The sequence below is a fragment of the Anabrus simplex genome, chromosome 7 (assembly GCF_040414725.1).
Source record: "Anabrus simplex isolate iqAnaSimp1 chromosome 7, ASM4041472v1, whole genome shotgun sequence".
Classification (NCBI taxonomy): Eukaryota; Metazoa; Arthropoda; class Insecta; order Orthoptera; family Tettigoniidae; genus Anabrus; species Anabrus simplex.
In genome coordinates this window covers 81,438,096-81,510,184 of record NC_090271.1, presented here as the reverse complement: position 1 = coordinate 81,510,184, position 72,089 = coordinate 81,438,096, and positions in this window count along the sequence as shown.

The following is a 72,089-nucleotide window of genomic DNA, read 5'->3' as shown; positions in this document are numbered from 1 at the left end:
ATTCCCGGCTCTGCCACGAAATTTGAAAAGTGGTACGAGGGCTGGAACGGGGTCCACTCAGCCTCGGGAGGTCAACTGAGTAGAGGTAGGTTCGATGTCCACTTCAGCCATCCTGGAAGTAGTTTTCCGTGGTTTCCCCCACTTCTCCTCCAGGCAAATGCTGGGATGGTACCTAACTTAAGCCACGGCCACTTCCTTCCCTCTTCCTTGTCTATCCCTTCCAATCTTCCCATCCCCCCGCAAGGCCACTGTTCAGCATAGCAGGTGTGGCCATCTGGGCGAGGTACTGATCATCCTCCCCAGTTGTATTCCCCCGACCCAGAGTCTGAAGCTCCAGGACACTGCCCTTGAGGCGGTAGAGGCGGGATCCCTCGCTGTGTCCGAAGGAAAAGCCAACCCTGGAGGGTAAGCAGATTAAGAAAGAAGAAGAAGAAAGAAGAAAGAAATAATATACTTCATATCAGTGTATTCAAAGTGTGGTACGCGGAGTCGTCTCAAGGGGTACGCGAATTTATCGTAGCTTCTAAATCTTTTCAGTGAGCAATTCAGAAAAGAGTTCCGCCTGCTCATTTGCAATAAAAATGTAGTTTTGATGTAGTGGTTTTGTCTACCACTTCAGAGTCCCCTTTCCGGACTATTCGATCTCAAATGTGTCCCCTTGACTAGTCTGGCTCCATGGCTAAATGGTTAGCGTGCTAGCCTTTGGTCACAGGGGTCCCGGGTTCGATTCCCGGCTGGGTCGCGAATTTTAACCGTCATTTGTTCATTTCTCTGGCACGGGGACTGCGTATATGTGTCATCTTAATCATCATTTCATCCTCATCACGACGCGCGAATCATCATTTCATCCTCATCACGACGCGCAGGTCGCCTACGGTAGTCAAATCGAAAGACCTGTACCTGGCGAGTCGAACATGTCTTCAGACACTCCCGGCACTAAAAGCCATACACCATTTCATTTTTACCCCTTGACTAGGTATGTAAAAATGCTTACTCTCTTTGCTCTTTTTAAATTTTTTGTTTCGAAATCCACTCATTATATATATATTAACAAAACATAACAATTAGGAAATATCCCGGTGGCAATGATCACTTACAGTAGTGTGATAATAAAGTTAAAACATAATTACACAACAACAACAACAACTACAACAAGAATACTTCAATATTTTTTTCAATGGGAGTGTATACAGTACAGTAATAATTGTTGCATAAATAATTATACTCCTGTGTGTGTAGATATGTATGTATGTAGGTATGTATGTTCAGTCCTCAGCCCTAAGGCTGGTTGGATTCTCAATAGTTCCGCCATCAGCTGTCATAGATGGCCTAGGCATCACTGAAGAGGCGTACTAGGGAAATCAGGAGTGAGGTAGTTTCCCGTTGCTTTGCTCACCGAACCAGAAGACGCTATTACATATCGGTCTGCCAAACCCACTGAAATTCATGCACCAACCGACCCTATAAGCAACATTCTCACACCAATCAAAACAGGGACTGGCTGCATAAAGAATGGCATTACTAGCATCGCTCATACCTCAGTCACTTTCATAGTGTCAAAGACGAGGATAAGACTGAGACACATCAATAAAATTGCTCTAGCCCATACCAGAAGACATAATGCACTGTAAACACTTGGTCCTGCCAGCAGAGACATGTGTGTATTATCCGCACACTTTATCTTGGTGCATTTGTGTTCGAGGGTGAGGAGTAAGGAGGGAGCTGTCCCGGTATCGATAGTGCTGCCTGGTGCTGCCAAATGAATGAAAATGAAATCTGAATTGAATCGAGAATATGATCGATCGATATGAAATTTCTAAACCATTATCATCTTACGCCAACAACTATGTCACATACACATTATATAACATTATAAAACATTTCTCGATGCGAATCTCGTTCCTAGCATGAATTCTATGCTTTGACTTTGTTGTGTAAACAACAACAGTACTAGTACGTAAAGTGTACGCCAGATGTCGCACAACGATGCTTAAGCGATTCATAGTTTGTGTTTCAAAGGTTGCCAGTACGAATCTCGAAGATCGCCGAGGTCGACCGATTCAGCGCTAGGGTGTAAATGCACCAAGATAAAGTGTGCGGATTATACGTATTTACTGAACCGTTGGTGGTCCAGAAAGAATACCTTCCTTCCTTACCTATCAGCAATTAGCATGAGATCTGTCTCTTGGGTCGTTACGGGCTCTTTGTCACTTGCTGAGGTAAGGTAGGGTTTCATTTTATCGACTCTAGGTACTTAAATGAAAGATCTATTCAAGAACTATTTGTGTTCATTAAAGAAATAACGAGGACAATTTTAGAAATCATCATATAATTTGGACTCATCTGGTCCAATCATCGCAACCATAATTACAACGCAGAGGAGCAGTATACTGGTTTGAGCCTTTGACTTAACTGCCTGATGGGCATCCTTACTAGAAACCCTTGTCACAAATTATGAATGAAGAAAAAGTCTGGAAATCCTTAAATTCGGCTTCCATGTGAGACTGCATGTACCATCATAATGATTCGTGATGGTCCAGCCCTCGTAACACGAACTCTGGACTCTGGGTATAATTAAGGCAAGTCTAATCGGTGTGTGCCACAGAGTGGTTGTACGGCATGGACCCTTAATTGAATCGATGTGACCTGCGACTATGTCATGGACCGACCTCTAATCTTCTAATTTACTTTAAAGTCATTGTGGATGATGACCGCAAGGAAAATGATGCTATAGTGGCATACGGCCTTAATCTAAGTCACTGAGGTTGATGACCCCATGACCATCCAAGTTTCTAAGCTGAAGGCTAAACACAATTAAGTTACATCGGTTGATGACCAAGGTTTCCACTTTACTAATCCCAGCACATTTAATGCTCAATCAATCAAAGTAAACTAATACAACAACAACAACAACGCTCAAAATACTTTGTGGCAGTAAAATCCATTAACTTCGGACATGTCCCCTTAAGCCAAACGATTCCACGTGAGGTGCTCCCACGGCCCCGGCAGCAGCCCCGGTGCTGTGCTGTAGCGCCGGTGAGGTGGTGGGAGAAGGAGGGGAAGTGTCAGAGGCAGAACCACAGATCATGTCAGCGCGCAGCTCACGAAAACAATATTATTTATGACAATATTCTGTGAACACATAAACAATTTATTCTGTACATACATTGCTTTTGCCTTAACGTACATTTAGCGTTTAAGCATCTATTCGTCATGGTTCAAGTCTATTGTTGACATCGTTTTGCGGCAACTAATTTACTAATATTGGGTACAAACGATTTGGCAGTAGAAATTCTAAGTACAGCCTCTAAGACATCAGACAGAGAAGTCCTAGTTCTACATTTATTTAAATTCAGAATTGAAAACATCTGTTCGCATGCATAAGTTGTACCAAACATTGACGTAAATTTTAAGGCAAGTGCATGAAGTCTGCGAAATTCTTTGTAAAAAGAAATTAAATCACCATTGTAGTTGTAGTACCTGTCCTTTAGGATTACGTTACACTGCAGTTTTATCAGCTCTGTTTGGAAATATGATAGCTTTTTCATGACGCGATGAAAATGGGGTCATACTTCAAGTTGAGGTGCCATATCATTCATTTGAATCGGGCCTTCAATTCATCGTGCAAAGTTTGTAACGACGTCTGATAGTCTCCAAGATTTTCGTAAGTAGACAAATGCAATGATTTTAATGAAGCAAAATTGTCAAAATTTCCGGCTTTATGCTGACTTATCAATAAGAAACTCCGCATTTTGAAACATTAATTCTCTCACACATGGTGCTAATCAATGTGTTTTTCCCTTGCAATGAAATATTTAAAGCATTCAAATAAGACGTTATGTCAGCCAAGAAAGTGAGGTCAGCTACCCATTGTTTATTCTGCAAAGTTGGTTGTAGAGAACCTTTCATCTCCATGAAGAGAGTAATTTCTAGAATTATTGCAAAGAAGTTTGCTAGCACTTTCGCGCAACTTAATCAGCGCACATTACAATAAAAGGGAATGTCGCTACATTCTGCCTCGAGATCTTTTAAAAATTCTTTGAACTGCCGATGGTTCAAACCTTGCTTTCTGTAGAAATGTACACATTTTAACACAGTCTTCAAAATAGATTTAAGGTTGCGAAAGTTTTTTGCATATAATTGTTCTTAATGTAAAACGATGTACTGTGTGGAATAGGTGCGGAAGGAGGAGAACGGTGCTGCTGAGTGCAGCGCTAGTGCGTCCCAGTACTAAGTGCTCGAGTTAGAAAGGCCTGCCTTAAGCGTTACGTTACTATTTGAACTTTCCCAGAAAAATAAACTAAGATTTCCAGAATACATTTTCAAGTTATTTACTTGGTTTTAAGTTATTTCACGAATACCGGTACGGTTTCCACTGAGTTTAATAATTTAATAAATTTAAATGATTTTAGGAATCTTATTTAACAACAAATTCTATCTCCGCGGACGAATGGTTTCTTTAAAAAGTCCCTACTCAAATTCTGACGTAATTATTTGTAATTCCATTATAAGATGTATCGTCGTTTGTTATCGTGCTGCTGGAATAAAATTTACATCGTTTATTTCCAGTATTATATCTTGTTTTATGACATCACATTATCAGTTTAATCTAACACTAGCAATTATTAATACATGGACAACCCTAATAACTTAAGTACAAAAAATCTGCATAAGTAACTCGTCGTAAAATGTAAGCCAATTACTATGTCATATCCCACCATGACATTTTCATAAAGCTTTGTGCACCCCTCAAAAACAAATCAATACTACCAACACTCTATTTTTGGACACCCTGGAATGGGGTGACTTCGCTCATTATATACGTAGTCTAACTTCGTGGTTTTAAATATACATTCAGATCTCGGTTAAACAAATTAACATTATCTAATAACCTACACGTTACTCCCGGATGAAAATTTCAACTAGTTCTTGCAAATTTACGATCTCCATTCTAAAGAATACCATCCCATTTTCAATACGTAACATGTTTGCAAAGTTAAAAACTGGTTTGATAGAAGGCAGTTTGTGTTTAGGAAAGGTTATTCCACTGAAGCCCAACTTGTAGGATTCCAGCAAGATACAGCAGATATCCTGGATTCAGGAGGTCAATTGGACTGTATGGCGATTGACCTGTCTAAGGCATTTGATAGGGTAGATCATGGGAGACTACTGTCCAAAATGAGTGCAATTGGACTTGACAAAAGAGTGACTGAATGGGTGACTCTGTTTCTAGAAAATAGAACTCAAAGAATTAGAGTAGGTGAAGCTTTATCTGTCCCTGTAAAAAATTAAGAGGGGAATTCCTCAAGGCAGTATTATTGGACCTTTATGTTTTCTTATATATATCAATGATATGTGTAAGGAAGTGGAATCAGAGATAAGGCTTTTCGCAGATTGTTATTTTCTATACAGTAATAAGTTGCAAGATTGTGAGCAACTGCAAAATGACCTCGATAATGTGAGATGGACAGTAGGCAATGGTATGATGATAAACGAGGTGGGTTAAAAGTCAGGTTGTGAGTTTCACAAATAGGAGAAGTCCTCTCAGTTTTAATTACTGCGTTGATGGGGTGAAAGTTCTCTTTGGGGATTATTGTAAATACCTAGGTATTAATATAAGGAAAGATCTTCATTGGGTAAATCACATAAATATGATTGTAAATAAAGGGTACAGAGCTATGCACATGATTATGAGAGTATTTAGGGGGTTTAGTAAGGATGTAAAAGGAGAGAGCATATTTGTCTCTGGTGAGACCCCAACTAGAGGATGGTTCCAGTGTATGGGACCCTCACCAGGATTACTTGATTCAGGAACTGGAAAAAATCGAAAGAAAGCAGCTCGATTTGTTCTGGGCGATTTCCGACAAAAGAGTAGCGTTACAAAAATGTTGAAAATGTTTGGGCTGGGAAGACTTGGGAGAAAGGAGACGAGCTGCTCGACTAAGTGGTATGTTCCGAGCTGTCATTGGAGAGATGGCGTGGGAGGACATCAGTAGACGATTAAGTTTGGATGGTGTCTTTAAATGTAGGAAAGATCACAATATGAAGATAAAGTTGGAATTAAAGAGGACAAATTGGGGCAAATATTCGTTTACAGGAAGGGGAGTTAGGGATTGGAATAACTTACCAAGAGAGATGTTCAATAAATTTCCAATTTCTTTGCAATCATTTAAGAATAGGCTAGGAAAACACCTGATAGGGAATCTGCCACCTGGGCGACTGCCCTAAATGCAGATCAGTAGTGATTGATTGAACCCTATATGGAGGGATGTAATCACTATTGCGCATTTCTGTGGTGATTGGTAGTGTTGTGTGTTGTCTGAATACAAAGGGGAAAGTGTGGCGACAAACACAAACACCCAGTCCCCGGGGCAGAAGAATTAATCACAGGCGATTAAAATCCCCGACCCAGCTGGGCATCGATCCCGGGACCCTCTGAATCGAAGTCCTCAACGCCGACCATTCAGCCAATGAGTCGGATATGTTTTCTTTTATAAATTAGAATATTATATACACACCTTTTTGTTCTGTACCTTTTCCGATACAGTGAAAAATACGGGAAATAACAGGAGTGGTCATGTGAAAATTCAAAGGGTGTAATAATAATGACGTGTGGCTTCCGGAGGTGCAGGTCTTTCGAGTTGACGCCGCATAGGCGACCTGCATGTCAGTGAGGATGGGGCCCTATCTGAGATGAAATCTAATGCTGAAGATGTCACAAATACCCAGCCCCCGAGCCATAAGAATTAACTAATGAAAGTCAAATCACCGACCGGACCGGGAATCGAACTCGGGACCCCTTAGACCAAAGGCCAGCATGATAACCATTTACCCACAGAGCCGGACTTTAAGGGGATGGGGGTGGTGGTGATTGTTTTAAGAGAAAGTACAACTGGGCAACCCCCTCTGTGGAGGGGGGCGGTAGAGTAACACCCACAGTATCTCCTACCTGCCGTAAGAGGCGACTTAAAGGGGCCCTGGGGCTCGGAAGTTGGGAGCGTGCGTTGGCGACCACGGGGCCCTTTGCTAAGTCTTGGTATTGGTTCCATTTAATTGTGCCAGGCTCCTCACCTTCAACTATTCTGTTCGATCTCCCTTAACCAACTGTTGTTCTTTTCGACCCCGACGGTATTAGGTTTTCGAGGCCTAGGGAGTCTTTCATTTTCACGCCCTTCGTGGCCCTTGTCTTTATTTCACCAAGTGTTGGGTCCGTTCCATTTATTCCTCTGATAAGTGTTAGAGATGGTTGCCCAGTTGTACTTCCTCTTAAGGGCCAGTATTATAATAGAGGTTTAAACTGTTGGTTCAGTTTAAGCTTCGGTTTATCTGTTAGTCGCGTATTATAAAACTTAATCTTAAGTTTAACTAGGGATTAATTTTACTGCCACTCATCTACCGTTTACGCTGAAGTTTAAGAATACATAACCTTATAACATGGCAGAACGAATGGATCTCGAATATACTTTTGAGGTGTTTGAAGAAATACTAAGCGATGACGAAGAAGTGGTTCAAATTATTGAACTACCACGGGCACTACGAGTTTTCCGAGCAAGGGGACGTCACTTTCATATATGGAACGAAAAATAATTTTTAAATAGGTTTAGGCTTACAAAACAGACTTTCATAACCCTATTTCAACAAATTGGTGCTAGAAGAAAACATGGAACGAAAAGGTAAGAATGTAAACATGTTTTGAACTGTTTGAATGCCAAAAGTGTAAATTTTAGAAAATAAAGTAACTTCCTTCTATTTCAGAAATCGTACTGTAGAACCCCTCAGTCGGCTACTAATAGCATTGCGGTTTTATGCCTCCCGAAATCTGTTTATTACAATGGGAGATGTCGGAGGAATTCTTAAGGCCACTGTTTCACGGACTATATAAATATTTCTGTACTAATTGCACAAGCAATTCTATTTCCTTACAAGTAAAATTAGGACAACGTCTGTTGCTTTTACTCGCCATTTTACCTACAAGAAGTAAACAAAACATTATCGATAGTCTTCTTTTCTTGCATGTCACATCAAAACATTATCGACAGTCATCTTTTCTCGCAAGCCACTGCTACCAAGATCGTATATTTCCTTCTTCACCTCAGTTTAACTTAGGCCGGTCATTATAAGACTCAACATCGGTTTAAACTCAAGTTAAAGTTTAACTCAATCTTCAGTTTAAACCCTCATTATAATACCGGCCCCAAAACAGTTATCATCACCACTACACACACACATCACTCTGTAAGTTTAAGAGCCGATAACTGATTCTATGGGAAGTTACTATGGAGATCACCTGGGCATAGTTTTGAATGCTTACTACTACTACTACTACTACTACTACTACTACTACCACCACCACCGTGCGCAGACATTTCAATTTGTCGCCATTTAGGTTGCCTGTTAGACCGTTTCGACATTCCGTTGTACTCTGCCAGATGGCAAAGTAAGCTAGATTTCTGTTGAGCGATCTATACCTGAATTTTGAATATTTTTGTCGACTAAACACCAAATGTATCACTAGGGATCCTTTAAATTCGAGCATCATACGACAATAAGTGTCCATTGGACATTTTTACCGACCTTCAAACATCAGACTACCTGTGCAGGGGTTGAACCCGTGATCTTGGCTACCGGAGGCCGACAAAGGGTACTACAACTACTACTACGTTACTACATCATATTGGGACGTTGTTCAAGACTCACAGCGAGATGTTTCGCACAGTCATCAGGCACTGTGTGTGCGGTTTGATTTCATCTGGCGCCAGTTATCTGAGCGAGACAGAGCTGGCGTATCCAAAAGTGACGAGTCATTACTTAAACAACTGATGGAGAAGATTGTTACAGCTCAAGACGCTGAACAAACGTATAACTCGTTACTTGTTCCTACCGCTCTTTTTCTACTCTAACCAGTGAGCTTTGTTGATTAATTGCGTCTTACTACTGCAGACATCGCACTTGGCTCCCGAGGATTTAACGCCACTCAGTTTCCTTCTACAGGTCATTCCGTGTTAAGAAAATAGTACTGCTCTTATGGATCTACAAGGAGAGAACACCCCCCTCCCCCTCTTAGACAGCCGTAGTTCCTCGTGATTAAGGAATATTATAATGCATTATGAAAGAAAGGAAAAGGGTGAGGCAGTTTTTTGCCCGTCATTTATTAAAATAACTATTTAACATTCTCTGTTTCGTAAAATATATTGGCACGGAGAAAGCACAATGGCGGCAAAAGTTATCGCTTTGTTGCCTTCCTTTATTTTCCTTCCCAATTGCTCTGGGTACATGTACCGCGTAATCCGTAAGGTTGTGAATCGCCGGCATCTTATCACTGTTACAGTGAAGTCATCAATTTATTTCTGTGTTTGTTTCTTCCCTAATATTCCTCGAACCTACTACGCTGGCGTAGTCCGCACCATGACAAATGCCATGGTTCTACTTTCCTAGTGATAAGTACCATTATGATGGGCCGATTACTTAGATTTTGGACCCCTTTAGACTGCACGTGTATAATCGATTCAATATTGTGCCTTAGAAGCAGTCCCTTGGTCAGTAATACTATTGTTTTACGCCAGTTTCTGTGAATATGAGGCACTGAGGGTCGGATCCACTGATTATTTTAAATTCATATCCATCCATTCATTCTTCGTCCTCACGTTTTGAATTCTGGTCAGTGGAGGATTTTGGACTTTTAATTTGTCATTACATTTCGTCTCATATCGTACCATTAGGGGCCGATGACCTAGATGTTAGAACCATTTAAACAACAAGCATCGTCATCATCATCATTATTTTCCCTAATATTCTCGCACTGTACAGCAGTTGTTACGGAAGCTTTTGATGCTGTGTTGTGCAGCGATACGGTACATCACGGCATGAGTTGAACTGATACAGAAATTCGCTATGATTTTTATCTGTACTTGGTCTTGTAATTTAGCTGTTGTTCCTTAAGTACATTTTATTTTTTTCACAAGCGCGTTTATTTTTTACCATTCTTTTCGTGGGGCGATACGACGGCAGAGTAGTAGACGTTGCCTGGGGAAATTTATTAAATACAATTAAATGCATTCCCCAACCCCGATCCTGTAAACAATATCGGTTTGTCTATTTTCTTCCCAGTTTGCTTTAAAGATCATTAATGACTTCTTGTATGTGCAGTATTTACCCTTCTTGCTGTAAAAAACTAAATAAGCCCCCTCCCCTCTAAAATACCTGTACCCTAGATTTCATAAAAATAATTTGCAGATTAGTTTCTTCCCCCTCTTATCTTGAAATTTGATGCTGAGTTTCACAATTATATGTACCGCCGTTCTCCCGTGATGCTGTTGAGCAGAGCCACTCGAGATGGCAACCCTTTTAGTCTCCTCTTATGACAGGCTGCGGTTAACGTCGATGTATTCTATGGCCACCAGTTACTACTGTCTGACCTCGCTAGATCTCTCCGTGTCTTTATAATTCTTACACTTTATTTTATACTATCGTTTACCCACGACTTCGCATACTTGCATTTCTTTCCATTTTGATATCAATTTCAGTCAGTAATAGCTCGCGCCTAATTTCCCGTGAGATAACAGTCGTGATTCAGCGCTCCATGCGAACAGTATGGGAAGCTTGTCAGTACGAGCCTGGATGGTGAAAATGACACGTCCCTTTCCGCACTCTTCCTTCGATACTGCGCAAGTAGGAGGGTGAACCTTTCGTCCCACCTAGCTTCCTTGCTCTCAGATCTGAATCTGCCGTAGAAGGACTTGTGATTGATTGACCCTTTCACACCAGATATTTTTCTGGTTACTGACAAATTAATGGCACTCTCCAAGGTACTAAATTAGGTGTCAAAAACACACAAGTACAACAGTTTGCCTAAAACCTTGACTTATTCAATTTTTACATTATGTCCTTTCCAATGGACAAATAGACTCAAGCGGTGCAAATCATTCCTTATGACGTTCTTAAAGCAATTCCCACCTTAAACAAAACTTACTGCAGATTACGTTTTTTCACACAGCCAAGCATTTACCTTTTTTTTTCCCATCATATTTCTGGTGCAGGACGAAATTCTGTTCTTATTCTCGTGATTCATCGCTCCTTGGTCTACAGCATTTCCTTCTATTTTCTTTTATTTGCGAGTTGACTCCGCCGTAGAAGCACGTGTGATTTCTTAAACCCTTCCTAAAGTTTTTTTAAAAGTATTTTATTTCGTATGGCTATTTCTAGTAGATGCCTTCGCTGGCGGGACCTTGTGTTCACAGTGCACTATGTCTTCTGGTATGGGCTAGAGCAATCTTGTTACTTTCATTGATCTGTCCCAGCTTTATCCTTGGCTTTGACAAAATGAAAGTGACTGAGGTATGAGTGATGCTAGTAATGCCATTCCTTCTGCAGCCAGTCCCTGCTATGAATTGTGTGAAAATATTGCTCATAGGGTCGGTTGGTGCATGCATTTCAGTGGGCTTGGCGGTGAGGAAAGCAACGGGAAACTACCTCACTCCTCATTTCCCTAGTACGTCTCTTCAGTGATGCCTAGGCCATCTATGACAGCTGATGGCGGAGCTGTTGAGGATCCAAGCAGCCTTCGGGCTGAGGACTATACATACATACATACATACATACATACATACATTTCTAGTAGAGTGCAGCCCTTGTAAGGCAGACCCTCCGATGGGGGTGGGCGGCATCTGCCATGCGTAGGTAACTGCGTGTTATTGTGTTGGAGGATAGTGTTGTGTGTGGTGTGTGAGTTGCAGTGAGTTGCACAAACACCCATTCCCCGAGCCGAGGAAATTAACCATTTAAGGTTAAAATCTCCGACCCGGCCGGGAATCGAACCCGGTACCCTCACGCTAACCATTTTGCCATGGAGCTGGACACTTCCTAAAGTGCTAACTAATCACTTCGATAGTCTGTTCTATATGCAACAGTGGTTATATGCAAGAGGTAGGGACCGAACGGGATATCGCGGAAACTGGAAACTTTTAGATTATTTAAATGGCCACTGGTTGGAGAATGGTTACACACACGTTAAAGAGTGGAAGTGGAGATTAAAAGGCGATGGAAATCGGGGTGTATAAAAGCAGAGGGAGAGATTTAAGAATAGCACAGAAAGAGAGCTGTCTTCCATGGAAAAGAGAGATCGTCGTGAAATTTCAGTAGCGTACTTCCAATAAAAGATTATAAGGTCTTCAGACTATTAAGACAAAGTGAGAATATTCCATAGAATATAAAAATGAGGAACAATGAAATACAGGTTAAGAAGGGTGGAGAAGAAGAGAATCGAAGTTGGCATGAAGAGACAAGAAAATATAAGATGTAGGGAAAGAAGATGTGGAAAAAGAGAGTAGGTAAAAATCAATGGGGAGGGGAACGAGATAAAAAAAAATTGAGGTAACGGTCCACAAAGACAAGTTCAGGTCTACACATACAATGACTAATGTGACGGGGTGCTACTTACTGGGCGAGACGTGCTTCAGTAGCACTTGTTACATTATGGCATCATCGTCGGTTTCCTTACAACTGCATAACCTTAGCTGGTGCTATTTGAGGATCCAGTCAGCCTTCGGGCTCAAGACCAGACAAAAAAATTTCCTGCAGTTTCTCTCTTTCACGTGGTTTATTCCTAAAATATATACAAATTTCATATGGTCTACTAGTAATAATGTTATTAGCCTTACATCTAACCAATATTCTTCCGGTTTTCGAGACGTCCAGGTGCCGGATTTTCGTCCCTCAGGAGTTAATTTACTTGATAAGCTACCGACACGACGTTGGCGTATTTGAGCACCTTAAATACTATGGAACTGAGTCGGGTTGGGTTCTGAAGGACGCGCTCTACCGTCTGAGTTACTAAGCCTTGTTCGACAAGTTTGCAAGTAGGGCAGCAGCTGTGAGCTTTGAAGCTTTTAATTTAAATCTTGGAAGAAATGGATATAACCTTTCTCGTACTGACCCTACTTTTGGGGCGTTAATCAGATAGTCAAACTTGTACCATTATTATAACACTAAGAACTTCAAGACAAAGTATTCCCTCCCACTTATTGCAGATTTGGGACTGCGTAACCTTTTAGCAGGTGGCTGTGATTAAAAGCTTTGTCTTGGTAGATTTGTAGTTTTGTATAACACATAGTAAAATATACAAATGAAGACGCATTTAATAATATAAAGTCATTAAAAGCAAACTAATATAATTTCGGTACATATTATAAACGCAATCAAACAAAGATACGAAGTGATTTAAGCACACTGTCACAGTGTAATCATAATGAAGTGGCATCATTTTCACAAACTGTAATAGCGAATAACTCCCATTTTAGTACTTTCCAAATTGACTTTTCTAAAAACTCAATTTACTTACGGATATGAAGGAAATGTTTGAAAGGTACATTTATGCTGTTGCACTTGACATAGGAATCGGTTTTAAGGCCAGTTAGGGCTTTTGTTAAAGTGGCTGTGGGTAGTAGAAAGCATTGGTGACGTGTGAATGAAAGGACTGGGAAACACTTGTGGTTTTGGTCCAGGCCACAAAAGAATTAGCACACATTATCGGTGGAAAATAAGGGAATGTTCACGCCACATGGTGATGAGACGGGTTCATGATTTAACAAAACAAACTTCGAACAGTGACGAGACAGGCTATTTTGTTTACGTTTGTGAACGGATTGGGGACGAGATATGCAACACCGCTGGAAGAAATAATACTACGCTAATTTGGAGATCACGATAGCTATCCGTATTGTACCATCAACTAAATGTTAATTTTCAAGACATCACTTAACAAAGTACGGCTGAAATGGTAACAGCTCATAATCCAACCAATCAACTTGTTTTCTGTTATCGGCCAAAAACCCGACAATTGATAAAGTAGGTTTAGGTTTTCCACAGAAGGATATTGTGGTCAGGAATGGTAAAGCTTAGAGAATCTCTGTACTCAATAGATAACGATGTTTGTTCAAGGAAATTCAGAAGTTGGATTGTGGTATCAGGTGAAATATTTATCTCCTTTATAAAAAACAAAGTGATATCTTTAATGACTTCTTTGTCATCCATGCGAACGTTTATCAACATTTGAGAAACCGCGACCCTGTAAATTCTTTTTCTATAATAAATTTACTCGTAAATACGTTTCCTTTTAAATGAATCATACAACAGATATATTAATAATTAAGTATGGGCGCAATCTTAAAAAGTACTTATTAATTCGATGAAAACGGTGTGACATGTTGATAAATAAAATTATTTATATACTGTATATACGGTTTAATGTCATTTGCTAGCATGTTACGGTTTCTTCAAGCTAATCGCTTTTCTCAAAACAAAAGTTTATATTGCTTCAGTGCACATTTTCCTAAAAGCACTTTTCACTCAGTCATAATTCACAGTGTAATTCTTACCAAACATGCAGGGTGTTCCAGGAGGAATGGTCAGTATTCAGGGAGATGACAGGAACAATCATTTGAAGTTTCTTTTTGCTTTACGTCGCACCGACACAGATAGACAGTGGGATAGGAAACGCCTAGGAATGGGAAGGAAGCAGACGTGGCCTTCAGTAAGGTACAGCCCCAGCATTTGCCTGGTGTGAATATGGGAAACCACAGAAAACCATCTTCAGGGTGGCCGATAGTGGTGTTCGAATCCACTCTCTCCCGGATGCAAGCTCACAGCTGTGTACCCCTAACCGCACGGCCAACTCGCCCGGTATCATTTGAAGTAAAAAACTTCACATGGACATATGACCTATTCCGAATGTTTTGCGACATAGAACACATTTAATGTACATTTGTTTTTGGGCTAGTGGCGCACACGTATGTGTCTTACCCACCTAACCTCTTTGACGTTTTATTCTATCCCTAGCTAACTCGTTGCTTTCAACCTCTTTGCTCGGGGCGTCTTCTGCCATTAAACTAGCCCGTTGAACGCGCTGTTGCCCATGGTGAGTTGTGAGCGAAGGAGTACGAGGGATTGAGTGTGTCGGAGAGACGCATCGGTTAACTGTGTTTGTACACGCGCTGGCTAAAATGCTACACGTCTACACTAATGAAGATGCAGATATGGTGTATGTTCACGGTTTCTGCGATGGCAGTGCTCCTGCTGCTGTCCAGAAATACCGTCGGTGCTTTCCGACACGTTGAATTCCTGATCATAGAGTGTTTAACAGAGTTTTCAGCACATTGCGTGAAACAGGTAGTCTTCCATGCTTCCATTTTTCTTCTGAACATGTAGTTCACCAACATGTGCAGGAACAATACATCCTATTACTATGGTCGTAATTTTGAAAGATGCATTCTGACATTTCTTAGTGGGAGATCCGTTTAGTGCCTACCTGGGTGGGAAGAAGGGAGTAGGGGGTATGATTGCCATGGAAACGTGGGCATGTCCACTGCGGTTGCCATGGAGATAAGCCTGCTGGCCGAGTCGCGTTGCTTGGAGTTCCCAAACCTCTCACTTCTGAGCGGTCTGAACGAACGAACGAACGAACAATTGAGCCGGAAACGAGGGAGAAGGAGAACGGAATGCAGGGATGTTGCAACACCGTGCAATGGCACTTGCAAATCTCCTTCCTCCAGCCCTATCTGTCAGAATGCTTCTGTAAATATTACGTGTATAGCACGTATAGCGCGGCGACTTTCTGCACGTAACAATGTCCCATGAATACGTGTATGGCGAACATTACATGCAGAAAACTTGTACCTATTTCAAAACGTCAGATAGGTTGGCTGAGTAAGACGCGTAGGGGCGTGCCACTAGCCCAAAAGCAAATGTATATTAAATGTGTTGTGTTCCGAATAGGGCTTATGTCCATATGATGCTTCTTACTTCAAATGATCGTTTCTGACATATCCCTGAATATTGACCATTCCTCCTGGAACAACCCGTATGAAAGGAGATCAAATGAAAACGGAACAGGGGTCATAGAATGAAATCCACAAGGTTTATTTCAGAAGTAATCTCCAAAGTTACAAAAGCACCGTTTCACCAAGCGGCGAAAACTATTCTCGTAGGTCTCCTTCGTCTGAGAATGGAACCAGTTGCGAACATTGTCCATGACTTCATTGTCCGAGTTGAAGTGCAGGCCCTTCATTGCCTTCTCCAACGGACCAAAGAGATGGAAGACGCAGGCTGCACGGTGGGTGTTCCAAACACAGTTCATCCAAATATCGCCATGTGTTCTGTGTAACAGCTGCCGTATGTGGCCACGCGTTGTCGTGCAGCAGAACTCCTGCAACTGCAATTATGATAAGCATTAGAAATACAAAAGCGAAATTAAAAAGAAAATGACTCAGGGCGCAAGAACGAATTAGATAAAGTACTATCAATTATAATATGTACAAAGTTGAGGACAGATTCCCCGATTACTGCAGAACTTTCGGCTGTATTTTAAAATCTGTTCCTGGATAAATAATCAGAAATACAATTTCTTAGAGTTTTTGTTATTTATTATGTGTGCGAAAGGGAAAATCTGCCGTTGTAAGATGCGGATTGGTAAAAATTACAATAGGAGTAAAATACATTGGGCAGAATGCCATTGGAAAAAGCGTTTCGGGAAGTCTGTCTTTGGGTAAATCGAATTGGGAAAAGTCTCCGAGAATCGCCACAGAAGTCAGCTGAGGATTCGCCGCCCATTGTTGTCGACTTGCAGGCAATTGTTATGGCCGATCATAAACAACGGCATACTCTTTCTCGGCTGTTGAAGAATTCTATGTCTGATGATTCCAGAGCATTCAGAAATAACTGGCTCAATCACCGACATGTGCTCCACAGATGTTATTTAGTTACATTTTAGAATTCATAGTTTAGAGACGACGTGGTCTGCAGTTTTCGAAATAACCACGAAAATTATTCTTCGGAGGTTAAGTTACAGAAAAGTTATATCCGACCGATTTTAAAGGGTATTCACCTTACGAGATCCACTGCCGACACCTTTGCCGCCACCACCAGCCGTGTTAAAGGCGAGATTTCTAGAAAGAATGTCAGGAATAAACACCTTCTCGATTGGTATCGGCTGTCCTGCTGAAGAAAAGCTTTCTCATGGACAGTTTCAGACTCAGTCTACAAGTACCATTTACGCCCTAAGCTACAAAACTACTCCAGTGAAGAATGGGCCCGAGCCAGGCAATGCGCAGAGCTATCACGAGGCTTGCTATATACTATTTCCATCACCAACTCTGTGTGAAAACGAGTTACCATGAATCCAGTGTACAATGTGTGTGCAAATTGTGCGTCAAGAGCTGCAAACGCTTACATTTCCCCATATGCTCGAAAATACTCTCAGGACAGTAAAGGACAATCACTAAACCTTCTGCACATTCGTGCATATTTCCTTTAAGTTACATTATTATTATTATTATTATTATTATTATTATTTGTATCAATTTAGGAAGGCTCGGCTTGTGCCGGTAACATAATGGGCTGACTCGGCCTAAGCAAGGAGTCACCCTCTTGATTATGAAACTACAGGTACATATATGTACAAATATTTACAACAGAAATAATTACAACATATACATTTATACAATAAATACAAACAACTTCAGACTTCTTATGTCCCCGTTTTGGGAATCTGTTCTTCAGTATTACTGGAACTGCGACCTGGAACTTCATGCTGTTTGGCGTGAGTCAGAGGAAAAGTCGTTCCTAGGAACTTTCTCACAATGTGGCAGGTGCTCAGGAGGGTGGCTTTCTGTAGTTCTACGTATGTGTGATGATGCAGGTTTAATGCGGCCAGAGAGCTGTGCAAGCATTTTGGAATAACACCGGTACATGATATTACTATTGGAACTGTGGTGACTGATTCTAGTTTCCACAGGCGTTGCATTTCTATTGCCAGTTCTGTGTATTTTGATATCTTTGTGGCTATTGTTGTTTGCAGATTGGAGGTATTTGGACAAGCAATTTCTATAAGGGATGCGGATCTTTTTGATTTGTCGATTAGAATAATATCTGGCCTATTGTTGCTGAGCGTGACATCGGTTATGACTTCTCGGTCCCATAGTAGTTTATATGAAGAGTTTTCGAGAATGGGTGGAGGTGTATATTTCCAATATGCAGTTGATGACTGAAGAAATCCACATTTTACAGAAAGTTTCAGGTGAATGATTTTTGCTACCTGATCATGTCGGTGCTTATAATCGGTGTTGGCCAAGTGTGGGCAACCAGAGATGACGTGCTGTATGCTCTCTGTAGTTCTGGAACAGCGGCGGCAGTTGTCTGAGACAACTGTTGGATCCTTCATGATAAATCTACGGTAGTTCCGTGTAGCAATTACTTGATCTTGGATGGCCAGAACAAATCCTTCTGTTTCTGGGAAAAGACCGGAGTAGGTCAACCAAGCGTGCGACGCAGATTTGTCGATATGAGGTTGATCCAGTTCATGGGGGTATTTCCCGTGAAGAGTTTTTGCTTCCACATGGCCATATTCATCTCTTTTGTAGGTGGGGTAGAAACAGGCATTTCTGGCGACGACAGATTGAGAGGTGTATAGTTTATATCGGCTCTGCAAACAGCATGATGAAGACATGATGTATCAGATCTCGAGTGGAAATATTCTCTTAGACTTGATATCAGATTGCTATGTAAATTGACAATGGATAAGAAGCCCCTACCACCTTCTGATCTCGGGAGTGTAAGACGTTCGGTTGCAGATTTAGGATGGTGCATATGGTACCGGGTGAGTGAAACTGCTGTTTTATTATTATTATTATTATTATTATTATTATTATTATTATTATTATTATTATTATTATTAGCGAATTCTCCCAGTATTGAAGACTTTAAGCAAATAACTCAATTAATTCTTCTGTGGGTTGTTCTTGTTGTTCCAGTAGGCTTGTTTATGTTCTGCCGACCACTTTCGTCTATACTCTTTTTGAAGTGGTGCTCTGATGTAGCTTCCTAATTGTTTGCTTTGTGTCTAAAGATGCCTTTTTCTAGAATGTCTGTTGAACATATGTTTGCGTGTTTGAGGTCCTATCGAAGTTCATTAATCCAGGGTGTTGAGTTCTTAAGCGAGGTTACATAATCCTTTTTGTTAATCGATTTTCTGGTAATCTAGTGAGATGACCGAAGAATTTCATTCGTCTGTTCCTAATATCATTGTCGATGTTTGAGAACTTTTCTTTTTACATGTAACTAATCTCATTTTTAGGTCCGTATTGAACTATGCTATGATATATTAACAATTTGTTGGTTATTTTGATCCACCTTTTGAATACAAATTACAGTTTGTGTTGTTAAGTTGTAACAACAATCCAAATATGACAAACCTTGAAACAATTGTATAGGCTGATGATGCTTATGAATAAAAGCGAAACATGTCCCGGTAAATTAGTGTTGTAACATTACAACTTAACAACACAAACTGTAATTTGTATTGAAAAGGTGGATCAAAATAACCAACAAATTGTTAATATATCATAAATTTTCTTTTGTTTTGATTGATTGTAAACTGTAACCGTCTTGGGTGTATCTTGCTCCTAAGATTTTCCTAAGGGTCTTCCTCTCTCTTTTTTTCTGATTTCTTCAAGTTCTTGTTTTCTGTGGATTGCCAGTGTTTCACATGCGTAAAGGACTGTTGGTTTTATGACTGTGTTGTAATGCCAAATGTTTGTATGTCTTGACATGGATTTTTGTTGTTTAATTTTTTGGAGACGAGTTTGTTGTGAGTTCTTTTCAAGGCCTGTCTGTTCGATAAATTCTCCGGGATCCTGTCATTTGTATCATATTTGTTCTCAGGCTCTTGATATGTCTTTAAACATAAGAATTTAGTTTTCTCCAACGATATCTGTAGTCCCACCTTTTCTGCACTTTCTTTAAGTATCCCGAGCTGTTTAACGGCAGTCCCCTCATCCTTTGTTAGTTTCGCAATTAATTTGAAAAAGTGAGGTGTAGTATGTACAGGTTATCTGTGGGAAAGTCCAGTCGGATTGGCTTCCGAAACTAACATTTCTTGTTCTTTCTCCTATTCTTCCATAACCTTGTCTAGGATGACGTCGAACAGAATAGGAGAGAGTCCATCGCCTTGTCTTACGCCTGTTTGAAAGTCGAAGGGTTCTGAGATTTCCCCCTCAAATTTTACTTTAGATTTCGTGCCAGTCAGTGTTTGTTTTATGAGCTATCGTGTTTTGGGATCTGGTCCCCTATCATCTTCTAGAATTTGGAACAATGAGGGCCTGTCGATCGAATCATGAGCCTTTTTGAAATCTACAAATGTGCATTCGAGGGGTTTTTGGTTTGAGTATTACTTTGAGGTTAAAAATTTGTTCGGGGCATGACCTAATTGGTCTGAATCCTGCTTGATATTCAGCTAATTTGGGTTCTAATTGCTTTTGTGTTCTTTGTAGGTGACAGGTATTATAATTATTTACATCTGATTTGTCACCTTTTTAAAGTAGTGGATGGATTAGAGCAAACTTCGAGTCATCCGGGAGCTTTTCAGTTTGCCAAATGTTTTGAATTATTTGTGTCATTTCTTTGAGTGAATTTGGGCCTATTCTTTTTCATAAGTTCACGTAAAATTCCGCCCTCCCGTGATGCTTTGTTGTTTTTAATTTTCTTGATATGTGAATAAATTTCTTCTTGTGTTGGTGACGAATTTTCTAGTGTGATTTCTGGCTGTATTTTCGGGAATCTCTCTGTAGGTTCTGGACAACTTAAAAACTTGAAAAATACGTGGGTAGTTCCCGGCAGTTTTTTATTTAAGGCCAGTTTACCATCTTTTTTCAAAGCAAAGGTTCTGTGGAGGAAACCCTTTAATTTCGTTCGCGAAGGTCTTGTAAAAATCGTGTGTGTTGTAATTTTTGAGATCGTCTTCAGTTGACTTCAATTGATCGTAGACCCTTTTCCGTTTATTTTGTCTTAGAATCTTAGATGCTTGTTTTTGAACTTTGAAGAATCTCTTCTGATTTGTTGCAATTGTAGTTTTGAAAGCATTTTTCCTTTCTTCTAGTGCGCTCTCACATTCTTGATTCCACCAAGGGTGTTTTGGTTTCTTGTGAAGAGGGATGAGATCTTTCGCCGTTTTGATGATCTTAGTTTGAAATTTCTCCCAATTCTGTGCAGGTTGTTCTTCCCATTCTTCTGTTATTTTGGAGTCTTTAATTTTGATTTTGTGCAAATAACCTCAGCCTTTGTGGGTGGGGTTAACTTTCAATAAGTAACCAGGGGAACCTGACCCTAACAGAGCGTGTCCCCAAGTGGCGGATAGGGGACCTCTACAGTACAACCCGCGGACCAACAGGTAGCCCAATTCCCGGGGGCTTTAAAATACTGTAACACACTCTCTCCAGGGGTCATAAATATGGAGGGCCCTTGCCCTGTGTTATGGGTGAAGACCTCAACGGCATCTACGGCGGAGAAATGGACTTCGGTACGGTGGAGATGGTGGAAGGGACAAACCTGTAGCGTCTGTACTCCAGAGGATCGGCTACAAAAGGCGTCTGATTCCATTTTAGGGGCGGCCTAATTTGAACCTGGTAAAAGGTAATAAAATGTCTTTGGGAGTGGCGAACCCATCGTACAAACGGCCTATAAAATAGTGCGAGTGAATCGAGGCTTCGGAAAATGCTAAGGCGTCACCCTGAAGTGACGCGCAGTTCCTTGTGTTCTGGGGGAACTGTGAGAAGTGGGCTACCAGACATCACAAGAATCGGTATCATCGCTGTCATTACTTTCAATGGCTAGGTAGAAGAACTGATAAGAGTATATGAAGAAGAAAGACATAGCAATGATGGGGATGAGTGAGACAAAATGGAAGGGGAAATGTCAAAAATAATTGAAGAAAGGGTATAGATTATATTGGAGTGGAGGAAAGATGAAAACAAATAGTGTTGGTGTTATATTGAGAAAAGACCTAGCACAATACGTGGAAAAAATTGACCAAATTAGTGACAGGATAATTAAAGTTGGACTTGAGAGTGGAATCAAGGATTTTATACAGGTTTATGCACCCCAGTCGGGGAATACAGATGAATGTTTAGAAGAGTTTCTAGAAGAACTGGAAAGTTGTATTGAAGACAACGAGGTTATAGTAATGGGATACTTGAATGCACATGTTGGAACAGACAGACAGGGAAAAGAAGAAATAATTGGCCCCTATAGTTATGGAAACCAAAATGAAGAAGGAGATTTGGTAATAGATTTTTGTAGAAGGAATGGATTAATTGTTGGCAATACGTGGGTTAGAAAAAAGAACTCCCAAAAAATAACTAGATATGGTTGGGGAGATCGAAAGACAAAGACAATGATTGATCTTATTCTGGTGGAGAAAGAGAAACGTAGACAACTGGAAGATGTGACAGCAATGCCAAGAGCAGATTTCGAAGGAGACCATAAACTGGTAGTATCCAAATTAAGACTAGGTGAAATAACGAAGTTAATAGAAAAAAGGGAAAGAAAAATAAAGAGATGGAAGTTAAAAGAGAAAGAAATAAGGGAAAAGTTTCAAGAGGATCTGAAGAAAGAAATTCCCAGGAAGAGGAATGTACATGTTTCAGAAATGGATTTGTAAAGTGTGCAGTTAACACCTGTGGAAGACTATCAAGGAGGAAAAAGGAAAATGAAACTCCTTGGTGGAACAGCAGGGTAAAGAAAGCAGTTAAAGAGAAACAAATGGCTTGGAGGAAGTGGCAGCAATAGCACAGAGAATTGGCAGAAATATAAAGAAGCCGAAAAGGTATGTAAGAAAATAGTACAAGAAGAGAAACTTTACAGGAAGATACAAAGGGAAGTAAAAAGGTTTTGTATGGTTTGGTGAATAATAGTTTACGAAATAGGGAAGATACAAAATTTGTAAAAACTGAAACAGAGCAGATATTGACGCAAAGAGATAACATACTAAAAAGATGGGAAGAATACTCAGAATCGCTAAATATTAAATACAGTGAACTTGTAGAAGAGAAGGAACAAGAAGAAACAAAGGGGAAAGAAGAAGAAAAGGAGATATTGATGTTATAAATAGAGGAAGCCATACGAAAGATGAAGAGCGGTATAGCAGCAGGAGTGGATGAGGTAACTACGGAAATAATAAAAGCAGCAGGACCAATAGGGCTACCGTGGGTATATAGATTATTTAGAATAATCTCGAGGAAGAAAGAGATCCCAGAAGAGTGGAGAAAGGGTTTAATTATCCCGATATGAAGAAAAAGATGATAAAAGGGAATTAAATAACTACAGAGGGATCACCCTTATTGCCCATGTACCTAAGGTATTTGAGAGTATTGAAAGGAAGACTGAGGAGAAAGCTAGAAGGAGAAATGGAAGAACAGTATGGTTTTAGGAAACACAGATCAACGTTTGACCTGATCTTTACATTAAGACATATGATGGAGAAAAGATGGGAGTTTGGAAAAGACATAGTGATGACATTTGTTGACATTGAGAACGTTTATGACAGTGTACCCAGACAGCTGGTATGGGACACATTAAGAAAAAAAAACAAGTTAACAGAGTGGAAGTGCAAATGATAAAAGTTATGTACAAAAATTGTGTTAGTAGTGTGAAGACTAGTATAGGAATAACAAACTGGTTTAAAGTTGAAACTGGCCTCCGACAGGGAAGTGTACTCTCCACCATACTATTCATCATAGTCTTGGATGAAATTCATAAGAACATTAAACAGAGATTGGGAAGACAGGCAACAATAGCCTTGTTTGCAGATGATATAGTGATATGGGGTGAGGATGAAACGGAAGTGAAAAAACAAGTAGATGTATGGAATCAAGAGGTAGAAAAATTTGAGACGAAAGTAAGCGTAGAGATAAGTAAAACAATATTGATGAAAAGGGAAAGGAAGGAAGAGGATAAAACTGAAAGGTAAAATTCTGGAAGTGGTTAAATGTTTCAAGTACTTGGGAAGTGTGATCACATAAGATGGAAAGATTACCGATGAAATTGGAAAAAGAATACAACAATCAAACATAGCTTCTGCCAGAGTGTAAGGGGTGTTTTGTGGAATCACGATGTCCGAAAGAAATGTAAGAATGTACTTTATTCAACCTATTATGAGCTGGATCTTTATTATATTCAACCTATTATGAACACATACTAACCTTTGCAGCTGGATCGTGGACTACAACAAAACGAGAGGAGAGTAGAATACAGGCAGCGAAGATGAAATTTCTAAGAGATATTGAGGGCAAGACCAGAAAGGATAGAATTAGAAATTAAGAGATAAGGAAAAGAACAGGATGCTTGAAACTTCAAGACAGGATAGAAACAAAAAAGCTAAAGTGGTATGGGCATATGATGAGAATGGGAGAAGACGGAGCGCCAAAAAAGGATTTTTCAGAAAAGTTAACTGGAAAGAGACCCCGAAAGAGGTGGACAGATTCAGTGTGGGAGTGTATAGAAAAGAGGGGAGGAAAACCAGAAGATGTACCTAAAAAGGAGAAGAGTAATGGAGAGACAGGCAGCGATAAAGGTCCTTGATTCATAACCCGACCCGGGAAGCTGGAAACGGGAAATGAAGATGAAGATGATGATGATTTTGTGTAGATCAAATTTTGGGATCACCGGGTTTTTCATGTTGAATATTATTATTATTATTATTATTATTATTATTATTATTATTATTATTATTATTATTAATCTAAGGTAATGAAAAACCATCACTAAATAAGATTAATATTTCGTGATTATAATTTTCATTTAGTACTTACTGACAGTTTACTACCCGATGTTCCTCCCAGTAATTTGGAATCATCTTCCATAACTCAAGGACTAATAGGTCCTTTCAAGCAAATGATCGCCGCTGCCACAGTTAAACTTTCTTTTGAAGTCAGATACTTAAACATGTTTACAGAAGTCTCAGATATCTTGAGGAGTATCCCCTATGGCTCCTGTCATTAACGGTAGGCTAATCTTCAAATCAATTACTGTAATTTGCTAAAGACTGTAGTTCGTCTTAAAATATCCTTATGTTAGCTCCTAGATATGCTTCTTCGCTAATTTGTGATTATTAAGAGATTGGAATCATGATTCCTGTTTGATGTGATTTTTTATGCTAGTGGCTTTACGTCGCACCGACACAGATAGGTCTTATGGCGATGATGGATAGGAAAGGCCTAGGGGTTGGAAGGAAGCGGCCGTGGCCTTAATTTAGGTCCAGCTTTTGCCTGGTATGAAAATGGGAAACCACGGAAAAACATCTTCAGGGCTGCCGACAGTGGGATTCGAACCCACTATCTCCCGCATGCAAGCTCATAGCCGCGTGCCCCTAACCGCACGGTCAACTCACCCGGTGATTGTGATTATGATGACTGCTTTAACGATTTTTGGAGATGCTGAAGAGCCGTTATTTTACCCTGCAGAAGTTCTTTTACGTGTTGATAAATCTGCCGACACGAGGGGGGCATATTTATGCACCTTCACATACCACCAGATTGAGCCGGGAATGAATCAGATAACTTAGACCCAGAAAGCCAGCGCTTTTCCGCCTGAGCCACTCCTGTTCGATAGCTCGCATGAATAGAAGGCCCTCTTATGCTTCTAATAAAGATGTCCAACTGATTATCGTCCGAGACTTTACGAATTAGTTACTAATGCGAGAGTTCTGGAAAGATTCGAACTAGCGACAGAAGGATTTCAAAATGCAGCAACATCTGGCTAGAGATCCACGGGATTCTGTGTCAGATAATGGGATCCTCGAATATATATTACAGTATATATTTTTAATGTTCAGAACTTACGGGAAGCCATTCTTCAAAATCATTCTCCATGCAAATGGAATTTAATATGTGAGTATAATTATTGTGTAGCTGGAGTCGTGGGGATGGCGAGGGGCAGTGAGTAGAGGGGCTATCAGGGAGTTCGATACTAGACCTCTCAAGTTGACAGCTAATTACATCAGTCGTCAGCAAAATGGGAACTGGGAGGGCGCGGATTATTAGGCTTATGTTATGAATTTCATCTCTTGTGAACGACTTTGCTGTTCCGTATTTTCAGCACAGTGACAACAAGTAACAATTGTATCGTTCCTGTAATTTCCCTTACTGGAGACAACGCCATAAGTACTACGTTTAATGTCCATTTATATGGTTTTAATGTACAAATTATTTCGTGTGTTGAATGTAGTGTTGTTTTATATAAGCCACGTGATTAGTACCACTATGTGAGGAACACCATGGGTCTGCGTTGCCGTAGATTAGCACCATTACGTGCGAAACACAATAGGTCTGCGTTGCCCTAGAGTAGTACTATTACGTGCGGAACACTATGGGTCTGTGTTGCCTGTGGGTGGTACCATACTATGTGATACACCGTGCGTCTACATTGCCTATGATTAGTACCACTATCTGAGCAACACCATGAGTATACGTGAACTGTGAATAGTTCCACTAAGTGAGGACTACCACGGGAATACCGGCGCCCGCAATTATTCCCATTATGTGAGGAACACCATGGGTTTGTGGTACCTGTGAGTGGTTCCATTATGTGCGACATACCCTGGGTCAACATTGTCTGTGTTTAGTACCACTGTGTGAGCAATACCATGAGTATACGTGGCCTGTAATTAATACCACTATACGAGGAACACCACGGATCTAGCCGGCGACCGCGATTAGTCCCACCATGTGAGGAACAACATGGGTCTGCGTTGCTTTTGAATGTTACTGTTATGCGAGGAACACCATGGTGCCATTATGTGTGACATACTGTAACCGTATAAATCATCCATATAATTAATTGGAAATTGGTTTAGGCAGTGGAAACATTTGTCAAGCTCCTGTGCCCATGTCGAAGTCAAGTTACATCACATTACACAACACCTTCGACTTGGTGGCGCAGATACAAGTGCGCCATAGCTGGAGAGATCCCCAGAAAGAGAGCGAGCTATGAAAATGACAAGGAAGAAAAATACATAGAGATAACTCCGCCCACTAAAAATGGCCGAAACACGGTAATGCAAACGTGCAGGTTTTATGTGTGTTGCAAGATTTCGAGATAAGCGCATTAATTAGTAAGGGAAACCTCAGCATGTCACATGTTTTTATAGTAGACCTCTGCAAAAATTATATTTGTTTGTAAAATTTCAACGTGTGTAAAATTACGCCAACAGAAGATTATATAAGCATCAGTAGCGTACCCACGCTAGTCGAGAACCCAGACTCCGGATGGGGAACCTCCGAAAAGGCGTCGTTCCTACAGTGAAATCGCCGATCGATTTGTTTTCCGCACATAACCAAATTACTTAGAATTCGGTGCTACACGTTTGACCGCATCGCCAGTCTCAGAGGACTCATAGAACGGCTGATATGCAAAATGGGGTGGATGGTATGGTCCCAATACCATGGGTCTACATTACCTATGATCAGTACCACCATGCGAGGAACACAGTGAGTCTAAGTTACCTGTGATTAGTACGACTATAGGAGGAACACCATCGTTCTGCTTTACCAGTGATTAATATTATTATGAGGGACCGGTGACCTGGATTTTGGACGCCTTTGGACAACAAGCATTATCTCCGAAAGTAAGCCATTGTGACTTGGATCCACTGATTGTTTTGGATTCAGGGCCATTTTTTCATTATTCGTTTTCTATTCTAGTCAGTGGATACATTTTTGAAGTTTCAATTATTGTTTCATGTCGTTGCATCTCGTACTATTAGGGGCCGATGACCTAACTGTTAGGCCCCTTTAAACAACAAACATCATCATCATCATCATCATCATTTCGCTCTTCCTTATAAAGTAGCGTTCGAAGTTTAATTTCCAAACAAAAAGTACCCTAAACTTGAATCGCCGCTTACTTCAATCTAAATACTAAGTTTCAACAAAACATCTTCAGCGGTTCTTGCGTCATGTTGGAAGAGAGAGACAGACGTACATGCACTGACTTTTTTTTCGCCATTCAATATTTAAAGATCTGAAACGGGTAAAAATCTGAAATTGCCTAAACAAAATAATCAAAAGGACAGACGGCATTGTCTTATTTACATAGGGTGTCCCAGGTGGAATGGTCAATATTCAGGATGTGACAAGAACGATCATTTGAAGAAAAAAAAACTTCATATGGACATACCTCCTATTCCGAATGGTTTCAGAGAGACAAAACATTTAATTTAAGTTTGTTTTTGGACTAGTGGCGTGCACGTATGTGTCTCACCCACCCAACATCTTAGGCGTTTTGAAATGGGTACAAGTTTTCCGCATGTAATGTTCGCCATACACGTGTTCGTGGGACATCGATAGGTGCAGAAAGTTGCCGTGTGCTGGTAGTAGGACTACGCTGCACCATTTCAACAATGTGTTGCTATTCCTGCACAGGTTGTTGGACTACGTTCACAAGAAAAGTGGGATCTTGGAAGAATATCTGTTTCAAGAAATGTGCTGAAAACTCTGGTAAACACTCTACGATCGGAAATTCGACTTGTCGGAAAGCGCCGACGGTATTCCTCGACAGCAGCAGGAGCACTAGTATCGCAAAAGTCGTAAACATACACCATATCTGCATCTTCTTCATTAGTGTAGATGTGTGGCATTTTAGACATCGCGCGTTCAAACACAGTTAACCGATGCTTCTCTCTGTTACACGCCCAATCCCTCGCACTACTTCACTCACAACACACCATGCGCAACTACGCGTTCAACGGGTTACTTTAATAGCAGAAAGACATCCCGAACAAGGAGGTTGAAAGCAACGAGAGATTGGGCTGGAATAAAATGTCAAAGAGGTTGGGTGGGTAAGACATATACGTGCGCCACTAGCCCAAAAACAAATGTACCCACATTGAATGTATTCTATGTCGGAAAGCATTCGGAATACGGCATATGCCCTTAAGAATATTTCGCTTCAAGTGATCGTTCCTGTCATATCCCTGAATATTGACCATTCCTCCTGGGGTATATTATTCACTTTTATCATCTCTTGTACTGTAGTTATTTGCCAAAGCCACAATAAATACAGCTCGAGCTCCTGATTCTCTCAAAATAAATCCTGGAACTCTCGTTATATTACTACAGATTAACAGTACTCGGCTAACTTCGGTATCTTCATTACACCCTAGCACGTACGGCCACTCTCCACTTTACACTTCCTCCATGCTGCTTCATCTGCTGACCTCCTTCCGTGTTAGTGACGTACAGACTTAAGGAGCTTAATCGAAAGTGGTCAAAGGTGGCCCAAAACAGCAAAAATGCGGGAAACGAGTTAGCTTGTAGGGGTGCCAAGGAGGCGGTCATAATATCCCCGTTGCCTTCCAAGGTTCCAGCCAGATATATTCGTTTTCATCTCCGACATTCTGTGATGTCCCATTCGGCGATGGAGTGTCAGGCCACCCCTCTGAGAAAGAGTAAAGGAACTACGAAGGTATGGAATACTTCTCGTCGGGTTTCTCGGAGAGAAACAGTGGTATTACAGTATGTCGTCTTTGGATCGCGCTCCTACTTGCTGAAGGGAGAAGGATCCGCGGTGTGTTCTTGCGGCGATCTGACCGTAGAACACGTAGTTATGGACGGCGGTGGCCTGGCCGATCTGCGCCGTACTCTAAAACTTCCTAGTACAATCTCCCTCGTTCTGCGAGATGACGAGGAGTCGGTGGACCTTGTCATCCGTTTATGAGAGATAGCGGCTTGTTTTATCGTGTATGAAAGGGAATTTTCATTTGCATTTAATAGTTAACTGTTTTTTTAAATTTTGCTAGTTCTGTTTTAGTCTGTCTTCATGTAGTCCACTTTTAATTTGTTAAAATTTGTATGAAATGTGTTATATCATTTCAAAGGCAATGCCTTATTCCATTTTAATACATTCTGATATATTTTAAAATCATTTTACACACCCTGTGGGTGGGGGACGGAGATGAAAAATACGCCCACGGTATCCCCTGCCTGCCGGAAGAGATGACTAAAAGGGACGATCATTGAATTAGAACCATGAGACTAGTTGTGATTAGTACCATCAAGTGAGGAACACCATGGGTCGCCTTTATTTGCGAATAGTACCATTATATTAGGTACAAAATAGGTTCGTGATGAGTAGCAGCAGAGAGTGGTTTACAATACCCGTGATTAGTACCACTACATGCGGAACACCACGGACTTATGTTGCCTGTGATTAGTACAATTATGAGAAACACCACACCGGGCGAGTTAGCTGTGTGGTTAGAGGCGCGCAGCTGTGAGCTTGCATCAGGGAGATAGTGGGTTCGAATCCTACTGTCGGTAGCCCTGAAGATGGTTTTCCGTGGTTTTCCATTTCACACCAGGCGAATGCTGAGGCTGTAACTTAATTACGCCACGGCCGCTTCCTTCCCACTCCTAGGCCTTTCCTATCCCATCGTCACCATAAGACCTATCTGTGTCGGTGCGACGTAAAACAAATTGTGATTAGTGTTGTGTGTGTCCTCCGCACCTGAAGCTCCGCGCCTACAAGCTCCGCAGCCCGCCGCATCACCGATGTTTCCAGAGACTACGAGGTGACTGCACTGCACCTGGCATGCTCGTCTGTGACGTCAACCAGCGCTATATAAGGAGCAGCGTTCCTCGCCTCTCCAGGACTACCCCAATGTCCAACGACCAGACCACACCGCAAGTCAGACACGGAGGCATCCTCTTTAAAATGTGTTTGAACAGGTGGACTGATTTCTGGCCGTGAGGTCTCACCTCTGGACATTGCCTCACTTTCCCTGATTCCCGTAGCCACGTCGAGCCCCAAGTAAAGCATTCTGCTACTCCCTGAAGTCCTCATCAGTGCTCCGACGTCAATCTTAGCATTCTGCTAATTAAGAATATTAATGCAAGCTCCTTGCAAGTCTAAGCCTAATACTAGCTTCCTGTTAATACGAACTCTCTCTACGAGTTACACTCGTTATTACTCAGCAGATAGTTTTCGACTATCCAAGGACATTCTCATTGGAACAGACTATCTCATCAAGATAGGATTGAATGTGCATATACGACTCTCACTTTGTATAAATGTATATACGCCAGAGACCGTCAGTCTACCTTTCAATATCAGCATTACCTGCGTGCATTAATCAAGCTTCAAGAAAAGTTTAGTTATATTTGTTGTAAATACTGCATAAAACTATTGAAGCAATAAACTTTATGTTGTGTTACCACTATAAGAGTGACACCGTGGGTCCGCGTTGCCTGTGATTAGTACCCATTGTGTGAGGACCACCACGGGATAGTACGAGTCCCTGTGGTTAGTATACCTACGTGAGGAACGCCATACGTCCGCGTTACCTGTGCGTATTACATTACCTGCGAGTAGTACCGCAATGTGTAGAACACCGTAAGTCAACGTTACTTATGATTAGTATCGTTACATGAGAAATACCATGGTTCTTACTTTCCCAGCGCCGTGCTGTTAGGGGCGGGCAACTGTAAGCTTGCATACGGGAGATAGTGGGTTCGAACCCCACTTTCGGCAGCCCTGTTTTCCGTGGTTTCCATTTTCACACCAGGCAAATGCCATGGCCGCTTTCTTCCAACTCCTAGGCCTTTCCTATCCCGTCGTCGCCATGAGACCTATTTGTGTCGGTGAGACGTAAAGCAAATTTAAAAAATTTCCTATCTGTAAGTACTATTACGAGGGGCGTTGAACCGCATTTTGGACCCCTTTAGCCAACAAGCATCATCGATTCAGGGTTGTGCTTTGGAAGCAGCCCATTGGTAACTATATACCATTGTTCTAAGATAGTTTCTGGGAAGGTGGGGTATTGCGGGTCGAATTCACTGATTGTTTTAAGTTCATAATAATGGTTCGTCTCTGTTTAAAAAAATTCTAATAATAATAATAATAATAATAATAATAATAATAATAATAATAATAATAATAATAATGTTTTTGCTTTACGTCCCACTAACTACGTTTACGGTTTTCGGAGACGCCGAGGTGCCGGAACTGTGTTCCGCAGAAGTTCTTTTAAGTGCCAGTAAATCTACTGACACGAGGCTGACGTATCTGAGCACCTTCAAATACCACCGGACTGAGCCAGGATCGAACCTGCCAAGTTGGGGTCAGAAGGCCAGCACCTCAACCGTCTGTGCCACTCAGCCCGGCTTTTAAAAATTCTAGTCAGTGGATTAATTTTGGAATTATTTTTAACTTTCAATATTGCGAGTTGGATGCGCTGATTATTTTAAATTCATATTCATCCAATCATTCTTCATCATCACGTTTTGAATTCTGTTCAGTGGATGAGTTTTGGACTTCTAAATTGTCAGTACATTTAGTCTATTTCATACCATTAGGGGCCGATGAACTAGATGTTAGACCCCTTTAAATAACAAGCATCATCATCACTATCATCATCATCAAAACAGGAAATAAACGTCAGATTGCTGGAGGGAATTTCTAAACCAGGTTATAGATTTTTAGTTATGTCATATTGTCCGCCTCTGTGGTGTAGTGGTTAGTGTGATTAGCTGCCATCCCCGGAGGCCCAGGTTCGATTCCCGGCTCTGCCACGAAATTTGAAAAGTGGTACGAGGGCTGGAACGGGATCTACTCAGCCTCGGGAGGTCAACTGAGTAGAGGTGGGTTCGATTCCCACCTGAACCATCCTGGAAGTGGTTTTCCGTGGTTTCCCACTTCTCCTCCAGGCAAATGCCGGGATGGTACCTAACTTAAGGCCACGGCCGCTTCCTTTCCTCTTCCTTGTCTATCCCTTCCAATCTTCCCATCCCCCCACAAGGCCCCTGTTCAGTATAGCAGGTGAGGCCGCCTGGGCGAAGTACTGGTCATCCTTCCCAGTTGAATCCCCGACCCAGAGTCTGAAGTTCCAGGACACTGCTCTTGAGGCGGTAGAGGTGGGATCCCTCGCTGAGTCCGAGGAAAAAGCCAACCCTGGAGGGAAAACTGATTAAGAAGAAGGAAAAGTTATGTCATATTCATCTGTGTTCCAAGATTCTAAGATGCGCTAAGTACCAAGCCTGCTAGAAGTTGTTCACAATGCTGCATGTAAGTTCCACACGTCTGAGAGTTCTAACCAAGCATTGTGCTGTTTTACCTGGACTTTGCTGACCATGAAGCATGTGTCTTATTCCTGTAACATGTTATTGCACATCAGAGTGCGAAATATTGATGGAGGATGGTCCTGGTTTATAGATAATGTGTATTTCTTCGGAAAGTTAGGCGTAAATTCTTCCATTTCAGACGAAAGGGCGATGATAAAAATATATTAAATATAACTAACCTTGCCTTTTAGAACTTTTTTCTCACACGTTGATCCACCAATTTTGTATGGAATGCTGATTATAACGTTGTTTTTTTGCTGTTAATTTAAGGGGTGTACACACAATGACATTACGAATGGTATTGTTTATTCTTAGTTATGCAAGTTTTGTAGGGGCTGCCTGGCCGAGGCGGTAAAGGCGTGCTCGTTTCGCCCGGAAGGACGTGGGTTCGAATCGCCGTCAGGAAGTCATAAAATTTAAGAAACGAGATTGCCACTTCCGGAGGTGCAGGTGCACATGACCCTGAGGTTCACTTAGCCTACAACAAAAATGAGTACCAGGTTAATTCCTGGAGGCAAAGACGGCCGGGCTAACCACTCTACCCCATCAAGTGCCGGGGTTACGAATAGTGGAAGCCTTTACCTCCCACCACTCCAACGGCCTTCATGGCCTGTACGGAGATGACTTTGCTTTGCTTTTGCTATGTAAGTTTTGTTGTTTACCTGTACCACTTTAATTAAATCACTCCCCTCCAGGAATGTTTAGTGCGGAGGATAATTTTTATAAAATCGTTGGTTGGGGGATTCTTCTATCCGGGATTTCACACCCTGCCATGTAAATGTTGATTTATAGTCATATGATATGTTGGATAGTTCAGCACATAGCTTATTTCTACTTATATTTACTATTTGCTTTACGTCGCACCGACAGTCTTATGGCGACGATAGGATAGGAAAGGGCTAAGATTAGGAAGGAAGCGGCCGTGGTCTTAATTAAGGTACAGCCTCGGTATTCGCCTCGTGAGAAAATGGGAAACCATAGAAAACCATGTTCATGGCTGCCGACAATGGGGTTCGAACCCACTCTCTCCCGAATGCAAGCTCACATCTGCGCGATCCTAATCGAATGGCCAATTCGCTTGGTCTAAATTTTTGAGATTAATTATTTTCTAAGGTTCTGAAAATCAGAAGTATCATTTTCTTTATTATAAGGTCGGTACATACGTAATTTATTTCGTAACAATAAAAAGCATAATTAGTCTTTTCCTTGAAGGACTCGCAAACATACCGAACCCTTTTAGGTCCATGCTGGAGGATACCTACCTTTCTTAGCTAGCTAGCTAGCTAGCTATGGCGCGACGGCCCGTTTTCGGGTCATGGCCTCCCCAGTTGCTCTCCGCCAAACTTGTCGATCTCGTGCAGCTACTCTCCAATTCCGCATCTTGAGGATATGTGCTGCGTCCTGATGTACACCATCTTCCCATGTGTTACATGGCCTACCCACAGGCCTTTCTCCTCCAAAGTCTCCTAAGAATACCTTCTTTGGGATTCGGTGTTCTTCCATCCTAATTAGATGGCCTGCCCATTTAAGTCTCTTCATTCGAATGGCATGCGACAGGGGTGCCTCCCCATACAGGGAATATAGTTCATTGTTATATCTAATTCTCCACTCCCCTTGTACGCATATGGGTCCATAAATTCTCCTCAGGATTTTCCTTTCGAAGGAATCTATCTTCTCCACGGCTTTCTTTGGGAGGGTCCACGTATCACTTCCATACATCACTATACATCAGGGTCCACGTATCACTTCCATACATCACTATACCGCGAATGGGTCCACGTATCACTTCCATACATCACTATACCGCGAATGAGGGTTTTGTATAGCATAACTCTTAAGCTCTGATTTATATCTCTACTTCTGAAAAGTGGTAGTACTGCAAAATATGCTCTGTTGGCAGCTTGAATTCTTGCCTGTATTTCCACCATTTCCTCATTCTTGTTGCTCAGATGTACACCAAGATATTTAAATTCATCCACCACCTCCACTTCGGATCCTTCAGGGACAAGTTGGTCATTTGTATACTTCCTTCTCCGAGCCTGCACCATTACCTTCGTCTTCTGTTCATTGATCTTAAGTCCAATCTCTTTTCCTTCTCTACTCAAGTCTTCAAATGCTTCTTTAACTGTCCTTGTTGTTCTTCCCATCAAATTTATGTCATCAGCATATCCAACTAGTTGAGCTGTTTTGTACAGAAGTGTTCCACTGGTGTCCACCCTTAACTTTCTAATCACTGACTCTAGTGCCAGGTTAAATAGAATTGGTGCTAAGCCATCTCCTTGCTTCAATCCCTGATTCACTTCGAAGAAGCTGCCTACTTCAGTCTGAATTTTCACTCCCACCATCGTATTTCTCATAGTCAATTCCACCAGTCGCACCAGCTTTTCTGGTATCTTGAACTCTCTTAATATCTCCATTAATTTATCCCTGTCAATAGAGTCGTATGCTTGTTGAAAGTCGATAAACATCTGTACCACATCTATGCCCCGTTCCCAACACTTCTCCAACACTTGTTTCACAGTAAATATCTGATCAATAGTGGATCTTCCCTTCCGGAACCCTGCCTGGTATTCTCCTAGAATTTATTCCACCAGGGGTTCTAGTCTCTTCTTCAGAATGCAAGTGAACAGCTTATATACTGTACACAGCAGTGTGATCCCTCTATAATTGCTACATACCAACTTATCCCCTTTCTTGGATATTGGGCATATGATGCCTTTGCGCCAGTCTTCAGGTATTTCTTCCATATTCCACACACTCACAATTAGATCATATATAGCTTCTTGTAGTGTGGTTCCTCTGTATTTCCACACCTCTGCAGGGATACCATCGATACCTGGTGCTTTATTGTTTTTCAGTTGCTGTATGGCTTCTATCACTTCTTGCATAGATGATGCTGTGACTTCTGATTCATTTGTCTCAGTATTATTCCTTGAGGTAGTTGGTGTTTTCCCTTTCATTTCTACTGGGTTCAGGAGGTGTTGGAAATATTCCTTCCATCTATCTTGGATCCCTTTTTTATCTCCCAAAAGCTGTCCATTTTTGTCCTTACACATGTTTGTTCTTGCCTTGAATCCTTCTTTCACTTCCTTAACTTCTGTGTAAGCCATGTAGCTATTATCTTCTTTAAATTCTCCACTATTATAGCCATTTTCTCATTTAATTTTCTTCTCTTCTTTCTTCGACATACATTCCTTACTTCTTTATTCTGGTTTTCAACCTCTTGTTTCTTCACCCTTGTTGGTCTCTCTAGGTATGCTTTATATGCTTTATCTCTTTCTTCTATGGCTTTTTGGCATTCCTCATCAAACCATTCCTTTGTGTTCCTTTTGGGTACAATGTCTAGTGTGTCCTTTGCCACGGCCTTAACGCTTTCCTTCAGAGCAGTCCATTTGGTCTCGACCGTTGCTGTTTGGTCCTTACTATATTTCTCTACCAGCACTTCTGCCATTCTTTTCCCGTATCTTTCTAATACTTCCTTATTCTTCAGTTCACAAGTATTGTACTTTCCTATCCTACTCATTCCTTCCTTTCTTGTTTTCATAATGCGGAACCTTAAGATTGCCTTAACTAGAAAGTGGTCGGAGCCACAACTTGTTCCTCTGAATGATCTGACATCCATGATATTGGATGCCCATCTTTTCTCCATTATTACATGGTCTATTTGATTACAGGTCTTTCCATCCGGCGATACCCATGTTTGCTTGTGTACCTCTTTATGAGGGAAACAAGTTGACATCACTTTCATGTTTCTGCTGGTAGCAAGGTCAAGCAATCTCTGTCCATTATCATTAGTAGTGTTGTGTAAACTATGGATCCCTATTATTCCTTGATATATCTTCTCCTTCCCAATTTGTGCATTTAGGTCTCCTATTATCATCTTAGCATCGTTCGATGGCATTGAATCTAGCACTCGTTCCAGTTCAGCATAGAACTGATCCTTGACTATCTGTTCCTTGTCTTCCGTTGGTGCATATACATTTACGATTGTTAAGTTGTAGAATCGCATTTTAACACGCAGTGTTGCCAATCTTTCATTTACTGCCAAAAACTGTAGTACATCATCTTTAGCTTGTTTTCGTACTATAAATGCTACTCCTCTTTCTTGTGCATTCCTTGACTTCCCACTACTGAATATTGTGTGGGTTTTGGTGTCCCATATCTCATCCCTTCCTGACCATCTAGTTTCTTGTATGGCTGCTATGTCCACTTTGTTGACTTCCAGTTTCTGCATCAGTACTTTCAGTGCTCCGGCTCGTAGAAGTGTGCGTACATTCCATGTACCAATTGCGTAGTCCATTGCCTTTAGCTTAGCTCGTCGTCTATTAAATCCATCTTTCCGAGGCATATTCTGGGGCTTCGCAACAGTTGGTTTTCCGGAGCGAGGTTGTTAGCCTTGCTCCAACCCCCAGCAATCCTGGAGGACCGATGTTTTCTGTTAGGGTTGTTTCCCTTAGCTGATTGGTCCCCATTTAAGAGTCGGGAACTCGCTTTCTGCCCTTACATGACTTAGCCGTGTACCTTAAAGAATGTACTCGTTGCCCAGAGGCCACGGCGTGGACGTGCATGTGTCGGACTTGGTAGGAATAGATGGCATTTCCTGTGTTTTGCTAGTACACTCCCATCAGCAAGAAGTGCACCCACAGGACCATATACTACCCCTTTGACCCCCCCCTACCTTTCTTACCTATCAGCAAAGTTCATGAGATCTGTCTCTTGAGTCGTATCGGGTTCTTCGTCACTTGCTGAGGTAAAGGTAGGGTTCAGTAATTCTAATCTATCTACTCAAATGAAAGGTTGGTTTAAAATGTTCCTATTTATTCAATTTCTTCATGTAGCATTTCTGCTGTATCCACGGTATCATTTAACTCAATTGTGTCCACTGGACACCACAATTACTTTACATAGAGGGTCAGAACACTGGTGTGAGCCTTTGACGTAACTGCCTGATGGGCATTCTTACTAGAAACAATTGTCTCAATTATTAATTAAAAGGAAAGTCTGGAAATCCTTAAATTCGGCTTCCATGTGAGACTACATTTACCATCATAGTGATTCTTTATGGTCCAGCCCTCGTAACACGAACTCTGGACTCTGGGTATAATTAAGGCAGTCCAATCGGTGTGTCCCACACAGTGGTTATACAGCATGGACCCTTAATTGAATCGATGTGAGCTGCGACTATGTCATGGACCGACATCTAAACTTCTAAGTTACTTTAAAGTCATTGTGGATGATGACCGCAAGGAAAATGATGCTACAGTGGCGTATGGCCCTAATCTAAGTCACTGAGGTTGATGACCCCCTGACCATCCAAGTTTCTAAGCTGAAGGCTAAACACAATTAAGTTACATCGGTTGATGACCAAAGTTTCCACTTTACTATCCCCAGCACATTTACTGCTCAATCAATCAAAGTTAAATAAGACATCAACAGCAATGCTCACAATACTTTGTGGCAGTAAAATCCATTACCTTCGGATATGTACCCTTAATCGTTACGTTAACATTTACACATTCCCCAGAAAACGAACTAAGATTTCCAGAATGCATCTCCAAGTTATTCGCTTGATTTAAAGTCATTTCAAAAATGCGGTTTCACTGAATTTAATAATTAAATAAATTTAGATGATTTAATGAAATCTTAAAGAACAACAAATTCTATCTCCGCGGACGAATGGTTTCTTTACAACTTCTACGCAGTTGTGATGTAAAAATTTTTATCCTGTGATGTGTATCTGTTGATTCCGATAGCTGGAAAAGAACTATTACATCACTCATATCCAGTTATATCTTGTTTCATGATCTCACACTTTAATCTAACCCTAGCCATTATTAACACTTGGATAACCCTAATAATCTACGTATAAACCAAAAGCAACTCGCCATATAATTACGATGTCATATCTCGTTATAACATTTCATAAAGTTTGCGCACCCCTCACAGACAAACAATCATCACTACCATCGCTCTATATTTTGGACAACCCTGAATTTGGCTTATCTTGTTCATTATACTCTAAGTCCGTCGTATCAAATGCACATTACGTCCCCAATTAAACAAATTTTACAGTATCTAATACACTCAGGTTATTCCCGGATGAAAATTTCAATTAAATCCAACATTTAACGTTATCCCTGCCGAGAATACAATCTCTATTCCACGCGTAACACACTTTGCATGTCCCGTTATCCCCGCGGCGAACCCCTATCAGCTGACGGCATTTCGCCCCAGTCCGCTTGGCAGTGACATGTAACATCTGGTCCGTTCTACCTGACTGGGTTCTCAGAATGCTCCCTTTTAAATTCCGCCGACATAATTAAACAAATACGATATTTCTGACCAACAAAATGCACATAGATTAAACTTCAAAATGCCCACAATAATTATACACGTCGCAAATTAATACCGGCGCGGATCCTTGTCTACTGCTTTCCATTCCCAACATTATAAAATCTTCATCGGGCTTCCACAAGTTCCGGATTCATTGACAGGTCTCCAACCTGATTCACAAATCTCATCTCGACTCACACGACAAAACTAACCTCTGTTTCCCAACTCACGACTATCACCGACAAAAGAACTGGAATAAAATCCTTACTAGAATCCACGACGTCTAATACCGCATAGTGCTTTAATAATGAAATAATTTCGCATAAAATGATATCGTATTTAATAACTGGATTTTCACGCAAATGACTGAAACATTTCTACTAAATCCTTTATATTGTCAGTCAGACACAGTTTAAATGGGCCTAGAAAAACGTTTCACTCCGTGATCAAATTCATCACTCTATACTCTCACCCGACAGCGCGCTTCCACTCGATTGAAAATGAGTAACCATGGATTTCTTATATTATTTATTACATCAAATTTCAGACAGAAAAATTTTACGTCGAATGAACATCTTAATTTGACATCACAAAATATAGGCAATAAACACACAGAAATGACTATCTACATTGGACGTGATATCACTTCGAAACCCTATTTAATAACTTTTTACAACATGATACGGCACTCGCAAGACTTCAAAATTTTATCCAAGTACAAAATAAAACAAATGACCCTTTTTTCGTCGTATTCTAACATTACAAAAACCACATAGGGGTGACCAACTGCGTCGTATATACCCCATTCAAATACACATATTTAGAGATCATGAAACAAGATATAATAGGTGGTATGATGGTAAGTCACATACCTTAGGTGGTCACGCCAGTATTCATCATAGGGCTCGCCTGCGACCCTGGCATTTTTATTTAGCCATTTTTACATTTCTGGCTTTACAGATCATTTTATTCTTCCGGTTTCCTGGAAATAAAGCATTAAAAAAAAGAAAATGCCCTTCACTTGTTCTTGTTGAGCGCACACGTAGACTGTAATTATTTCCGCACACGAATTACATAAGAATTTATTCGGTACTTTGACCGTCCTATCTGGTACAATTATTTCCACTCAAGGAAACTATCTCCACATGGAGTCAAGACCCCAGCCACATCGGCTGAATATGTTGGTTGGACTTAGTCTACTTTTGTCGTTCGATTTCACAGAGCAGCTCAACCCTCTATCGTCAGCTTCGTAACACAAAATGCAGGGGCTTCGCCATGGCGTCAATTCTTATATATAGCAGCTACCCCCTCTCTCCGGGCATCTCCCCTTGCGCCAAGAAAATTTCTATAACTTTACTGACTTAACTAAACTGTAATTACAAGAGTTTTGAAGGTGACTACATACTCGCTACATTTCCGGCAGTAGTGTTCATGGACATTTAAAAGTTTATACATGTTCGATTTGTGCGATAAATGACCTCATTTGATAGGCACTATATTTTCGACTTGGCTTGGGCAAGCCATATACACGTGCTCTTCCGAAATAGTTAAAAAAATGACTTAAGATTCTTCCGCCGTTGACACGTGCGACTGACGTCACGTATCCCAGAGCGTGGGACCGAAGGTAATCACCCCCCTCGCCACGTGTCAATTCCATGCTATCAAGAATCGAACTTCTTATTCCAATTGACAATTTAATACTGCACCCGTCCACCTCCCGAGTCCCAGACTAGCATTTATCTCAGGAGTGTCGGTTCATTATTTTAAGTCCACGAATATATAAATATAGAGGCATAATAGAACACGGGAATGAACGGAGCAATTAAAATTAAAATGGGGAAAGCTCGATTGTAAACTTGAATTTAAGGACTCCATGATAGGACTAGGAAGTTGCAGTTAACTTTAAAAAGGGTATCATCTAACTACAATAAAAAGATTATGAGAATGGTTTCCTTTGAAATAATTGCCAGAAGGAGCAGTTTATTACGCCATCCGACGTACGAAACTTTGATACATTTGGCAATGATATTTAAATTTCCACACATGTTACATAAATAAATCACTTGCTATACCGCAAGTGGTATCAATATGTTGCTGGGTTGCTTCTGAAAGAAATTACAATTGGAGTATAACTTATGGATCGATTCCATTTGAATCGAATCGTTGTTCAAGGATATAGCTTCCTTCTATCGGGAGCCCGAGCATAACCCATGTTACGGTCGGCTTCTCGATTTAACTAAGATGACGTACCCCGGCTATATACATTTTTCCGAGACCGGTACTCGGACTGGGTAATGTTTCTCGTGAATTACGAAAAATGGATTACACGGACAGTTCCTATATTACGATGTCCAGCTGATGCCATACCACTGAATTAGCATTTATATTTTATTTACACATGATCTGAAATGTTACAAAGTAGCCTCGGTAGACTACTGCTACAGATGAGATAACGAGAAGCGGTGGGAAATACCGTGCCGTAGACCTCCCCTCACGTCGCAAGCGAAGTAAACAAACACACCGAGTATAACTGTAACTCGTCCCGTGCGGAAACCGTACGATAACGAGGTAACAAATGACTATAATATTTATTATTCTTATTATTCAAACTACTCGAATAGAGGGATGTTGTCACCACTTATTTAATCCACTATCGTCAGAATATTTATTTATCCACGAAATTATCATCCTTGAAATTATTATTATTATTATTATTATTATTATTATTATTATTATTGTTATTACTCAACGGTTCCTGGCACTGTCACGTTTGATTAATATCGTCATTATTATGCGGGACGCAAACACAAATGGTTATTACTGTTATTATTATTATTATTATTATTATTATTATTATTATTATTATTATTAATGAATAGGTGACTCAAGATATTATCATTATTATTGAACCGGTCACTTCCGCCAAAATATATTAAGATATCGGTCGCAATTACAATTATTTTACTGATCAACCAACGACATCATTACTATTATCATTATGACAATTATTATTAATCTGACCGCGATGATTTAACATCGTCCTTACATTGTTACTATTATTATCGGTTGCATATTATCATCTGGATTCCCGTTTAACATCTTTATCAACGCTCATTTAATTAAGGCGGTCCAATCCTTTATCTGCAATATTTATTATTATCATCACGCCATCATGATTGTCATCACTCGTCATTACAATGATTACAATATACGACCATTTATGTGGAATCGGAACTCTCATTATCCTTAGATCCGTAGTATCTTGACGAATAGCGGTGCAGTCTATTTATTTCGTACATGCTGTCACGGGTTCGAATTCTACCCGCTACGTAACTCAGTATTTCTCTGTGACACTGCCCGTACATTTTACACTCATTTCAATATCCTAAGTGTCTCTCGTACGGAATTTATATCCCTTTCTATCTCAATATTCCTTGATTCATTTATTTCTCACAGAATTATCAACTGACTTATTTATTCCACTTCTGACATCGTACGACCTTTTATTATCTGACTGCAGATTCTTTAACATTTTTCTATCTCATTTTGATCTACGCCTTAGTTCGTTCTCCACAAATAATCGTAACATTTTGAAATTATATTTACCAAAATTTGACAATCATGGTTTCGTAATATTAGTCCTACGTGTTCCGGCTAATGAATTGCAACTTTAAGACACGACATTTATTCGTAAAGAAAAATATTGGACCGTAATTTAAACCACACGTTCATTAACATGTACGGATTATTAGCACTGATATTATTTTTCAATATTATTAATTGATCAAATTAAATTATCACACACTTTAATTCCGAATTAAAAACGACATCCCGTCATTAAATGATTCCCGATAAAATCAACATCTTATCACTTAAATTTTATTATTACGCACGGCTCACTAAAATTCCAATATCTCATGAATTATTATTATTATTAATATCGCTTCTCACAAATTTAACTTCACTTTGAAAATATGAACACACTGATCAACAACAAAACACAGCTGGCATGACAAAGCTGGACTTTCCTTCCATGTCATTACATAACTCGTCAAAATGACTAACAGAAAAGCACAGATCGGGTCTATCTGACTATGATAACAAAATCAAATGTAAACAATTATTCTTGACTACAAAGAAAATATGAATGCATGCATGACTTAACGTACTACCCTATATCTACAAAATTTACATCTACAACAAACTGAATACATAAAAAGACCCGATTATTTACCTTGTTATTACTTAATACTGTCCGTGCTACAAATTTAGGATGGGGTCGTTAAGCGACTCATCTCGTTACAGAAGGTAACCAAGTCTAATGAAATTATCCCCATTTTTCAAATCACGCTAACATTTCCCAAATATTATCTACATTTTAGTACTCACCTTAGTTATTGGTAATCCATTGCAGCTTGGCAGATGAGAGGCTCCTTTTGGCCCCTATCCGCCGTACTACTCCTCCATTCTTGATGGCGTAGTTCCACAAATGATTTCCTGGCACATTACTATTTTTACACTAATACCTTAATTATCACAATACTTCACCATTGACAATGTTAACACTGAAAAATTTACTTTTATAAAACAAATTAATACCCTAGACCCAAAAATTTAATATTTTACACTGTTTTAAGCTTCGTCCAATTACCGCACACATGGACATGGACACGTACGACGGTGTGTCGAATTTTACGCCCGTCGCGATTTATGTCGTCCGACGCGATACGCCTGTTTCATACGGCCCTCTTGAAGTGTTCATGATATCGGTTCGATCCTCCTAAGTACAGGCTATTATTCCCTCAAAGTACTGTTCGTCACACAGTATGTTATTTACGTACTTGTTGCGGTGCAATTTATATTACTCACTCTTACAATGCAATTAATTGACTTCACTATGATATTTATAACTGGCAAACACTGTCCTAAGTTAACTACTTCCAGTTCATGTTGCTTGAGAGCGATCACATTTTATAAGTACTGGCGGATGCTCGCGCCATTAAATGTTGAGTTACTGTACGCCCGACGGATTTGAAGTCAGCTGCGAACGACGGTTCAGCTCCAGAGATTCATTTCAAGTGTGGTTGCGAGTATCCCTTGCGCCCGGGGGTGGATATTTAATATCGGCACTTGCACTCCGAATTGGACGTTAAAATTTATATCAAATTAATCCACTCCGCTAGCACGCGTGACATGTGATAAGTCCAGTACGTCGATCCGTGTACTCACAATAATTTATTACTGATTACTTTTGAAGTTACGAGAATATCTCATCCATCATTCCTCAAGATGGTATGCCTGAGTCTCCATCTAAATTTTCGTGATTGGCCTGCAAGTGGTCACGTGATTTAAGTTTCCACCTGCGATAACCTAGGCTAGCGAATGTCCTCGCAACCACTGTACTTTTCCATTCAACCTTTCCTGGAATTCATGACGTCGCGGAAGTTTCCGTCCGCCCAAAATATCCCAGCGCACTACTCATGTTGCAAGCTTCCTTTGTGTCAAACTACCCCCTTCTCTTTCTGACCATGGCTTATTTGTGGACTTGTATTTTTCCTGGTCGCCAACTAATGGGCTCCTCTGCAGTGAAGCATCTAAATTCTGTTGTGTCGAGCTAATCCGTCAGGGTCCAGTCTGTCGTGTTCCTTAGCTCATATTTCAACACTACACAGATGAAACATTTTCAACTACACTTCTGTATTTCAATAAATGTACTATTTCCCTTCATAAATCAAATCATGATTGACTTTGGGCCTAAGTCACTCGGGTTCAATACATAGTATTCTTAGGGCACAAAGTTCATGGGTTCAATACTTTTGGCACTTAGCTGGTTTAGAACTTCCATGCATTCATTTCACTGGTCGACATCTCGCATTTTGTTGTAGAAAGAGAAATTGTATGAATGACTTGAAGTAATATCTTCAGATCTTTGGTTGTTTGTGACAGTGTTTTCTCCAAGAGCTTAAATACAAGCGCTCTTCTGCAGTGTGATCGATGATCAAGTTACTAGGAATGCAAAACTATATTCATATTTAAACCATTAAATTCTTGCAATTTAATGTCAGACGGAAAGTTTCTGAATGGCCTATTAGTTTTATTCGCCGTGAGTTATCAACAGAGATAAAAGTGAAAATGTAATTTAGTCTTGAAAAATTGTTCAGAATATTTTGAAAATATTTTTTCTTTATGAACGTAATCTCTTGAACAAGTATACTCAGAATACTTCGGGGGATGGTATAGAATATCGGTGTTTTTTATCCCCGCTATCCTAATGAAAAATATGTACAAAGCATTGCTTCGAACACTTCAGCTAAAGCACAGCTAAATGATAGATAATGCATACATCTTCATTATAGACTGTTATGCCTTTCCGCGTCAGTGAAAAACGATACAATAACAATAATAATAATAATTTGTCCCTTGGTCTGAATTTCCATATACCCGGAACCTGTGTTGCTCGGCTAAGGAGAACGGACAGCGGCCTGTGCAGTTTAGTCTTCACCCTCACATCTTGAGATATGTAATAAAATGGTCAGCCTCAGAGGCTGCGAATTCGTCGTAAACAACTTGAGGTGATAACTTGCCTGTTTATCATTAACAGTTACCTGTGGTCATGCTTATTTTTAATAGGTGTGAATGACTGTCGGGAAGTTTCCACCAAAAATAGCTACTAAAAATAGGTGTAGTGTTGTTCAAGAATAATGTCCAGATATGTATGGAATATCAGTTGCGGTGTAAACGTAACTTTCACTTGGACACTGCTGTGGACTAGGAAATATGCGATGTCACGTTTTATGGTATATATGTTTATGACTTTCAGAATCTTCAGTCTGCCGAAACTAACTTACAGTAAATAAATGTATATACTACCTGAAAGAGGAAACATATAGTTACTTAATTAATTATTAAGGTTGTTTCTTTCTCAGATATAATACTGCTAACATATGTTCTCTGTTTCAGGTAATATATAAATGTATTACTCAAAATTAGTCTCGGCAGCTGAAGAGGCTAACAGTTTTAAAGAAAATGAATCGACGCTGAAAAGAGATGGCTTCAGATATCACAAAAAATACATTATGATGTACTGAATTCTCCAGCATTTTAAAGTGATGTATTCTGAAGTACTGAACTACTGAATATTTTCAAATATATCCAGTAAGTACCTTTAGAAAACTGTCCTTTCTTGCTAATCAAAATAATGTGAAACGTTACTGTACTAATTCCACCTGCTCAGGCGGCAGCGCGCCGGCCTCTCACCACTGGGTTCCGTGGTTCAAATCTCGGTCACTCCATGTGATATTTGTGTTGGACAAAGCGGAGGCTGGGTAGGTTTTTCTCCGGGTACTCCGGTTTTCCCTGTCATATTTCACTCCAGCAACACTCGACAATATAATTTCGTTTCACATATCATTCATTAATCATTGCCCGAGAGGCTTCGGTAGCCGGCACAATTGCTATCCTCGCCGCTAGATGGGGGCTTCATTCAATCCATTCCTGACCCGGTCGAATGACTGGAAACAGGCTGTGGATTTTCATTTTTCACTCTACTAATTCCCATAACTTAGTGTTTTTGCAACCAGTGATATGAAGAAAAAGAAACTACTATTCCCTTCGGGAAAATCAAATGACGATAAATAACTTGTCTCTCGGTCATGGTTATCCATCGACGGCTACTAATTTCAGATGACAACCAGCCATAAGACACAGCCTGCACGGTTGCTAGGTTACTATTCCGTCCCACATTTTGTGACGCAAGCTTCCGTTACGCAAATATTGTCAGATGACCCCCCCCCCACCAGCCATAAGACATATTTTACGTCAACACTTCCTATCTGGACCATTAGACTCCCCCAGTGATCATCTGAAATTCGTTTGGAGACCTTGTTAGTGGCTTCTCACCAAGACTGCCGTGGTTCGAAACCCAGCAAATGCTAGTGGGATTTTCGAAATGAAAAGTCAATTACCTGTGGCTCGGATTCCGCGTAAAACCAGAAATCTCACAGGATATCAAGTCACGTAAGTTAAAACTGCAAGCTTGCTTGCTTCCTTTCAGATGATTGTATGGAACACTTATAGGCAAACCCCGAACCGTTTGATAAAGAACCCTCAAAGCCAACAAACACCACGTACTTCCGAACGAACCGGTAGTGATTCGTGAACCAGTAAATGCTCATGCTTGGTATAGATCACCTAATGAAGTGTCTTCGCGACACACACAGTACAGTACACGGAAGGGAGATGATTGTAAACACGAAACTGTCCCGCCATATCAGTTGAGACGGGCAGCAATCAGAACGGTGTACGATCTCTGAGATCCTATTACTCAAGGAAAAGATAAAGCCAATAACGCACTCGTAATTAATCATTCTGAAACTGATGCCCTCAAGAAACAAAGCGGTGGCACATTTCGCTTTAGAAAATCAAATGACCAAAATGTATTTTAATAAATTAAACTTAAATAGATAACGATTAATTCATTTGTATTTAACGAATCGTATTCGAGACATCTGTATGGGGTCAAGTGTAGGATTCAGTTCCTACATCGAAAGGGAAAAACTGGCCCATGATACTACCACGAATGAAATAATAAATTCTCTAGAGAATGATGAGACGAGGCTTCTTTGATGAAAGATCATTCTATATATCCCTTAGTCATGGTCATCCATCGATACTTCACATCACAGCCTGCACGATTGCTAGGTAACATCGCGTCACAATTTCTGTATCGCTAATTTCGTGACGTTACCGGATGAGTTGGCCGTGTGTTTAGGGGAGCGCAGCTGTGAGCTCGCATCCGGGAGATAGTGGGTTCGAACCCCACTGTCGGCAGCCCTGAAGATGGTTTTCCGTGGTTTCCCATTTTCACACCAGGCAAATGCTGGAGCTGTACGTTAATTAAGGCCACGGCCGCTTCCTTCCCATGCCTAAGCCTTTCCTGCCCCATCGTCGCCATAAGACCTATCTGTGTCGGTGCGACGTAAAGCAAAAAAAAAAAAAAAAAAAAATCGTGACTCACATGTTCAGATAATTCCCAGCCATAAGACGTATTTGTCAAATATAACCAGAGCTAAGGGGAAAAGGTTACGGATACAAGGTATCTAGTATAACACAGGTGAGTGAGTACCGGTAAAATATACAGTAGGCCCTACATGGTGAAGAAGTCGCTATGGACAAATTCTTGATATCCCAAAATTTCTGGGTAGGAATGCCGCTAGTCTCAGGTGTTATGTTCAGTGGATATACAGCATGGCAGAAAACTGTCTTAGGAACGTTGTGCAAGAGTACAAGACGTAAAATAAGCCTCTGGATGTCTGTTTCCTCTCTGCCTACAAAAACATACCGTCACACCATCTGTCTGTATGCCATAAAGGGTAGTCAGTTTCACGATAAACTGCATGATGAAATAGTCTGCATTCGTTTCCATGCAATCACATTCAGTCAGTTCTCGTCACCACTTTATACATTACAGGGAATCGAACCCAGGCCCCCGAGGACGCCGGTTAATAGCGCTAACCGTCACACTGCGGATGGCAACCTTGTTTTACACGCTGAGGAAGTACTCCAATGTCCGTAACGGCATGGCTGACTACAAACTTATTTCTAAACACGAACCCTCCCCTATTCTAGCTAATAGCTAAAATGTAAACGATCGACCGTAGGGCATATGTTCATAGGGACTTGTGTTGTTTTGGTGTGTTCCCTATCGATCATTCGATTACCTCCCAAATGTTCACACATTGAAAACCAAATCAAAATTTGTTCGATGTTTCTCGAGATTAGGAAAGCAAAGTCATCTCCGTACAGTCCATGAAGGACCTGGGAGTGGTGGAAGGTAAAGGCTTCCACTATTCGTGACCTCGGCACTTGATGGGGTAGAGTGGTTAGCTCTACGCCCGGCCGCCTTTGCCCTAGGAATTAACCTGGTACTAATTTTTGGTGTAGGCTGTGTGAACCTCAGGGCCATATGCACCTCCGGAAGTGGAATTTTACGACTACCTGACGGTGATTCGAACCCACGTCCTTCCGGGCAAGCCGAGTACGCCTTTACCGCCTCGGCCAGGCAGCCCCCTTTCTCGAGATTAGTCCCCACACAAACAGGACGCCACTGGGAACTCTATTACGTACAGTATGTACGTATACTGTAGGTATTTCTAAAATTACATCCGTCTGCAGTGGGACATGCTGCTCTTCTTGAAGGCAACTGTTTCCTTTCCTTCGTATAACCTAACACAGTGTCGAAGTATGATCTGAGAATTGACGTAGCTCCAAACAGAAGATAATGCAAATAATTCCTGCCATAAAATGTGAATGACTTTATTTCTTCCTATTTCTCATTCAAAGTTGCGATTCAAAGGGTCAGAGTCGTTGCGTGGGAACTTTGAACTGTTGTGATGTAAGTGCCTGCGAAAATTTCCTACATTCTTAGGGGGGTCCATTGATAATCTTCTGTGACCTCTGGAACTCGTGATAACCTCCAATTCGCGGGGGGTTGCATCTGCTGATCATCACTGAGGGCCAATTTGCCTAGAAACAGACCTCCTTTCCACGGAGGTCATGTGTCAAACAGAACTATCTTCTGCAATATGATGAAACATAAGAATATTATTGGCTTGTGCTTTCCTTGTGTAATAGACCCTTAGAGGTCATAATTCGCTCTGATTACTATGTTTCTGAGGCAATAAACCAGCGACTTTCACTCAGAATCCCATAGCCCATTCGTTGTTTACAAACTTTGTGGAACCGGACTAAAAATATTTTGGATTCCAACTGCATTTGACCCCAAATTGGCAGGTTTGATCCTGGCTCAGTCCGGTGGTATTTGAAGGTGCTCAAATACGCCAGCCTCGTGTCGGTAGATTTACTGGCACGTAAAAGAACTACTGTGGGACTAAATTCCGGCGCCTTGGCCTTGCAAACGTAGTTAGTGGGACGTAAAGAAAAATAAAATTATACGATTCACTCGTCTCTCTCTCTCTCTCTCTCTCTCTCTCTCTCTCTCTCTCTGATTCATTCAAGTCAAATTACGTTACATTCACAGAGAATACCTACCGAGGAAATATTTTTAGCATATCCGTGTGTTTGCTACAAGGGCCTGAGTATAGTTTGACTTGTATTCCACTGAACTGACCACCTCAGATAACTTCATGCTTAACAGGGCGATACATTGCAGGTTCATTTATTCAACTAAGCTGTTTTTCGCATATCTTTGTACTTGAAGTTATCCAGCTACGCTGTTACAGTTCGTAACATATTTGTACACCCCGCGTAGCAGATGTAGAATGCCTGTCTAGTTTGCAAACAAGTGAGGTAACATCCGAAAACAAGTGCTCCAGAAATCCAACAGTTAACAGAAACTCTGTTTAGAAAGAAAATTTCCAGCCAGACTGTTCGCAGGGTACTTTGGAAATATGGATATCACGGAAGACGAGCAAGAAAGAGGCCGTTTGTAGGCCCAAGTCGAAAAAATCTAGTCGCTCGAATGAAGTTTGCCAAGACGCATGCAACGGAGAGCCAAGAGTTCTGACCAAATTATTTGGTCTGATGAGACCAAAATTAACATTTTTGGACCAGATGGGAACAGCATAGTATGCAGGAAGGCAAATACTGCGAATGAGCCTTATAATACCACAGCTACAGTGAATCATAGAGGTGGTTCCATTCTACTGTGGAGATGTACTGTATGTCCTCTAACGGTGTTGGTACCATCCAATTTATCGGTGAAATCATGGAAAAATGGGGCTATCTTGAAGTATTGCAGAAAATTGTGAAACAGAGCGCTCAAATGACGGGACTTCTACCCTCGTACATATTCCAGAAGGACAATTATCCTAAACATTCTGCTGGCGTGTGTAAAGAATGGCTCATATGGAGTGTTCCTAAGCAGCTCAGAACACTTACCAAGTCCCCAGATCTGAACCCCATTGAACATTTCTGGATTCGCTTGAAAAAAAAAAAAGGTACATTCTAGGCACACAATCTAAAGGTCAATTAAAGGATATTGTGGCAGAGGAATGGGAAACAAATTGACCCCACTGTCTGTAAAAGACTAGTAAATTCTATGTCGAGACGTCGTAAGGCCGTAATAAAGGCCAGATGTTATGCGACTAGATATTAGGTTGTTCTTGTATCACAGAAAATGTTTGTTTAGTTGTTAGTATTACTGGTATGCAAATAAGAGTGTTGTAATATGAAATGTACGTTTTGTTTCTATCGGCATTTCTATCAGCATTGTTTTGTATATGAAAGGTGTAATGGCATTGGTACCTACAGTATGTTGTCATACTCCGTAAATACCTGTACAATTAGAACAGGGCAAAAAGGTCCAAAAATAATGGGTACGAGTTATTGTGTTATAAAGTGTAAAATAACCACAGGACTGTTTCAGTCTGTGTATCTTCGAAGATAATAAGCTCTCGCTCCACATTTCTTAGGTGTAGATTTGTTCATTCAAGCTGCTAACTCTTTCTTACAAACTTATCAAACTATGATGCCTCATATACAGTATATCGTTGGTATTCAAATCTTGTAGCTACGTAACTTCATTTTCGACAAGTGTCTTTTTTTTCTTTTCTTTTTCGAAACCTCTGCCAACTCGCATAAAGGGCTGTGGTGTACACTAATTTACGGATTAAGTCATTTTCAAGAGTTGTTAACAATTTTACAGAAATTGAGTCCTTGTTGGAGTTCAATAATTTGAGTATAATACTGTACTTGGTTGTGGGAGTTTTCGTTCTGACTCTGATCTTAGTTTCTAGCATTTGATACATTCATTATATTGTGTCTGTACAGTAACACAGTAACACTTACAGAGAGGCCACTGAAATAAAATTATAGAAATATCTCGCTTATATGGAGTTACATAAATACCTATCTGTCTAAAATATACAGTGAGGTATCAAGTTGCAAACCTGGCATGTACACGAATTGTCAGGGATGATGTAATGCCCCGTTCATACGGTGTATCTTTTCTTGCTGCTAGAGGCAGACTGAATCATGCAATGCAGCACCGCATTCGTCAGTGTTGTGAAAGAAATTGCAAGTGCTTCCCATACCGAATGGGGATCTCCGTACCGCCATGTTGAGAACCACTTGCTTCGTTTGTGATTGAGGTAAAGTAGCCTATATGGTGTATTTATGAATGAAATCAGTGTATAAACTTTCATTCGATATTTCTTTAAATATGGAGACTAATTCGTATTTAAATATATGAAGACTGCAGGGAGGAAAATATAAGCGCCATTTTCCTTGTTTTTCGGGAGAGGAATTTTAAAGATTAAAACGCTCTCAAACAAAGTCGCATAATCCAGTCCATAATGTTAGTTGGTGAAATTCTTAAGTGTGTATTGTTGTAATCCTCTTTGGTCGGAACATGAGCTATATTTTGGTTTTATGAAAAAGTGTCGTGGACTTATCCTATGCCTCCCTTGTGCTATTTTGTGAACTACAGCTCTTCAGTACTTATCAGTCTGGCTTTATGGTGCCTGATTTTAATCAAAATTGGTACAATTAGCTATTAGCCAAGACTCCTTGGTGATGAAAATGAAAATCAACAGCCTGTTTCCGGTCATTTGACCGGGTCAGGAATGGAATGAATGAAGCCCCCGTCTAGCGGCGTCACCTCAGTGATATCTGTAATTATTTTTAATTTGCGCGCAGGATATTATCATACTGTTCAAAACACAACACAGCATCTAGGTCTTTTTCAACGATGGCCAATTAAAAACCTTGTCTAAGAAAAAATTTCACACAAGATTATGTGGTATACATTAAACACAAGAATAAATTTCACATACGATAACAGTTTAAATTCCTTGAGTGTGGCTGTTCCTCAAAAACTGTTTTGGACTCTGGGCTGCAAAACACTTTGATCATGTAAAACCAGGAGACCTTCAGCCGTTCTCTTTGGACAGACAGAGAGGAAGAAGGGGAAAATTTACTTTCTTCACTGTGTTTGATCAGTCCAGAAAATAGGCAATGTTCTAACAGAAAAGTAAATTCAACATAACGTTGAGACCAAGTTACTAAAAGTGAAACATCAAACCAGTGCAGCCAACGCATAAGCTAGGTGCTATTCATGAACTCATAATAAACTCTCTCACTTGGAGTGGTAAAGTTAATCCGCGGTACAGTTATATTTCAACCTATATCCTGTGACCTGTCAGCTTTTACCCCAGTTTGGTTATGAAAGCTAAAAGTAATCACATACAGCCAACAGATGGCATCATAATCTTAAAATTGTCAAAAATGGACTTTCAATGTTTTTTTCCTGTTGTCTTCACGTGTATAAGAATTAAATTCGAATCACCAGTGGCTAACATTGTAAAGTCTCAGCTAAAAGTGTGCTTCTCTCATATTTGTGTATTGTTGCTTTATGCATCGTCCAATCATTTGAGGCAGTAGTTCAAAATCATTTACTGACATTCTTGTAAATTTTGTGATACTTCGTTTCTTATTTTTCAGGAAATCAGATATCGATCATTTTCGATTACATGTTCGTTCGCTTTCAATAATTATGATGAAAATGGCAGGAACATGCACACATTGAAGTAATTCAGAAAACATCTTCCTGTACTACTGTATGTGCCTTTCATCAGCACGTGTAATTAAAAAGAGGCAAAATGCAAGATGCGTGCAACTTGAAGCATGCGGTAATGCAGTATACAGAGAGGCACGAAAAAGCTGTAACGTCTAAACACGATTTTAAGGAAGGTATGGAGGGGTTACTAGGAATGGAGCATTCTCTTCCTCGTTGAGTTGTGGACATGTCATACCAATGCTTTCTCAGTCAATACGGGTCGAATTCTTGACGTGTGAGAGACACAGAACTCTTCAGAACAAATCGCACATCCACTACCAGACCGTGTAGAGAAGGATAGAAGCCTGCAAGCAGGTGATGAGCAAGCCCTATGAGGCCAGCTAAAGACAAATTAAAGGAAGAAAAAAATACTTGCTGTTCGTGCAGTCCGTACGATCAGCAGCATGATTGAGGAATTTGGACTTTATTGCCCTGAAAATACTGTTTATGTTTGCGAAATGTATGTTTTATATTTTGTATCAATAATAACGCATTGTAGAATCACCAAAGTGTGAGGTACACTGAGATAAAACCTGGGAAGATTAAAAGGTCAGAAGTTCAAATACCTCGGTGGAAGGATCCAACCCAACGGACTGGATAATGAGGCAAACAAAGAAAGAGCCAGAAAATTAGATCTGGCCTACAAGCTAAAACAGAAACTAGCAGTGTCCTTCAAGGCAAAATTCCGACATAACTCGGTAATAAAACTGAAAGGATTGTACGCTTTAGAATGTCTTATCTATATATATAAAATAACTTGTCCTGACTGACTGACTGACTGACTGACTGATTCATCATCGCCGAGCCAAAACTACTGGACATAAAGAAATGAAATTTTGGGGATATATTCATATTAAGATGTAGGTGCTCGCTAAGAGAGGATTTTTGGATATTCCTTCGCTAAGGGGGTAAAAAGGGGGGTGAAATTTTAAAATGAGTGTATCTATATCTCAAAACTTTAAAAGTTTACAGATGTAAAAATTGGTATTTAGAATCTTCTTTAAAAATAAGGAAACACGTATTTTTTTGTTTTCAGAAAATCCTAATAGGAGGGGTGAAAAAAGGTGAAAAAGGGGAAAAATGGGTTGAATGCCTTTAATCAGGACACCGGTACTTATATCTCAGAAACTGAAGATATTACAGACCTGAAAATTGGTGTTTGGGATCTCTTTTAAAAATAAAGAAACACGTATTTTTATGTTTTTGGAAAATCCAATTAATGGGAGGGTGAAAAGGGGGTGAATTTTACAAATGAGTGAATCTATATCTCCAAACGTTTAAAGTTTGCACATGTAAAAATTGGTATTTTGAATCTTCATTAAAAATGAAGAAACACGTATTTTTTTGTTTTCGGAAAATCGCAATAGGAATCGTGAAATGGGGTGAAAAAGGGGTTGAATGCCTTTAATGAGGCTACTTATATCTCAGAACCTGAAGATATTACAGACCTGAAAATTGGTGTTTGGGATCTCTTTTAAAAATAAAGAAACACGTGTTTTTTGTTTTTGGAAAATCCAATTAATGGGGGGGTGAAAAGGGGGTGATTTTTTAAAATAGTGTATCTATACTCAAAACTTTTAAAGTGTATGGATGTAAAAATTGGTATTTAGAATCTCCTTTAAAAATAAAGAAACACGTATTCTTTTGTTTTCGGAAAATCCCAATAGGAAAGGTGTAAAAGGGTGAATAATGGGTTGAATGCCTTTAATGAGGCTACTTATATTTCAGAACCTGAAGATATTACAGACCTGAAAATTGGTATATGGGACCTCCTTTAAAAATAAAGAAACAAGTATTTTTTAGTTTTTGGAAAATCCAATTTAGGGGGGGGGTGAAAAGGGAGTAATATTTTAAAATGAGTGTATCTATCTCAAAATTTTTAAAGGTTATATATGTGAAAATTGGTATTTAGAATCTCCTTTAAAAATAAACAAGCACACGTGTTTTTTCGTTTTTGGAAAATCCAAATATTGGGGGGTAAAAAGGAGGGAGGATAATTTTTTTAAAATGAGTGTGTATACATCTTAAAACTTTACAATTTACATATGTAAAAATTGGTAGTTAGAATCACCTCTAAAAATAAAGGAAAACGTATTTTTTGTTTCCTGTAAATCCCAATAGGAGGGGTGTAAAAGGATGAAAAATGGGTTGAATGCCTTTAATGAGGATACATATATCTCAGAAACGAAAGATATTACAGAACTGAAAATTTGTATATGGGATCTCTTTTAAAAATAAAGAAACACGTATTTTTTTAGTTTTGGAAAATCCAATTAATGGAGGTTAAACAGGAGTGACAAATTGGGTGAATTTTTGAAAGACTATATCTACAGAATATCTTGGAAAAGTAAAATGTTACAGACGTAAAAAGTGGGTGTTTGTAATCTCCTGTAAATCTAAAGAAACATAGGTGATTTGTGTTTGGAAACTCCACTTAAGGGAAACTCAAAAGGGGTGAAATTTTAAAATGAGAATTTTTACAGTTTATCTCAAAAAACTTAACATGTTACAGAAGTGAAAAATGGTATTTTTTTATCTCTATTAAACATAAAGAAACGCGTATTTTTAGCTTTCGGAAATACCACTTGGGTGGAAGGGGGGGGTAAAAGTGACTGAAAAAGGTGTTGAATTCTTTTAATTAGGCTACTGATACCTCAAAAATGAAGATGTTACAGACGTGAAATTTGATATTTGCAATCTGCTTTAAAAATAAAGAAACACGTATTCTCGGAAAATCCAATGAAGGGGGGGGGGTGAAAGAATTGAAAAATTAATTGAATTAATTGAATGAGAATACATACATCTAATAAAAACTAAAGTTGTTACAAACGTCAAAATTCGTATTTGGATCTCCTTTAAAAACAAAGAAAAACGCGTTTTGGGCGGAAACTATCTTGGAGGGCGGGAGTGTAAAGGAGTTGAATTCCTTTCATGAGGACACATAAATCAAAAACTGAAGAAGTTAGAGTCGTGATAATTGGTATTTAGAAGATCCTTTACTATTAAAGAAACAAGTATTTTTTGCGGGAAAATTCACTTAGGGGGGGGGGGGGGAGTAGTGTGAAATGAAGTGAAAAAAGAAAATTACTTTTATGGGGATACTTATATCTCAAAACTGAAGGTAATAGACGTGAACATTGGTGTTTGAAATCTTCTTTAAACATAAGAAACAAGCCTTCTTTTAATTTTTTTTGGGGGGGGGGTGAGCCGGTAAATAAACTTAACAGTGGTGGGGTGTAGAAGGAGGTGAGACCAATTGATTTTACTGTTCTTAATGTACTTATAAGGATCCTCGGCAGCGCGCCGGCCTCTCACAGCTGGGTTCCGCGGTTCAAATCCCGTTCACTCCATGTGACATTCGTGCTGGACAAAACGGAGGCGGGATAGGTTTTTCTCCGGATACTCCGGTTTTCCTGTCATCATCCATTCCAGCAACACATAATAATAATAATAATAATAATAATAATGTTCCGGACCGTCGTCAAATGTGCGGACCGCGCTGGAAACGGCTCCTGGACGGGTAATGACTAAGAGTGCAGTCCGGCCGCGGGTTCATTGCCTTCTAGGCACCCAATATGACACCACGCCGGATCTCCTGAAGGATTTTATCCATATTAAAAATGATTATAGGAAAAGATGGCAAAGATTTACGGACCCAACTGACCGGGAGGAATACCTGAGCCTAGCCCGGGAAGTACGAAATCGATTGCTGGAAAAGAAGATTGAAAAATGGGAGGAAACATGCCGTAATCTAATAGAAAACGAGTCAGATCGGGAATTTTGGTGGGTTCTCGCAGAAAACGAGTCAGACCGCGAATTTCGGCGGATTATATATCTAAAACAATAAGCATTCAATTATAAATTTCAGTATAATACCGTAGCGAAGCACGGGTATCTTGCTAGTTTTAAATAAAAGAAGGGAGCTGCCAGAACTAGAGAAGAAAAGGGAGAATCTGAGAAAAAGAAGACTACTGATGGGACTTGGAAGAAAAGGATAAAATATGTGAAGCTCAATAGAACACTGAAAAGATGAGACTCGTTGGGAAAAGGCTCAATGTCTACGGATACCTAGTAAGAATGGATGACAAACGACTGACCAAAAATATCTTCATACACATCATGGGATTAAAGTTCACCTCCAAGTGGGTAGAAGAGGTCAAGAGATGCAGAAGTTGGAATTACACTAGATATGATCCACAATAGAAGAAATTCAAAAGAAGAGTCTACAGTCGAAGGTTATTTGAAGAGAAACCACTAAAAAGGAGACTCGAACAGATAGACCGAAGGAGTTGGCCGTGCGGTTAGGGGCGCGCAGCTGAGAGCTTGAATCCGGAAGATAGTGGGTTCGATCCCCACTGTCGGCAGCCCTGAAGATGGTTTTCCGTGGTTTCACATTTTCACACCAAGCAAATGCTGGGGCTGTACCTTAAGGCCGCGGCTGCTTCCTTCCCACTCCCAGGCCTTTGCTATCCCATAGATATATTATTATTAGTACAGTATAGACTAATAATAACCTATTATTAATCATTTTATTTGGGGTGGCGGGAGGTAGTTTGTGGGGGGGGGGGGTCGCGCTGTAGCCTTGGGGGGCGGGGGGGATTTGTGTGGAACTGTCAGTCGAGATTATTTCTGAGTCATTAATCAGGTAGCCGCGTCCAAGGGCTGTGGGGAAGTGTCAGTATTTTTGGCAGTGTGTGGAAGTGTCAGTGTGGGGAACTGTCCGGACACCGGGAAAAGTACAAGGAGAAAAGTAACTGGGCTGAATTACAGATACCTGAGAAATATTTTATTCGATTACAATTACAAATTACCTTTTCAACAAGTAAACAATAAACTTATAATTACTTCACAGAACGCCAGTCTTAAGGAAATTATTGCCCTTTTTTTTTGCATGGGCTGGAATGATACGAAAGTTTGCAAAGGCAAGGATATTACCGTACTTGAATTTCTGTTGTGTTTCTTAGTATGGAGAATATCTGTCAAAATGTGGGATTTTTAGAAATGAAAATCCATACCACGTAAGGTTATCATCACTAAGCGAGACTAAACGTGATGATACGTTGGTAGTTTCGAAATGATTTTTCCCTATAATTCTTATATAAGCTGTTGACTTTTTCATTTCAAAAATTGTCATCTACCTTACAAAATAATTGGTCCTTAAAATTCTCATTGCTAAGATACACTCTTGCCTTTGCTGGCAGGACCTAGTGTTTATAGTGCACTATGTCTTCTGGTATGGGCTAAAGCAATTTTGTTACTTTCATTGATCTGTCTCTGTCTTATCCTTGGCTTTGACAATATGAAAGTGACTGAGGTATGAGCAATGCTAGTAATGCCATTCCTTATGCAGCCAGTCCCTGCTATGAATGGTGTGAAAATGTTGCTCATAGGGTTGGTTGGTGCATGCATTTCAGTGGGCTTGGCAGACCGATATGTGCTAGCAACTTCTGGCTCGGTGAGGAAAGCAACGGGAAACTACCTCACTCCTCATTTCCCTAGTACGCCTCTTCAATGATGCCTAGGCCATCTATGACAGCTGATGGCAGAGCTGTTGAGGATCCAACCAGCCTTAGGGCTGAAGACTGAACATACACATACAAGATACACTCTACAAGGGCACTTGAAAGAATACCTGTGTTTAATATTAAGAACATCACTAGCAGTGATGGATATTATAGTCATTAGCAGTCCGCGAGAGGTAAGAAAGCGTCTCATCCCACCACTCGTGAAGCTACTGCTTCTGCTTAGTAGAACAGAAAAAGTTTCTTAATTATCACTTTTGATATGAATATGTCTTACGACTGGTTACCATTTGAAATCAGCAGCCGTTGATGGATGGCCATGGCCGGGGGACATACTATTTATTATCATTTGATTTCTGCAAAGCGTAAAGTGGTTTATTTTTTTCCTATTTCTGCTTCCATGCGATGTAAATCGATTTTTGGAATGTAACGATTACAATTTTATTTCTTCTTGATCTATTTATCCTCCATGGTCGGTTTTTCCCTCGGACTCAGCGAGGGATACCTCCTCTACCGCCTTAACATCAGTATCCTGGAGCTTCAGACTCTAGGTCGGAGGATACTACTGGGGAGGATGACCAGTACCTCGCCCAGGCGGCGTCACCTGATATACTGAACAGGGGCCTTGTGGGGGGATGGGAAGTTTGGAAGGAATAGACAAGGAAGAGCGAAGGAAGCGGCCGTGGCCTTAAGTTAGGTACCATCCCGGTATTTGCCTGGAGGAGAAGTGGGAAACCACGGAAAACCACTTCCAGGATGGCTGAGGTGGGAATCGAACCCACCTCTACTCAGTTGACCTCTCGAGGCTCAGTTGACACCGTTCCATACCTCGTACCACTTTTCTAATTTCGTGGCAGAGCCGGGAATCGAATCCGGGCCTCCGGGGGTGCCAGCTATTCACACTAACCACTACACCACAGAGGCGGACAGTTTTATTTCAAGAATTAAATTACGAGTAGAAATTAAATGTCGTAAAAGTAACGATTACAAGTAAAAATTACTAAAAAAGCATTCTTCTTCCTCCACTTTTCCCACATCTGTGGGGTCGCGGGTGCTAACTGTGTCACACATGTGGATTTCGCCATGTTTTACGGCCGGATTCCCTTCTTGAAGCTAATCCTGTATGGAGGGATGCAATTACTATTGCGTGGTGGCTGGTAGTGCAGTGTCTGAATATGAAGAGGAAAGTTTTGGGACAAACACTAACACCCAGTCCCCGGGCCAGAATAATTAATCAGACACGATTAAAATCCCCGACCCGGCCGGGAATCGAACCCGGGACCCTCTGATCCGAAGGTCTCAACGCTGACCATTCAGCCAATGAGTCGGACTAAAAGAGCATTCGTTAAAAGTAATTATATAATTTTTACTTAATTACTTCCCATCTCTGGAAGTAACATACTTAGGGACCGTACGTTGGCATGAATTGGTCCTGTTATTGATATTGAAGAGAGGGAGCTACGAGGCGGCCGTGGAACACAATGTGAATAGCTAATGTCAGACGGCCATGAGCAGCTATTGACAGATAATTAACCTTTCTTGTACCCAGCCACAAGGTCCCCACCGCCTGTGTCGCTACTGCAGTGCACTGATCTTTACCACATGTCGTCCCCTTCTCATATAGTTAACGAAGTTTATTTTGCTGATCAATATCAAGATTTCAGATTATCACTACTATTTCTCATTTGTTAAGACATTGCAAAGAAAAAAAAATGACAGCGTCCTGTTCATCCAAATTATTTGTTGGTAAAGATGTAGTATAGGTATTTGACGTTAAACAAATTGTACAGCAGAAAATTGGACTACCGAATATATTATTGTACAAGTTGATCAGACCCCGCCCAAGGCTTAGTCTCCTTCTGACTGACGAATCACCATGAATAGCATCATATGCCCTCACTTTTTAACCCTCCTGTAAGTGGAGGTGGTAGAATAACACCCACGGTATCCCCTACCTGTCGGAAGAGGCGACTAAAAGTGGCACATAGTCTCTTAACTTGGGAGTGTGCGTTGACGACTACAGGGCCTTACCTGAGTCGTCGCATTGCTTCCGTTTACTTGGCCCAGGCTCCTCACTTTCTTCTATCCTATCCGACCTCCCTTGGTAAACTCTTATTATTTTTCGGTCCCGACGGTGTTAGAGCATTCGAGGCCTAGGGAGTCTTTCATTTTCACGCCATTCGTGGCTCTTGTCTTTCTTTGGACGATACCTTCATTTTTCGAAGTGTCGGATCCCTTCCATTTTGTCCCTCTGGTCAGTGTTAATAAAAGATGGTTGCCTAGTTGTACTTCCTCTTTAAACAATAATCATCACCACCACCTCACTCCATATGAACACCGTGGAGATGTTTGGAATTGAATCCGGCTTTTGACACGCAATCTAGTGATTAGAAATTGCATATCAATGTCACCACCTCTTCCACCCTGCCGACCAACATTCTGCTGGGTTTTTTTCCCCACCACCTGGACTTGAACCGGCGAACTACGGCGCCAGACCATACGAACTAGACGCCTTAACGATCATGGTCTTTCACTCCTTGATAGAGCAAAGATACGATGCCGGGATGAACAGGAAAAAGACTAGTCGGGCGTCGCGGAAAATCGATGAAGAGTAGCCCTAGGTAGGTAAAGACAGACAACTTCTTACAGCATCGCATGGTTTTCGAAAATGATAAATTAATGTTATTGATTTTAAGTTCCACTAACTACTCTACGTTTACGGTTTTTGGAGTGAAGATGATATGGTTTGTAAGTATATATAGTTATGTTACTGGTTGTAATAATAATAATAATAATAATAATAATAATAATAATAATAATAATAATAATAATCTACATCATCTACTAAAGGCAATGCCTTGTCGCTGTAGCCACATCTGACCATCTTCTGCTAGCCTCTTCATGTTGCTATATGAACCACATGGCAGTTCACAGACGCATTTCCTGATGTATGACATCCTTGATCCTCCCCTGGGTCTCTTTCCCAGTACTTTACCTTCAATGATTGTTTGGAGGAGAATCATGTCTCAGTTCGTGTCCAAGCCAGTCTCCCAGCCAAAAGAATAACCATTTGAGATTAAAATCCTCGACCCGGCCGAGAATCGAACTCTTAACTCAATGAACCGAAAGCCACAACGTTGATCGTACCCCCGAGGTGCTGGACACCTTATTGGTAAAAATTAGTGCACATAAAATTATAACTAATCATAACATGCATGACTAAGAAACAGCAGGTCCAGAAAACTTGTTCGGAGTAAGGGTGAAAAAACAATATGTTGAACAGGATTGTAACATGTTAAAAAGGTAATAATACTTTGACAATGAATTGCCAAGAATTGTTGTCAGGCCCTGTATTTAAAACACACACAAAAACACATTTGGCAAGGAGAGAGTTTTGTATTCTCGATGCGAATTTTCATAGATTACAAAATAGTGTTGCATAAATTTAACATGTAATGAGATGTACAGTATTTGTCTGTGCACAAGTTTTGTGGTGTCAATTCTGTATACACTACAGGCAATAGAAATGAGGTATATTTTAAATTTGAGTTATCTTGAATACTGTTGTTATAGCTGTTTATGTCCGACTCGTTGGCTGAATGGTCAGCGTACTGGGTCCCGGGTTCGATTCCCGGTCGGGTCGGGGATTTTAAACTTAATTGGTTAATTCCAATGGCCCGGGGGCTGGGTGTTTGTGCTGTCCCCAACATCCCTGCAACTCACACACCACACATAACACTATCCTCCACCACAATAACACGCAGTTACCTACACATGGCAGATGCCGCCCACCCTCATCGGAGGGTCTGCCTTACAATGGCTGCACTCGGCTAGAAATAGCCACACGTAATTATTATATTGTTGTTTATGACCTCCGGAGGGTCCTGGTGCAGGTCTTCCTAGTGGACGCCCCCATGGGTGACTTGCGTGTCTTGGTGCATCACTTGGTGCATCAATAATGATGGTGGCGTTAAAAGAAAATGAAACATGGTGTCGGCACATAGCGTATTCCTGTCGAATGCCCTCACTACGTATGAATACTGCGGAGAAGTTTGGATCTGAACCCAGGATTTTGACACGCAAATTAGGGATTAGAAATTATGCACCAGCACTTTTCCTATCCTGCCAGCCAACATTCTGTAGCTGAATTTTTTTTTTTCCACCAACGGAATGATTACAATAAGACATAATCAAGTCGTGTAAAGGAACTTGTGCCGTTTAAGAAACTACTTGTACTTCACTTTGCACTTCGACTCTATTCCAAAGACAAGCATGCAGTCTAGTAGTGTTACGTGATTGTTGATACGTGAGACAACGGGACATCTACTGCAGTTTGATGTGGCATCCGAACCACAGTAGCGAGACTTTTCGTTTCAAAAACCGCACAACATTGGCTGGGATTCGAACTCGGCTCTCATGGCTCTGTTCAAAAAGACATGCAAAAAACGAACGATTGTTGTCTCACTATAGAGGATTTTCACACCAGGCAAATCCCATCGTCTCCGTAAGACCTGTCTTGGTCGTTACAGAGGATTATCATCGATTAATTGTCCAGAATGTGAGGACTTTCAACACATGGGAAGAAAAATAATGGTAATAATGACTCTGATTATTGTTCTTTACTTAAAGAGGCTTAACGTTGAGATCATCGGCCCTTAAGTTTTAAATACTTAGCATAAGTCACGGGAAAGGATTTCAGTAACAGATAACAATACTAAATAATTCAATCTGGTTCTTTAAGGAGATAATGCAAGATCACCGCATTTTGATAACGGTATTGCAGGAGATAATCCAATAAATCTGCTATGAAAGAAATCAAACCCCATGACGCTACAGCCCTGGTGGACCTTGACCTATGCGATCGCTCCCCAACCCGAAGATCTGCAGATAACGAGGTGACGCGTGATCAGTGCGACGAATCATGCCGGCCCGTATCCCCATGTAAATATAAAAATATACAAAACCCTTGGCCGGGAACCGAACTAGGTATCCTTCGGTAATAGGTAATAGACAGGCTTGCTATCCCTAGACCGTGGGGTTGTCAAATCTTATATCACACATCACAAGAGCTTCTTGTAAAATCCTAATTAAACTGTGCCTTCCCCCAGTCTCTCTAAAACTAACTAGCGCCAGATCTTATTTCACCGAGCAAGTTGGCCCTGCTGTTAGGATCTCGCAGCTGTGAGCTTGCATTCGGGAGATAGCGGGTTCGAATTCCACCGTCGGCAGCCATGAAGATGGTATTCCGTGGCTTCCCATGTTCACACCAGGCAAATGCTGGAGGTGTACCTTAAGACCCCGGCCGCTACCTTCTCAACCTTGGCCCTTTCCCATCCTTCCATCGCTGAAAACCTTCGGTTGTTAGTGCGTCGTTGAACAAGTAGGAAAAAAAGTCTTATTTCAGAAAGTCTTGGTTTCCTATACGGTAATTCCAGGGCGTTGGGGGAACCCTTTCGTGAAATGGAGGGAAAGGTCACGAAGGGCGTGAAAATGAGAGTCCCTAGGTCTCGTAAACATATTAATATCGTCAAGGTCGGAAAAGAAGGAGTTCGGATAGGAAAAATGAAAGTGAGGATCCTGACACAAATAAGTTGAAGAAATGCCAGACTCAGGTTGTCCAACTCATTGGCTGAATGGTCAACGTCGTGGCCTTCGGTTCAGAAGGTCCCGGGTTCGATTCCCGGCCGGGTCGGGGATTTGAATCGCGTCTGGTTAATTCTTCTAGCTCGGGACTGGGTGTCGATGTTTTTTCCAACACTTTCCTCTTCATATTCATACAACATACTACACTGCCAACCACCACAGAAACACGCAATAGTGATTATATCCCTCCATACAGGGTTGCGTCAGAAAGGGCATCCGGCCGTGAAACATGGCCAAATACACATATCTGACACGGTTCACACCCACGACCCCACAAGTGCGGGAAAAGCGGTAGAAAAAGAAGAATGCCAGACTCAGGTATGGAACTGTAGTTGCCAACCCACGCTCTCTGGTCCCTCTTTTAGTCTCCTCTTACGACGGGCAGGGGATACCGTGGATAAATTTACCGACCTCTTCCACAGGGGGAGCTCAGCTAACCGTTCCCGCTCATAGATATCAACTCAGTGTGCTCGCTCGCTAACGGCCATGAGACTGATCAGACAAGTAAAACACAAGAACGTTCTAGCCACTGCTAGCCCACTCAGACCACAGCAGCTGCTATATCTCCACTAGGACCTATAAAGCACCGGCCTAGAGCACGGTGTGCGCACCCTTAGCAGAGTGAAACTAGTGATGATATAATCGAATACAGAATAATCGCTTATTCGCTATTTCCCATTCGATCATTCATTCGAATGAATGACACAATCGAAAAGTGAAGGTTTCCAACCGATTATATTTTCAATTATTCATTGGGAACTGCATTAGAATGAATGAGGCAATTCAATAGTGAATGCTTTCGGAAATAATCAAATGAAAAGATGTTATTAAGGCAGTTAATCCACTCATTTGGTTTCAATATTTGGAGATACGTTTGGAAAAAGGAGCATTTCTATTGTGCATAAGAGTTCATCTTTCAATCGATTAACCATCCGACACACTTAAACGAAAAACTGATTCATGACGCATCCGAATATTCTGTATGATACAGCTGAATAATATTTGAAATTCATTCGATTATTTTATTCGATTATTTAAATAATCAGATGGAGGTTATTCGATTATCCCATCACTAAGTAAAACGTTTGCCCGCCCCGGTCCTACACTGTTCAGTACACTGTACCCGGACGAAGAATTTGTATAATCCCTCAAAGAAAGAATGAGCGCGTGGTATCGTATATTCCTCGCATTTCACATGTTATCAAACAATTTTAACTATCAAAATATTATTCGCCTCTCCTGTAAATGCAAACTCTATATTGTTTCCGAGAAAAGAATTCCTGCGAGGAAATACAATACCATGCACCCATTCTTTTTTTTTTTTCAGTGACTATACAGTCGAGTGTACGGATCTTGCCAATATAGAAACAGTGGTTTATGTTGGAATTGGAACGTCTCTCCTCTATCCACGGCCATCCCCCTATCCTGTTCTAGCAATTCCGTTGTGCTGATTGGCAGCCTGATCTTACTGTTGGTTCACAGTGTGTAATGAGTTCAGGGTATGAAAACGTTCAAGCTGCAAGGACCGTTGTCTACTTTATCATACAAGGCCGGGAAATGCAAGCAGTTCTGCGCTTATGATGCTCTGTGAAGTTCCATCAGTCACCGCTAGGATCGCTTTTACCACCACCACCATCACCACGACTCCTACTACTAAATGTTTTCATTCCTCCCTTGAAAGGGGAGGCGGGCCTCCTAGACGGTGATGCCGTCTCTCAGGCCAGGAGATTTGTTACGGTGAAGGAGATGTGCGGAGAAGGTGAGGGGGTTCCACCTAGCTTCTGCTAGCTTCCAAAGCTTCAATATTCGCGCCTGTTTAACTCATTAGTGACGTTGCAAGTAGTGGTTGTATTAATGAGTTTGTTTGTCCAACCCTTGTCCCATTTCTCTACGGGGCCTGGTATGAGGTGAGATGAAGCTGTCGTGGTGGGTTTTTATGACCGGATGCCCTTCCTTACGTCAACCTCAGCAGAGGAGTTAATGAGATGAAATGAATGACGTGATATATAGTAGGAAGAGGGTGAAACCCGGTGCCGACACATAGCCTACTCCTGTCGAATACCACCAGGGGGTCTGCTCAAGGCTTAACGTCCCCATCCGACGGACGAATCACCATCAACAGCGTCATATGCCCTCACTCCATATGAGCACTGCGGAAAGGTTTGGAATTTAATCCAGGCTTTTGGCACGCAATCTAGTGATTAGAAATTGCATAGGCCTACTACCACTTCCCCTACCCTGCCGGCCAACATTCTGATGGTGAATATTTTTCGACCAATGTGACTCGAACCGGCTAACCACGGTGTCAGACCGTTTAGACTTCAGCGCTTAACGATCACGGCCACCAGGCGGGCTTGTATTAATGAGTATTTCCTTAAAAATGGTTTACTGCTGTGTTCTGTTTTGTACTCGTACATCTCGTAAGGGAAAGTGGAAATCCATTTCGTTTCATACGTTTCCTGTTAATCAAGAATTAAATAAGTGGATCTCAGCTGTTCCTCGACAAGCTGACAAACCAGGTACTTGTTTGGACTCCTTCGGAAAGGTCGATGGTGTGTAGAAGGCATTTTAGAGAACAAAATTTTGGTGTGAGCATCACTAAATCTATACCTTCAGTATTCACATAGCACAAATGAATGACATGGTAGCTAGGAATCCTCCGAAACGGCGCCAGCCTCAAACTAGTGATATCGGTACTGTTTTATCCAGAATAAAACGTGTCTCTCTCTCTCCCCCTCTCTCTCTCAATAAAAAGTCTGCAACTCTGCTCCTGTCTGTGAAAACGAGGCAAATTGTAGAAGTATACGTAACAGATTCTTAGGCCAGTAATTAGGAGGTCTCTTCGAAAGAGACTGCTAAGCGAGATGTCATTAACAAGTTACGAAGGAAACTTCATAATCATCAGAATGAATTGGATATAAATGAATATAAATTTGACATAAATTTATCATGAACAAGCACTTGTCCATCCTTCAAAATGATGTCCAAAAGGTAGTATTAAATCCATTATTTTGCTGGAAAATACTAGCTATTTATATTCTCTTCGTCTTCCTGAGAGTGAAAGCCCGGTCCTCAGCATCGTAAGTTATCGAGATCGCGAAGGTCTGAGGTATCCTGAAACATAATTTGTTGCGTTACTAGAGAAAGTTATGCCACTCATATCCCGTGCCGTCCAGTATCTACCTCGGAAGAACTTTAATTGAAAGGCATGGTTTTTTTTTTCAGATAATGTAGCGTGACAAATGCAATGACTCTAAACTTTATACATTTCCGATTCTTTTTCTGCAAAAATTCATGAAACCGCTCCTGGACAACCTAGCCTTCTATCGCACGAGCAGGAATGGAAGCGTTTTGCAACTTCATAAGAAGCCTATCAACAGATAAGTACTGAAGTTTTAATGAATGGCTGCTTGTTTATGATTTTCCGGTGAGCTGTAGATATGAATGATAAACCTAGAAGTTGTAAATATGCATAAAAATTCAGTACATTCTCACATCTCTAGAGTATATTCGTATAGTGCACTAAATGCGGGGTGCTAAAGCGCGATTCTGGTGGCAGAGTTCTAAACTCCAGTGTTACCCAGTCGTTGCGCGGCATCTCTCGGCCTTGTATATTTAATAACTTAGGCAACGTGCAAGGCTGTCAGTTTCAACTACACAGCTTAACCTTTTCTTCTCACCTCCCCTTTCACTTCTTGACAAGTGTAGATCTTTGTTCGTTGATTAGTGTTTGTGTGCCGAAATTTACATCAGACAAATAAGAAACTGGCTTATAACGGTGTTGGTGTAGCCAGCAAATATTAAAGGAGATTCTGACAACATTGGATAACAGAGAACGCTATTGGAAACCAGGTGTAGTCACTATTCCGTGCTCTGGACTGTACAAACTATCTTTCGACATGAAGGAAACAAGAACTCCATTAGTTCACGCTAACACAATTTGTATTTACTTCCTGTAATGTGCTCCACTTTTGTCCTAGAAAAGGTGACATTATTTTACGTCAGAACTGTTTGATATTGCAACTTCCTGAGCGCAAAATGTCACACCTAATCCAGTTGTCGACTGTCGCTGTTCAATATTGTGTTAAAGTAAATTACGAACTACTTCCTTGCATCTCTGGCCTAGAATAGAATAGACGTCCCGCGTCGATGGAAGACGCGAAGGGACTGCCGCTAGCTCAGCTGAAACACTTCCTTGTTCGAGATTATTTTATATTGTATTGTTAGGTAGGATACGGATAGGCCAGGGCAGTAAAAGTCAGTAGTAGAGTAATAATAATAATAATAATAATAATAATAATAATAATAATAATAATAATAATAATAATACAGCCTGTCGTGTGCAGCCATTTGAATTATAGTCGTAATATTGAAAAATGCGTTCTTACAGTTCTTAAAGGGGGTGGGGGGGATCTGTTTACTGCCTGCCTGGAATAGTTTTCTTTCATTAATAAATGTATTGACAAGGCGACTTCATATAAAACTATTTTAAGTAGTTCTGCAATACATTGTTTATCAGTCCATTGATGCAGCTCTCCACGCCACCCTGTCCTATGCTAAACTTTTCATTTCTGCGTAACAACTACATCCTACATCTACTCTAATCTGCTTGACATATTCATACCTTGGTTTACCCCTGTCACTTTTACCGCCTACATTCCTCTCAAAAACCAACTGAAAAAGTCGTGGGGTGTCCTAAGAAGGGTCCTATAATTTTATCCCTTCTCGTCAAATTTAGCTTCATCTTCAACATTTTTCTGTAACGCCACGTTTCAAAAGCTTCTATCCTCTTTCTTTCTGAGCCAGTTATGGTCTATGTTTCACTTCCATATAATGCCACGCTCGAGATGAAAGTCTATAAAAACATCTTTCTAATTCCTATATCAGTGTTCGAAGTGAGCAAATTTCTTTTCTTAAGAAAGACCTTTATTGCTTGTGCTAGTGTGCATTGTATGTTCTCGCTACTTCTACCATCGTTAGTTATTTTACTACCCAAGTAACAATATTCATCTACTTCCTTTGAGACTTCATTTCCTAATCTGTGAATCAAATAGCCTACTATGGAACGTTCAGCTGTAACCTATGTTTATTGTACCAATTTATTGTAGCTGCCAATGGCGGTAAATGTACATATTTATGAGCCTAGATAAATATTCGTATAATAATCAACACGACAGGAAACACTTGTAATGATTATTCTACAAATTTTAGCTTTCCTTATGTCTTAATCTAGAAATCTGTTAAGCACAATAATTGTAAACGACTATTAGCACTTGTAATAAACAATACATCTGTGTAGTTGGGAGATGAGCAGCTCGAATCTTCAGTGCCCCACATAACATTGTCAAGAGCATCAAATGCATCACATTCAACTGGAAATGTATCTTTCTTCCAGCCATGCTTAATCATGTTATAGACTATGGGGGCTCTGAACTGATTATGGATAAGCGCATGAAGGTTGATGATAGTGTTACTGCTCTGGAGGTCAGAATCAATGTTACCTCCTGCGGGTGAGCGACGCATATGTAGAACACACCCGCGGTATCCCCTGCCTGTCATAAGAGGCGACTAAAATGGGTGACCTAGGCGCGGACATGGATTGCGGTTTGGTATAATATGTTGGACCCCCTGTCGATGCAAAGGGCTGAATACATTCACAGGTAAACCCTGCCTGTCGTAGAAGGCCATGGCCATGGTCCCCTCTTTATTTTTTATTGTTTTTTGAGGGTTAGTTGTAGAACGATTCAAAATTCTTGATGTGAGTGCTGCTCGGAGATGGGCCTCCTACGTGTGCGATTACGCTCAAAATCCCGCCCAGTGATCACTCAGGGATCGGCGGGTGGGAGAGTCATGTACCCTTGAAAACACAGGCCCCCACATAGCCGCATGCCAGAAGGACATATTGTTTTTATTTTTTATTTTTCTCTATATCTAGTGTTCTATACACGCTATGGGGTACGTGCTATTGCGGGTGATTGGAGGAAGGGAGTCCCAGTGCTCATTGCCTCAGTCATCCCGTATTAGGCATCGTCCAACGTCGGACCCCGGGTAATACTGGCTACGGCGAGGTGGGTATTGCCTTGGCTGCTTGGTTCGGCTACAGAGACCCCTTATTGGGGTGGTGGCATTCGGGGAGGGTGATTTCGGGCATGGCGTCGAAACCACTTCCGCCTGCCTTCTCGGGTAGTTCGCTACCCAAGTCTTTAACATTTTATTCCCTAAGGGGGGCAACCCCTTGGGAACAAGCGCAGCGTATTAATCTACGTTCCAACTTCCATAGGTTCCTGGTTGCTACCAGAACCGATGGGAAAGATTGCAAGCTAGTCACATCGATTCTTTTCAGTCGACACATCGAAGGTGTATACGGCGTACGTGAGGATCTGAAGAAAGTGAACAGTGGTGGTTTGCTTCTGAAGACGAGCACTGCGCTCCAAGCAGATCGGTTGTTTAAGTGCGACCACTTTGACGAAATCCCCGTCAAAGTGGAAGAGCACAAAACCTTGAATCTGGTTCGTGGAGTTATTTTCCGCTGAGATCTCGATCTGAACACTGACGATGAATTGATGGAATACATGAAGCACCATGGCGCGACACACGTCCGGGGCATCACGCGCAAAGTCAACGGTGAAGACGTTGCCACGGGTGCGTTCATAGTCTCCTTCAAATTGTCATTGTTGCCAGAGAAAGTCAAGGTAACAACATATCGTTGCGATGTGAGGCTGTACATCCCGCCTCCTATGCGATGCTATCAATGCCAGAGATTCGGACACATGGTATCTCGTTGTTCGAATCCCTCTTTGTGTGGTACGTGTGGAAGAGACACTCATGGCGCGGAAGAGTGCACAACTCCATACAGGTGCGTTAAATGCCCTGGTCTTCATTCTCCTCGAGATCGGAACTGTTCGGTATACCTGAGTGAGAAGATGATCCAGGAGATTAAGATTCTGGATGGTCTTTCATACCAAGAAGCGCGCCGTAAGTTTAATTCTCTGAATGCACCGGCCAAGACACTAGACTTCAGCATGATAGCACAGTCTCTCCCAGGTTCGTCATTTACAATTGGAACACCTTCCCAGAAGA